The sequence below is a fragment of the Amphiura filiformis genome, chromosome 5 (genome assembly GCF_039555335.1).
Source record: "Amphiura filiformis chromosome 5, Afil_fr2py, whole genome shotgun sequence".
NCBI classification, from domain to species: domain Eukaryota; kingdom Metazoa; phylum Echinodermata; class Ophiuroidea; order Amphilepidida; family Amphiuridae; genus Amphiura; species Amphiura filiformis.
The window spans coordinates 9,663,874-9,733,637 of NC_092632.1; the positions used below are offsets into that span (position 1 = coordinate 9,663,874).

The window sequence follows — 69,764 nt, forward strand, 5'->3', positions numbered from 1 at the left end:
ACATCTAATTGCATGGCCATGCAATACAAACACTGTCTATCAATCACCCTACCTGCCACAAGTGGTGGCCATCCATACAGGGCCAGAAAGGATGAACCCTCCAAGTTGGGTTGTCCCAATTCAGATTTCCATGGTACCACATATTCCACAGTTAACACAAATGCTGCTACAACACAAGCCAGTGGAAGGGCTACTCTGTAGTATGATGTCTTGGCTCTACCGTCACAGCTGAAATTAAACAGAAAACACATTACTCTCAACATAATACACCATTACTTGTTTTCAACTTTACTGTATTTGTTCCATTAACTGCCCATGCCCCTATAAGCACCCAACAAGCAAACTGCAGTATTAGTTTTTTAACTGTCTATGCAAGTGTGAATCATGGTTTGAAACATGACACATTGATGATGATGGATGAATATTTGGGCCTTTTTACTTATGGTAGGCCTAAACAATCAAATAAAATAAGCGCCCACCCAAAATGGCTCTGGGCGGTTAATGGAACAAATATGGTATACTTTATTTCTAACTTAATATCCCACAAATGTAAAACATGTCTGGGTGCGCAGTGTGTCAATCAAAATGACCTGGGTAAAATGATTGGTACCTGTTTGTCTTGGAGAGGACTGCAACCAGGGATAGTTTCAGTTGGGCCCATTGGTTTCAAATCTATGGGCTCACACTCAAATTGTAAACATTTAATGTTACACTGGTCCACATTGGTAACACTTTGTAAGACTTGCAAATCAACAACAGGTAATGCATGCCATGGATTAATGCTGAAGTCATCATAAAGTCAGACTTGCTGATTTTCTATTTCACTGGGAGCTACTGAGCCACTGGGTAGTGCATCAGTAGCACTACTTACGGGCTCTGTTGCTTTTATATACTAGCCAGAGAGGTTGCGCTAAAGCGCTTCGGTTGAATGCCTCACGCTACGTGCTCGGATGTGCGAGCGCTCGCTAAGTCTGTGAGGGCCACAAACTGCGGCTAGTGCATCAGCTGACCTGCAGTTATTTTAATTGGCTTTTGGCCCTAGGGCCAGCCTTAAGGCCAACAAAAATGGTTATATTGGTAACAGGCCATTGCAAAATAGGGTAGTGTCCCAGGTAGTGTAGGAAGATTGTGTTTTTTTTTCCACTTCTGCTACTTAAAGGAGTATTTCGTGATCCTAGCATCCTCTATTTATGTCATTTTCATTAGATATCCATGAAAAAACCTATTCCCAAAATTTCAGTTGATTCCGATTTTTGCGTTCATGAGTTATGCATGATTATGTGTATTACACTGCTCCATAGACAATGCGTTGTAATTTCGTTCTGGTGCACCAGAACGAAATTCAAATTTTACAATATCTTTGCTAAACGAATTAATCTGCAAGAAATATTTTGTACATAAACATTATGTAGCCAGAGGTTTCCAGTGATATAAAAATCTCAACTTTTTTGAGAAAAGTGGGGGATGAGGCTGTGGATCACGAAATGCCCCTTTAATATTGAATACATACTATGCTTGATCTCTCAGGCAAATAAATCACAAAATGACAAAACCACTTTTGCCAACTCTTGATTTTTTTAAATTTTGTACCTCTGTCTTCCGTCTACGATCAATGTCAATATATTAAACCTAGAAGGTATGTCCAAAAAGAATTTGAATAAAGACAAAAATTTAAATTTCTGAAAATAGTTTCTAAATTGTTAATTTTTGTCTTCATTAAATTGTCTGTAAAAGCTTGTAGAAAAAGACAAAAATAAAACCATCTCACCCTATAAAGGGTCAAAAAGGTAAGAATATCTCCATGGTAGCTGTGTATACAGATAGTACTGGAGAACGTATAGCACATTAAAAACCGCAACTTTATCTCTGACATGACAAGCTTCATGATCTGACAGTGTCTGACCTTGTTTCTTGAAAGGTCATACATTTTGGGATATCTTTCCCTCTTTCAAAACGTTGGCCACAAACAGGCAACCCAGTTTTTGTATTTCTCCCTCAATGTATGTCTCATTTGGCCTCCAGTAGTTTTCTCAGTACAGTAACAGCAGATCCCTTGCACAAACTTTTGACAGATTAAAAAAAATAGGGCTGGGCCAGTTTTAGGGTAGGACAGGTTGCTCCAATAGGCCTACAACCATTTTTTGGCATAGGGTCGTAGCAAGACTTTCACAATCGAGGAGCAGCTAGGCGAATCTGACATTTTCACATTAACAAAGCATATATAAATGCTCAAATCATGTAGGGGGCACACACAGGTGTCTAGACGGACTTTAGTCAGGGGACTCCCCTCACCCCACCCACCCCACTGGTTATGCCACTGACTGAATAAATTATTTAAGAGCTTTCTGCCCCATTATTACATATATTTTGCTCCTTACACATTTGCTTATTTCAAATTTCAATTTGTGACTTTGGTCAGAATGAATATAAATATAAATCACATCTGACGTCAGGGCAAAGGCGCAAAAGGTTGCCGACCTGCGCAGCATTTTCTGTCTAGTTGTCAGAATTTTAGATGGGAACTAGTCTTTCTATCTGTCTTTTATGATAAAAGAATACAGGTTATTGGATTTACTTCTGAGCTTGCTTGGTTTATTGCAGCACATGTATAGGATTGCTCCAAAATGCTGAGCATAATTATGAATTTTGATATACGGTACCTTATTGTTAGAGTTGCAGACAAAAGAAAAACAATTTTTTTTGTTGAAGCAATGGTTTTTTTAGCAAGGGCAATGGTATGGCCTAGATTTGTTAAGTAAATTATTGTTATTTAGTAACCATTCTTACTTTAGTCTGTTTACTGTCAAATAATTGATCTTATGCCAACTATCTCAGTTCATAAAGTTAAATTACAGCATATATGAGGGGAAATGACCTGGTACCAGTATTAAATGACTATTCTTATGCCCCATTTCATAATTTGGCACAAACAGAAATGTAAGTACGTGAAATGGCCGTGTGCCAGCACCAGCATACCAAAATGTCCATTATATAATTCTATTATCAGAACAAACAATTTCCATATAAAACTTTTTCATAAAAGGACTGAATAGGACAATATTTTCATAAAAGGACTAAAAAGGACATTTGATGTTAGCTATCAAGGATAGGCCTATTAATAACGTTCTTAATGTGTATGGCTTGTAGAATGTGCCAGTTGCTTTTATTTATTTGTATTTTTGATATATTTTCTATAATAGGATAGATTTTATGTTTGTTTGTTTAATTAAATGGTCGCTCCATGTGGAGATACACTTGGGTCCTGATGAGACCAGGCCCAAACAAAATGCTCAAGCCATGCTAAAAAGTCTATAAGCATGCTGCCTATATGGAAAGAGAAGTGAGAAACTGATTTGAAGATTTAGAACAAGTGTGGTTGTAATGTACAGGATCTCTTTATATTAGTTTTTTGTTTGAGCTTCTCATTCTACCTGGTATTGTACTTTTTTCTATATGTTTGCAGAAAACTGAAATAAACATTTTAAAAATGTCTGTTTGCTGGGAACCTAGATATGTGGAAAACATGATTATTTACTTCAACTTTCAAATCATTGAAATCAGGTAACACTGATATGATTAATACTTGTCACAGTGTTTAGTTTAAGGTCATATGCAGTCATCCAACAATGACAACAAAATAAATTCTGAAGTTGCTTAAATATCAACAAAATCAAAATATGAAAAAAAATATGAAAAAGGGGTCACTGTATGCCATTTTTAAAGGACAGGCAAGTGTAGCGAGCCAACAATCTGAACCAACTCTAACAAAGTCTTTTATCATGGGTCATCTGCCCTGCCTTTTGCAGATGAGCCACCAGGAGAGCAAATATGACTTTTTTTGTGGGGGCCGGGGGGTCCTGCAGCAATTTGAACCAGGGACCCCTCCCACCAAAGGCAAACCCCATAAGCAGTGTGCCATGCTGCTCATTGAAATTAACTTGACCCACTGTGGCCCATGAGCACATATAATTAAGAACCCCTATATAGTCCACATGGCTTCCTTGAGTCAGTAAAGTAAAATCAAATTTTGTGATTTTCTCAAAAACTGCTCATTTTTGCAGGAATCTATTATGCTAGTTGAATTCCTTGCATCATTTCCTTTCTGAAAATGTATACTTTTATATACCAAGTATGTGTGGACATGTATAAAACTACTGGTCTCGGTGTTTGTGGACATGTATATAGCTACTTCCTATTCCAGAAAAATACAGCACTAATTTGTTTGGATTAAAAAATATTGTCTTGTTTTGCCAAATGAAACATAGCTTAATACTAATCCTTTATTTAGTGGGCAACAAAATGCAACTGGCAATTTTTAGACAATTTCTTGAAGTCCAGTGAATCCAGCACCTTTTGCCGACAAAGTAAGGTTATGGTACAAAGTGCACACAAATGTTTTTGCCATATTTAAGCTAAACTGGTGAAATATAGTACAAAACCGGAATTAATTTGCACGAAGCGCAAAAAAATTGACACTTTTTAGTTTAAAATGACCAAATATGGGGTTAATTTTGGTTAGAAACCCGTAGACAGGCGTCAACATTGGGGGATGATTGTATGGACCATTTCCCCCCCTATCAAAATATTGGGGGGGGGGGGGATTTTCTACCCCTATGGTCATTAACTCATTAGCTAAAAATTATCATTTGGAGTTATTACTCATTGGAGTCATAGTGTTACACCCAAATTGTAAAGTGTGCACATTTTGTTGATTTGTAGCTTGAGATTACAAAATTGAACATTTAACGTTCATGCGCGCGGAGGGCGCAAAATTTTGGAATGTACATGCCTTCTCGTACATTTTACCCCGAAATTTTACGCTCAAATTTTTTTGACCCCACCCTATTAAGGACTGAATTTTTTTTATCCCCCCATTTTAGGACCCAAAATTTGTTGACACCCCATATTTTCCAACCCCCCCCCCCCTCCCCCACCAAAGTATTTATGAACACTCCCTTATAACAAAAATACAAATTAGTTGAAAAGTTTTGTTTTTTGAAATGATAGCTTTTTGATGAAAAGTTTTGGTGGATAGATTTTAATACTAGCATTAAAAAGTTACCTTTGGTGAAGCGATAGCTGTTTGATGAGAAATTTGCTTTTGTGGATAGATTTTAATACCACAGTTGAAAAGCGGCTTGTGTGGAGTTGTGAAGTATAGTATTGAAATCCACATATTATCTACAATAAGCTAAATCCAAACACCCCTATAAATAGTGCATGTGATTGCTTACCTGACTTCTTTGGCAGGTGCTTGAGGTCGTGTATTTCTAATCACCTGTTTCTCTGTCAGTCCATAGATTAATGCTCCAACAAGACAACCCAACAAGGTGTATTCTGAAAGATAATATCATATTAGGAATGTTGATCATCATCTTTTTTTAAGCCAGTGTACTTTTTTTATAAAATGTATTCTATTCAGTGGCGTACCGTGGCTGTTCCTACCCCCGGGGGCTGAAGAAAATTCAATTTTGGCGCCCTTCCTCAACAGCCCGAAAAGGTTGACCCAATTTTTTTTCGGTGGTTTGAAAAAGTGAAGAGCAAGAAAAAAAAAAAGGATTATAGGCGCAAGCGCCCTAAAAGCAACACATTTTGATGTATAGTACAATTTTTTGTACTCTTTAAAAATTTTCCACCATTTTTTCTTTACTAATTCTTTTTGCCACCCCTTCTTCTTCCGCCGCCCCTCTTTTTGCCACCCCTTCTTCTTCCGCCGCCCCTTCTTTTGGCCACCTGCTCGCGCCCCCAAAGCCCCCAAAAAATATGTGCATGCTATTTTTTGTATTAATGAACCTTATATATATATATATTTCATAAATTCTAAAACAATGCATACCACAATTTTTCACTCCAGCTCCAACTTGAGTCAAAACTGCTCCAGGACACTGAATAAAGAACAAAATAGAATAAAAAACATCAAGGGACTGATTTATTTTCTTATTTATCTGCATGATCAATTATTTGTGTTATCTTCAGCAGACAGCAATCACTGAAGTTATGATATCATCACTTAGATCATAATAAGATTTTTAATATCTCAGATGAGGTCATATTCTGTAGTAAATAATTATGTTTAAATTGTACTTTCTGTAATAACAAGATGAGATTATTCTATCTTAGTAGATAGCATGAACAGATTTGCTATCTTCAGTAGATAGCATGACCAGATTTTATGAGATTATGCTACTTTCGGTAGATAGCACAATCAGATTGATTTAGATATATTTGGTTGATCAGATTTCCCATCTTTCATAGATCGCATGATCAGATTTTGCTATCTTCAGTAGATAGCATGATCAGATTTTATGAGATTATGTTCTTTTCAGTAGATGGCACAATCAGATTTATAATGATGATTTATATATATTTGGTTGATTAGATTTTCCTATCTTTCATAGATCGCATGATCAGATTTTGCTATCTTTAGTAGACAGCATTATCAGATTTTATGAGATTATGTCATCGGTAGATAGCACAACCAAATTAAAAAAATATTTGGTTGATTAGATTTTCCTATCTTCCGTAGATTGCATGATCAGATTTTGTTATCTTCAGTAGCTTGCATGATTAGACTTTAGACTTGCTATCTTCAGTAGATAGCATGTAGATTCTGTTATCTTCAGGAGATAGCATGAGCAGATTATGATATCTTCAGCATGATCAGATTGAATGATATTATGCTATCTTTGGTAAATAGCACAATCAGATTTATTTATATAGATTGTGCTATCTTCAGTAGATAGCATTAACAGATTATGATATCTGCAGTTGATAGCATGACCAGATTATGCGATTTCAGTAGATAGCACAATTAAGATATTTTTTGGTTGATCAGATAATTTGCTATCTTCAGTAGATAGCATGATCAGATTTTAAGAAATTATGTTATTTTCGGTAGATAGCACAATCAGATTTATAATGATGATTCAAATATATTTGGTTGATTAGATTTTCCCATCTTTCATAAATCGCATGATCAGATTTTGCTATCTTCAGTAGATAGCATGATCAGATTTTATGAGATTATGTTATTTTCGGTAGATGGCACAATCAGTTTTATCATATTTGGTTGATTAGATTTTCCTATCTTCTGTAGATTGCATGGTCAGATTTTGTTTTGTTATCTTCAGTAGGTTGTAAAATCAGACTTGCTATCTTCAGTAGATAGCATGAACATATTATAATATCTTCAGTAGATAGCATGAACAGATTATGATATCTTCAGCATGATCAGATTGAATGATATTATGCTATCTTCAGTAAATAGCACAATCAGATTTATTTATATAGATTGTGCTATCTTCAGTAGATAGATTGTGCTATCTTCAGTAGATAGCATGAACAGATTATGATATCTTCAGCAGATAGCATGACTAGATTTTCGGTAGATAGCACAATCAGATGGATTTAGATATATTTGGTTGATCAGATTTTCCTATCTTTCATAGATGGCATGATCAGATTTTGCTGTCTTCAGTAGATAGCAAGACAAGATTTTATGAGATTATGCTCTTTTCGGCAGATGGCACAATCAGATTGATCATGATGATTTATATTAATTAGGTTGATAACATTTTCCTATCGTTCGTAGAAGACTTGCTTTCTTCAGTAGATAGCGTGAATAGATTATGATATCGTCAGTAGATAGCATGAACAGATTATGATATCTACAGTAGATAGCATGATCATAGTTTGCTTTCTTCAGTAGATAGCATAAAAGATTTGTTATATTTCGTATATAGCATGATCAGATTTGCTTTCAGTAGATAGCATGATCAGATTTATATTATCGGTAGATAGCATGATCAGATTTTGCTAACAACAGTAAATAGCATGATTAGATTTTGTTTTCTTCTGTAGATAGCATTATCACATTTCCTATCTTCTATAGATAGCACAAACAGATTTTGCTATCTTCAGTAGATAGCAAGAACAGATTTTGATATCTTCAGTAGGTAGCAATTAGCATGATTAGAATTAGCCGTCTTCAGTAGCTAGCATCATATTTTGCTATCTTCAGTAGATAGCATGGTCAGAATTTGTTATCTTCAGTAGATGATCAGATTTGCTGTTTAATAGGTAGCATGAACAGATTATTTCTTCAGTAGGTATCGTGATAAATTTTGCTACTTTCAGTAATTATCGGTAGATAGCATGATCATATTTTGCAAACTTTAGTCAATAGCATGATCAGATTTTGCTTTCTTCAGTAGATAGCATGACAAGATTTGTTATCTTCCGTAGATAGCATAAACAGATTTTCTTTTCTTCAGTAGAAAGCAGGATCAGATTTGCTATTTTCCGTAGAAAGCCTGGCCAGATTTGCTATCTTTTGTAGATAGCATGAACAGATTATGATATATTCGGTAGATAGTATGATCAGATTTTGCTTTCTTCAGTTGATAGGATGATCAGATTTTGGTTTCTTCAGTAGATAAGATGATCAGATATGATATTTTCCATAGATAGCACGAACAGAACGAATGATATCTTCAGTTGATAGCGTGATCAGATTGCTATCATTGGTAGATAGCATGATCATATTTGGTTATCTTCCGTAGATAGCATGATCAGATTGTGCTACTTTCAGTAGGTATCATGATCAGATTTAGCTATTATCAGTAGATAGCATGATCATATATTTTGCTAACTTCAGTAAATAGCATGAGCAGATTTAGCTTTCTTCAGTAGATAGCATTATCAGATTTGCTATCTTCAGTAGATAGCACAAACAGATTTTGCTATCTTCATTAGATAGCATGATCAGATTTGCTGTCTTCAGTAGATAGCATGAACAGATTCTGAGCATGAACAGATTCTGATATCTTAAATAGATAGCAATTAGCATGATCATATTTTGCTATCTTCAGTAGATAGCATGATCGGAGTTTGTTATCTTCAGTAGATGATCAGATTTGCTTAGTTTAGGTATCAACATGATCAATGCAGATTGTGTTATCTGCTGTACACAAAATAATTATGTGACAGACGAGTAATTGCCCAAATTAATGATCTGCTCGAAACTTACATTTCTTTAGATAAATATCTTGACTCTTAAATGTTATGCACCACATGAGAACATTTTGTTTTGTGATTTCCCGCACGAGTTATAAATAAACGTGTTTTAACACGTTAATTAAAATTAAAATTAAAATGTTTTGAAAGAAAATATGACATCAAACTTAGTGAACCAGAATTAAATGTTTTGTAAGAAAATATGACATCAAACTTACTGAACCAGAAATAGCCATGCCCATTCCTAGCATCCATCCGCCAAGACTACTGGTGAGTGCCCCTTTAGTTTTGAAGCGGCAGACGTAATTAGCACGGGCTGCGTCAAACAAATGCCTGGTAGATGGTATGAGTGAGAGCACGGTGAGACAGAGGAGGCTGGTTGCCATGGCAGAAAAGAACATCTTCATCATGATGTTTCGTTGGAAAAGCATCTGGTTACGGATATTGAACGGCTCAAATACTAGAAAAGAAACGGGTAAAGGAAATTAATAGTGCCAATGTTTGAGCTGTAAAAAAAAACAGAGCTCTTTAAAAAGAAACAGTATTTGGTTGTCGTTATAATCATGATAACGACTCATTAATTTATTTCACAAATTTGTAAGTGAGTGAGCCAGATTGGTCGGGAGGTACCACTTGGGGTGATGAAGCTGCACTACTACCTGAGGTATTATAGTTGACATCGTGTCATATTATAAAAATAAATGATAGCATTTGACCAGAGTAGCTTTCTAATCATCAAACTAGGGTCCAAATCATACCAATGTATTATAGTCATATGATTTAGAAAATGTATAGTTTGACCTATCTAGGACTAACGCTAACCCTAGGACGTACCATTTTTGAGTCATTAACAAAGTTAAGCTGTTCAAAATAGAACCACTATATACATTTTGTAATTTTGAGAATAAAATCCCGATCACCCAACCCATTTCATCATGTACGGTACATCTGCATGTTTTCGTTGCTTCTAAACGTTTTGCACGCAGCTTCTACTATTGATAATCAAAGTTCAATGTGAGTTAAGGCGAGTCGGAGGGAAGCATAGACCAAGCCATGTTTGCACTTAAATATTGAGACAAATAAAGGCTGACCGTCACAAGAGGAATGATGTGGGTACTATAAAGGAGATCCAAAGGCTTGGTATAAAGGTGTAATTTCCGTCCCATGTGTATGGTATTTCTCGGGAGGGGTAACACGCCCACAAATTTCTTTTTGACATTTTATTGACCTCAACTCAAGAACCACAAGATCTATGGAAATATAAATATAAAAGCTTCCTTGATTCATTCCATCCATCCATGTATTAATATTAAGAAGTAGGTCCTACAGTACACTGCAATTTTTTACCGTCATGCTAAAACTGGGACAAAATATGGCTCCTACCATCCCACTCGCCTTAAGTCAAGTTCTAAAAATAGCGGCCCGTTTCAGCTGCAGGCTCTGAAGTTGCTCCAAACACCCAGTTCAAAACGTTTTACACGAAGATAATGAACGACGAAATCAAGTTCATCGACTGTATGTGAAATCAAATGCATTGTGCTTTTCAGTTTCCACACGCAAGCACGCACAAAACGCAATGTAATTGCTACAGCTTCGTTTCTTTTTTCGTACCCGTTTATTAATTATATCCGAGAATTCGCGATTGAAGCATAAGTTTTCCTACCATCCTTTCAATGTTTTTTTTAATCACCCCTTGATGATTTTAGGGGCCTACTTATATCAAAAATACTCGTACTTCATGAAACATTTTTGTTGGCTCGACTTGACACGATTAAGTCAAACTATTCCAATTTTTTTCTTTAATTGCTCATTTTTTTCAAGTTCGAAGTATAGATCATAAGACAGTTGTCGCTTCTCAAAGCGAATTTGAATTTGTCATGTACATACTTCGACCACTTCCCCCACAAAATTTACGATCTTGAGTTAGCGTTACTATTAAATTATTCATTCCTTGCATAATCAGACAATTTTGAGGCAACGCGTCACCTCAAAACTCAAAACCTTTCTGTATATGTGTGATGCCCAGCAAACACAAACCGTTTGACAGAAAACGTTTAATAACGGGTTATAAAAGGATATTTAAAGGGTATAAAATGTTTTACAAAAACGTGCTGAAAAACATTATATAATAAGACCAATAATGTTATTTAACTTTTGACAAAATATTTTGCAAAAATGTTTGCCAAAAATACTTCGCAATAAAATGTTGAAACTTGTTCAATGTTGTTACTAACGTTTTCATGACCTTTCATAACCCATATATGATTATAAAACGTTAATGACGTTTTAAAAAACATATTTATGTTTGCTGGCTTTCAAAATCAGGATCTTACCTCTCCCCTTCTCCATTGCAAGACCAAAGACAACCCCTGCTGCTATGCAAACTGCTATCCTGTATCGTGTGCTCCACATGATGGGAAAATTGGGTTCGAAACTTCTGTAATGACTGGATTCGCACTCGCTATCTTCTTGGACGTGGGCACTCAATGATGCCTTGCACAAAGCATTGCCGTTTTGGTCAAAAACTGTTTTTTCTGCGGCGACCAATCGCTTGCGGAATGTGACATCTGATGCTGAAGATTTATCTGAATTTTCCTCGCAATACGAGGTGGAAAGTCTGGCAGAGAACATGATTAAAAGTTAGTGAGAAGTAAACTGAATTCAGGTAAGTTACAGCAAGAAACTGCAAGCTCCAGCTCTGATGCAATTGGAGGACTTGGAACGAACCCTGATCATACGAGATGATGTGGGTTTATATAGGGGCGTTCAATTTTTTTGCAACCTTGAATTTTTGTGCTATAAGTAAGTGATGACGCAACAAATGTGCTACTGCTTTCAACCAATCAGTTTAAAGTATCTCTTGGCAAATTAGCATTAAATTGCTGTAGTGATGAAAGCATGCAAGAGAAAAAGCCGGCCGGCAAAACCATTATGCATGATGAGTCCCATCCAGGTACCGGCTTTCTTAATTCGTGGTGTGTGATATCTTCTGAAATCTTCCAGAATAAAGAACTAGTTAACACATGCGCAAATATCCAGACAAGGCACGTTTCTAATTCTGATACCATTTGCGTCCTTTTTGTATCCCCACAATCTGATGAGAACTTGTGCGTGATTCCGTTTTTAAATTGTCAATGACTACTATTTATAGTAAGTGTGAAATGATCTGAGTTCAAGTTTAATACTTACATAAAAGGCGGCGCTGTTCGTGGCATGGCAAAAAAAATATAGCCATGCATTTAATATAGCGGTGTAGTGGGAACAGGGAAGATTGCCCTGATCTTTATGGTGTTAAAGTGGCATTTCGTGATCCACAGCCTCATCCCCCCACTTTTCTCAAAACAAGTTGAGATTTTTATATCACTGGAAACCTCTGGCTACATAATGTTTATGTACAAAATATTTCTTGCAGATTAATTCGTTTTGCAAAGATATCGTGAAATTTGAATTTCGTTCTGGTGCACCAGAACGAAATTACAACGCATTGTCTATGGAGCAGTGTAATACACATAATCGTGCATAACTCGCAAACGCAAAATAGGAATCAACTGAAATTTTGGGAATAGGCTTTTTTCGTGGATATGTACTGAAAAATGTCATAAAAAGAGGATGCTAGGATCACGAAACACTCCTTTAATGCAAAATGTGATGGTAGAGTGTGTCCCAAAAGTCTGGCTGGTTTGATAAAAATAAAGGGAAGTTAAGGCCCGTCTGCTCCTTGTCCAACTTCAGGGGCGTAGCAAGCAGGGGGGGGGCGAAATCGAGAGGGTTCAGGGGCCCGAGCACAAAAACGAAAATTAAATAAGGGGTGATAATGCATGGAGAGCAGTATGGGCGGCCATGAGGGCCAAAAGGGTCTCAAAACCACACAAGGGTCTCAAAAGTACAATAAGGTCTCAAAAACACACAAAGGTCTCAGAAATAAACACACAACAAGGTCTCAAAAGTATAATAAGGTTTCAAAAACACAGAAAGCTCTCAGAAACAAACACACAGTAATGTCTCAATAGCACAATACGGTCTCAAAAACAGAGAAAGGGCTCAGAAACAAACACACAACAATGTCTCAATAGTATAATAAGGTCTCAAAAACAGGGAAAGGTCTCAAATACAGGGAAAGGTCTCAAAAACAGAGAAAGGTCTCAAAAACAGAGAAATCTCTCAAAAACAGAGAAAGGTCTCAAATAGAGAGAAAGGTCTCAAAAACAGAGAAAGGTCTCAAATACAGAGAAAGGTCTCAAAAACAGAGAAAGGTCTCAAAAACAGAGAAAGGTCTTAAAAACAGAGAAAGGTCTAAAAAACAGAAAGGTCTCAAATACAGAGAAAGATTTCTAAAACAGAGAAAGGTCTCAAAAACAGAGAAAGGTCTCAAACACAGAGAAAGGTCTCAAAAACAGAGAAAGGTCTCAAAAACAGAAAGGTCTCAAAAACAGAGAAAGGTCTCAAATAGGCTACAGAGAAAGGTCTGAAAACAGAAAGGTCTCAAAAACACAGAAAGGTCTCAAACACAGAGCAGAGGATGATTTAAGGAAGCCCCATCGTGCACTGTAAAAGTGTTATCACTAGAGTTTCAACTGCCACTTTACTTTTCAAATCCCATTGAACTCTGTGCAAAAGATGTTGTTTTAGAATTGCCCGTGTGTCATTATTACTTGGTCGATTTCATTCAGATCTAAAGTGATGGGACATGCATGAAGGATAATTCACACCTTCTGTAGATAACATAAAATGTGAAATCGACCAACTTTTTGAAGGTGTTTTTATTGTAAATATATCTGTCCAAATTCAAATTTAACCATGCACGTGTGTATGCAGTGGGCGGGCAGTGGTGTCATGTTCACTCACACAGCTGTGCTAACCGCAAGACTTGCTGGGAAGTGCTTAAATCATCCTGTCAAAAACAGAAAAAGGTCTCAAAAACAGAAAAAGGTCTCAAAAACACGTTATGGTCTCAAAAACACGTTATGGTCTCAAAAACACGTTATGGTCTCAAAAACACGTTATGGTCTCAAAAACACGTTATGTCCTCAAAAACACGTTATGGTCTCAAAAACACGTCAATGTCTCAAACCAGGTATTACAACCGGCCGTTATATGTGCAGTACCGCATGCAGTACTGCACACATCCGCTTACAGTTCCGCATGCGAAACTGCACATTCCGTCACGCACATCCGCATGCAAAACTACACATCCCAACTTGCATTTCCACATGCGGTGATGCACATCGTGATGTGAAGTTTCGCATGGGGAACTGCAACATTTTTGGTGCATTTCCGCATGGGGAATTGCAATATTTTTGGTGTATTTCCGCATGGGAAACTGCAATATTTTTGGTGCATGTCCGCATGGGGAACTGCAATATGTTTGGTGTATTTCCGAATGGGATGTATTAATCAAAATTATGTTGCATTTTGTGAAAGTTTAAGTCAAATGACTATGTGCTTTGACATGCAGTGGATAGGCCTATGCGTCATTTTAAAAGGCATTTCATCATGCTAAATTAAATTACTATGTCGCACTGTCGACACGGGGAAGGGGGAGTCTAAGTTAGAGTCATGGGATCTGCTTGGAATGTGTCCCCGGAACAGTGGCGTAGATTTCTTTTTGACATGGGAGGGATGGGGTTGGAAAAATTGTCTTGAAATATAGTGAATCCAGCTTTATGGTACAAATGCGAGCAAAGCGCGCAAAAAATATGGCATAAGTTGAAGATAAACTGGTTACATATGGTACAAAAGTTCAAAAGTTGAATAAATACGCGCAAAATTTGGTTTTTTTAGGTTAAAATTACCAAATAATGAGGTTAATTAATAATTATCAGAAGTAGGCCTACGTAGGCAAGGGTTCAAATCCCCCCCCCCCCCCCGCTAGTTACGCCACTGGGAACTGCACATACACACAAGACGAGATGTACAGTGGGTAAGAGTTTTTATTTTTTATTGTAGTCTCGATGAGGAGAATAATTAAATTAATGTCGCATGTACTAATTAATGTCGCATGTCCGAATGTAGATATGAATTTATTCAGTTCAATATTAGGTCTACTATCGTTTTACTTTTCGTTTCATTTGTTGTAATTAAAAGAAAGAAACTATATCTTGGAATATATAGGCCGGTTTAGTATAGAGGCCTATATATATATATATATAATATTAGTATTGAATGAAATTAATTTTTATTAAAATGAATTTTACACGCCTCTTAATGATGACTATTATAATAATGATCAACTTGACATTGTGACCACATTTTATTATAGTTCCAACGGTTATCGATTACCAATTCACGCAGATCTCAAATGATGCACCTCAATAGCACCGGTGAGATCAGAAAAGGGTCGATGTTTACGATAATCAGTGGTAATCAAGGAGTTTAGAGGAAATAGATTATGTAACGCTTATTGTTCCTTTGTGCCAATTGGAGTTCCCGACACGCTATTCATCGAGAGGTACCTTTTGTTCGAGACAAAGGGCTTCCGCCATTAAATTGGTAACTGACCTGACCAGCGTATTAACGCTATAATAGGCAGGCTACTGTCAATAAGTGATGAAAGGAAAGTCACGTAAAAGCGCCTATACGAACGAGAGGTACCTTTTGTACTAGTCCATCCCAAGGGTGTGCGTGAGTTGTCGCATGCACACAAAACAGAGGTTCACCTATAATACAAACCTATTGCAGCGCCCAAATTGGTTTGGGCGCTCATTTGATTATACTCAGTGAACACGCTTTGCTCTACCATTTCGCTACGGACAGTTCAGCAGCATAGGCAAAGTGTGCGCTCTGTGTGGCGGATATAAGAATCTACACAAGTAAGTTGTCTACATTGTTTGCCAATAGGTCTACATATATATAAGGATTTGAAGTAATTATGATATCACTCCTACTGTAGTATTTTTAAGGACATTAGCCGTGGTCCACATCGTGTTTTATTATGTATAGGCCTACCATAGTATTTTACATGAGCATCGCGTATATAGGAGTCTACCCTGGACCGCAAATTAATGTGATTTTGCTGATAACTCGAGAAGCATATAGCCATACTATTTCTGAATCAATCAATAAAGCAAAGCAAATCATACTTGTAGGCCTATAATACTATATTAAATATAATTGGGGACCAACCGATACATCTCCAATGTATGCATGAATAAAAGCACCTAACAATAAAGTCGCCCAATTGAACAGTTGTAAGTGTCGATCGCACGACTTCATTAATATTGATTGCCAACATTTTCCAATATGTCAGCGCTCAAATCGGACACAATAGAACAATAGACTCTTCAGTGCGTTGGTGGTAATCGTCAGCATGTCTCAATAGCCACCGGTCTTCATATTATAAATATGATAAACAAACCATCTAAACCAATAAGTATGATATATTATGACGAGTAATAGAAAACCCCTGAAAAACATTTTCTTTATCTTAAGTCTGGTTATTTTCTTTCTTGGCCTAAATTAGATGACTGACAAAAATTAAGCGATTTCACTCAATTATGCATTTTAGGCATCCAATATGGCCGCCGGAGGGCGAAAATTAGACATTTTTGGGACGTCATTTCTCTTCAACCCTACCACCTACAGAGTTAAAATTTGGCATGTATACTTTTGAAATGTATTGACTGTTTTAGTTTTTGCATTTTCAATCACATATTTGCATAATTCTAAAAAAATATTAAGTACCGGTATACGCAAAGCTAATTTTGCATGCGGAAATGCCACAAACAAATTGCAGTTTCCCATGCGGAAATATACCAAAAATATTGCAGTTCCCCATGCGAAAATACACCAAAAATATTGCAGTTCCCCATGCGGAAATACACCAAAAGTATTGCAGTTCACCATGCGGAAATACACCAAAAATATTGCAATTCCCCATGCGGAAATGCACCAAAAATATTTGCGGAACTGCACATCTCGACCTGCATCACCGCATGCGGAAATGCAAGTTGGGACATGTAGTTCCTCATGCGGAAATGCGTGACGGAATGTGTAGTTTCGCATGCGAAACTGCAAGCTGATGTGTGCAGTACTGCATGCGGTACTGCACATATAACGGTCGGTTGTAATACCTGGTTTGAGACCATAACGTGTTTTTGAGACTATAACGTGTTTTTGAGACCTTTTTCTGTTTTTGAGACCTTTCTCTGTTTTTAAGACCTTTCTCTGTGTTTTGAGACCTTTCTCTGTTTTTGAGACCTTTCTCTGTTTTTGAGACCTTTCTCTGTATTTGAGACCTTTCTCTGTTTTTGAGGCCTTTTTCTGTTTTTGAGACCTTTCTCTGTATTTGAGACCTTTCTCTGTTTTTGAGACCTTTCTCTGTTTTTGAGACCTTTTTTTTTTTTTGTATTTCATGCCCAAAATCGGGCTTTTATTTAAATCATTTCATGCGTTGCAAATGAAAACAGTACAATATTAATACAAGTACAAACAAAAATACAATAAGAATATACAATACAGACAAGTTTCAGAGGAGAAATATAGTACAATACAATATATTACAATATTCACCACTGGGCCGAGACAAGCATATACATGTGTATAGAGTACACTTTTATTGATTTAAGGTGGCACCATACCCCCTGACAAAACCGTGACCATCCTTGCATTCCTCTCAACAAATTTGGAGAAAAACGCAAAAATAGGCACAAAATTGGCCAGGGGTGCAGCACCACCTTAACCGTATACATAAAATACAATAAAGGCAACTATTAAGATATCCAAGATATAATGCATCACAACAAGCTGAGAAAAGGATCCCACTTTTTAAAATGTAAATCCAACTTCAATTTTCTTTGGGCACAAAAATGTTCAAGCGAAGGTATCAACAACAACTGTTTTTGAGACCTTTCTCTGTTTTTGAGACCTTTCCCTGTATTTGAGACCTTTCCCTGTTTTTGAGACCTTATTATACTATTGAGACATTGTTGTGTGTTTGTTTCTGAGACCTTTCTCTGTTTTTGAGACCGTATTGTGCTTATTGAGACATTACTGTGTGTTTGTTTCTGAGAGCTTTCTGTGTTTTTGAGACCTTATTATACTTTTGAGACCTTGTTGTGTGTTTATTTCTGAGACCTTTGTGTGTTTTTGAGACCTTATTGTACTTTTGAGACCCTTGTGTGGTTTTTGAGACCCTTTTGGCCCTCACGGCCGCCCATAGAGCAGGGCCGGATTTACTATTGGGCCAGATGGTCCAGGGCCCCCAAAATGGGGGGGGGGGGGGCAAAATTGCCCTATGTAGGCCTACGGTATCTTTCTTTTAACCCCCAAAACAGCATGTTTTTTGGCGGATAAGGCAAACTTGTAAAATTTTCTGTGCTTCACGCGCATTCGAATAGCAAAATTCACGTTGATATCTGGGGCTAAAATGTCTGAAATTGAATTTTTTTGTGTGCTTTGCGCGCAAATGTTCAATGAGCCCCCCTCTATATTATACGTAAACCAAAACTTGGCCACTGACTTCAGTGCACATGCCGGGCTTCCTCGGCACGTGAGTTCGGGCCTCCAAATTTTGGCCTGGCCCATCAGGGCCCCCATATAAGGTAAATCCCGCCCTGTTTAAAGGGCCCATACTGCTCCTTGGGCACCGGATGCTCTTGCTACGCTCCTCCTGCTCACGTATTGAACCTACACCTATTATGGTTGGGTGCGGGCTTTATTTTTCTTAACATTTGAGCACAAACACCGTGAGATCAGGTGCCAGGGTCAAAACCGATGCATTACCGCGGGTACTTGGAATTGAAAAATGAATCGGCAAAAATAAAGTATCTCTAACTACTCCTTTTTATTCATAAATCAAAGGCAGTCCTTCTAAATTTCATTCTGGAAAATATGACGATCAAATCTTGTGAACTTGTATTTGTACATCAATTTCAATAATAGGCCTCCCATGTGTTTTCGGAGTAACTACAGAATACCCCTCTCGGGGGTATAGTTGTATAAAGTTGTAATATGCCCGGGTAATATGTTTGTAATGTATTGGAATAGGGTGTTTTGTGCTTGAGTGGGGTATTCTGTTTTAATGATTTGTGTATGGTAATGTTCTGAGTATGGTATTCTGGAAACTAAGTATAGGTCTTGGTTTTTTTGTGGGCGCAGTCGGCGCAGACATACTATAGTAGTTGAAAAACCGACAGAGGAAGGGGGGGTGAAGGGGGGTAGCAGAACGTCCAGCCAAACTGATGAAAGTCCAAATCGGTATTTTGCCTCTCTATCCCATAAAAGAGTGTAACGTACCCGTAGGTTATATACATTAAAAACTCTATATTCCGGTTTATTAGTACAAAGCAGTAATATAGATGGATGTGCTTGAAGATTCGGTCTTAATTATTGTTCTCCTTTTTGTTTCGTATACATGCAGAAATTTCAAATGTTAATTTCATAGAAATTAAAGAAAAAAGTGTAGTTGTCATCCTTGTTGGGTCTTGGTTATGATGCTGCATCTCTGACCATTTTGTGAGAGGTATGTGCACGTATTTCGCGTATGGTGCGTATAGACGCAATCCAGCGTGCATGCACGCTAGTGTCGGGGACGGAGATAACACGTAGTAATTAACTATGATAGTTAGCTCCGAAATAGAAGAGACGCATAGGATTAGAAATCCCCGTCATTTGAGTTTTTTTATATAAGAGACTTCATGTTATGGGGAGATCTTCGGTTTCTGTGTCCACTTGATGATTAAGACAAGGTGGGTCGCATGCCCTGAGACATGTGACCGGAGTATGAGGAAGGGGGGGTGAAGGGGGGTAGCAGAACGTCCAGCCAAACTGATGAAAGTCCAAATCGGTATTTTGCCTCTCTATCCCATAAAAGAGTGTAACGTACCCGTAGGTTATATACATTAAAAACTCTATATTCCGGTTTATTAGTACAAAGCAGTAATATAGATGGATGTGCTTGAAGATTCGGTCTTAATTATTGTTCTCCTTTTTGTATCGTATACATGCAGAAATTTCAAATGTTAATTTCATAGAAATTAAAGAAAAAAGTGTAGTTGTCATCCTTGTTGGGTCTTGGTTATGATGCTGCATCTCTGACCATTTTGTGAGAGGTATGTGCACGTATTTCGCGTATGGTGCGTATAGACGCAATCCAGCGTGCATGCACGCTAGTGTCGGGGACGGAGATAACACGTAGTAATTAACTATGATAGTTAGCTCCGAAATAGAAGAGACGCATAGGATTAGAAATCCCCGTCATTTGAGTTTTTTTATATAAGAGACTTCATGTTATGGGGAGATCTTCGGTTTCTGTGTCCACTTGATGATTAAGACAAGGTGGGTCGCATGCCCTGAGACATGTGACCGGAGTATAGCTGGATACTACGACTCTCAGGCTCCGTTTTGGAGTCTGAAAACTGTTACTCAGTGAAGCATGAATTATATGTGATTCACTAGGGGTTGTTACCTTGTAATATTTAACAGGGTCGAGTCCAGGCTATATAGCAGCTTGCTAGACACGTGTTTCTGGACCATGTAAACGGAATACGATGGTCCTTCATCAGTAGCTTGCTGGAGGCCCTATTTCTTTGGAACCTCTTTGGAGAGCTTGTCTATTCCTGGTTTAGGTGGGTGCTTGGGTGACTTTGTGTTTGGTATAGGTCCGTAGGCCTATATCTGTTTCCCTTGCCTGTGCTTTTTGAAAGATCTTCGTGAAGTTATAGGCTATCTATTTTGTTGGTGGTGAAGTCATGTTGTCACCTAACAAGGTGTTGCGTAGGCCTATATGTCTTCGTGCATATTTTCTTAATGTTTACAATTAAGAAGAGTTGCTGGATACCTCGTCTCTTCAAAATCTTCAGATTGAGAGATCTATTGTATGTTGGTGGATTCAGTATCTGAATCCTCGATGGCTACAAATTTGTTGAAACCCCTACTCTCTGTTTCCAGTTCTTGAAGTTGTTGTAAGGTGGGTGAGGCGGGAGGGGTGCCCTCGTGCCTCATGAAGTCCTCATAAGTGTGATCATCTTCTTCTGGAGATGGAAGTTTGGCCTTTACTAGTGAGTCCCGCAGGTTCTCAGCTCTGCTGTAGGCTATCATTGGTGGTTTGGGGAATGTTATTTTCAGCTTCTGATTGTTGCTGATAATATTCCAATGTTTCTGTATAGCCTGTTTTATGCGCTTCCCCGCGAAATGCGTGGCATATTTGGTTTTGAAAACCAAAGGTATTTCTCGAGATTTTGGTTTCTCCTCGAGGAATAAATGGCGGTCTTCAAAGTTGATTGAGGAACCCGCCTTGAGAAGTTCAGCTTCGCTGTAGCCTCTGGTGGAAAGTTTCTCCATGAAGAAATCTTTCTTTTCAAGAATGTTTCATAGTTGTTATTATTTCTTGCGTATCGCATGACTTCAGCGCGTACGAAACCATCGAAAACTGGCTGTGGGTGGCATGATGATCTATGTAAGAATTGTCCTGTCTCTGTTTTCTTTGTATGACATTTGATGTCCAGGATACCTTTCTCTTTAAAGCGTTTGCCTTTGTATATGACCAGGTCTAGGAATTGGATGGTGTCCTCGGAAGCTTCATATGTAAACTTCAAAGTGTCGTGGAAGGTGTTCACCTGCTGGACGAAAGTTTGTAGGTCTTCTAAACTTCCCGTCCAGAAAACTAACGTGTCATCCATATACCTGTATAAGGTGTGGATGTGTGTAGTCGATTGTAAGATCTTGTTTTCCAATTCATGGACTACAAGGTTACAGATGCTACCTGATGATCTTTGGCCCATAGGTACCCCTGAGGTTTGTAGGAAGTATTCGTCATTGAATTCAAAAGAATTCCTGTATAACACCAGGCGTAGGAGTTCTGCCATGTATTGCATATCTGGAATGATTGGGTCGTAATCAAAAGGGTCCAGATTTGCGAGTGTCTCCAAAGTAACTCGAAAAGCTTGATCTTGTGGGACCGATGTGAACATCGAAACCACATCCAGACTGGCTAAAATGATGCCTTGAGGTAGAGTCAAGTTTTCGATCTTCCTGATGGTGTCCCTGTATCCTTCAGGTAAGTGGGTTGGGATCTCACCACTGGTAGAAGGTAGAAGTCTATGAGTTCTGAGGCCCTCTCCAGTGGAGAGGAGCAGTTGGAGACAACTGGTCTTCCTACAAATCGTACTCCTGGTGGAGGGGTTTTGTGGACTTTAGGTAGCATGAAGAAAACCGGGGTTCTCATTTGCCCATTAAATGGGTCCAGGTAGTCTGTCAAAGCTATGTCGATTTGTTTTTCAACATACATTTCGCAGGCTAGACTGTGTAGCATGTCTGCTGTAGTCTTTGTAGGGTTATAATCTAGTTTTAGGTACTGGTCATTTCTACTTAGTTGTCGGTATCCCTCTTCTAGGTAGTGTTGCTTAGATATTACTGCTATACCTCTACCTTTGTCGTAGGGTTTGAGTATTATCTGAGTGTTTTTCTTCAGAGTTTCCCATGCCCTTTTCTCATTTGGGTTATAGTTGGGTTTGACTTTCTTGGTTGGGATTTCGGACAGTTCCACTTTAAGATTCTCGAAAAAATCTTCCAGGTCATTGCACATGGTGGGACCTGGTTGCCATTGCGATGGAAGTCTGAACTTGTGTCTTTTAGGCCATTTACTGAGTGAGGCGTGGTACCTTATTCTCATAATTCTTATGAGGTCATTACAATCACGCATGATGGCGTTTTTGCTCGGTTTGTCGGGAGTAGGGATGAACCCAAGACCTTTGGATAGAGCTAGGATTTGGTCGTCCGAAAGCTCATAGTCCGATAGGTTAGTAATGAAAGCCGAGGCTCTCTCTATTTCTTGCTGTTTTTTTTTAATTTCTGCGTGCTCTTGTGGTTTAGTCTTGAGCACCGTGATGTTTTCTTAATTTTCCTTTGGTGGAGGGTGCGTTTGACTCTGTTGTTCCTCGCCATGTGAGAAAAGCCGCTATCTTTCTGTATAGCGTAGGCCCTGATCCTGATAATTGATTAATTTGTTAAAGAAAAAAAGTTTTTAAACTTATTTTTAAAACAAATTAGTTAATTGATTAACTTTTGAGTCCGTGGACTACAAAATCAATCTTTCTTACGTGTCTTGTTGCTCTAGTAATTTAATATAGTGAGGAAGGGTGATGGTGATATGTACGCTTCCGTTAGAAATCTCCGTTCTAGATTTCTTTAAAAGTCCGTGGACCCTTATGTAGTTTCTTTCTTTACCACACTGTGAGGTATATACTTTTGGAGGGAGTGTTAAAACATCCGGTCAAAACTCCATGTATATCTTGGACTCTTTCATAAGATGAGGAGACAAGTGGTGGCTCTGAAAAGAGCCGTTCAAAAATGGGTACAAATCTTGTAGGTCCCAATGTTGAATAGCTGTTTTTAGCCGTTTATTTAGAGCATGTTTTAGCTCTTGGTGACTACTCGTGAGTAGAGGTGCAAACCTATAAGGTTGCAAACTAAAAAAAACCTTTTCGTATGATATACCAAGGCTCGATTGAAGAGTTGTGTGTGGTATACGACGCTGTGGTTAAGCATATCATGTATGGATATCGTTAACCATGGATGATGCGTGGTTGGAAGCGTGTAGGCAACTGGACATGTATAGCGCTGCTCTGGCCGGTGCCTCTAACATTTTGTCGGGCTGCGCTGTGATTGGTTAGTTTTTAGGATCCTTTGGCGGGCTTTTGCCTGATTGGACATCTTTAGCTTTGCTCTGATTGGTCCGTTTTTAGGATCCTTGGGCGGGCTTTTGTCTGATTGGCTGTTGATCCTTGACGTATAATGGTTTATTGTTGGAAATCTGTCCCTGCTTGTACTTAGCCAAAAATCTTGTTATTTCTTCATATTTTCTTATCTTGGGTAAAGAAGAAAAATAGAATAAAATTCTATTAAAAACCCGTAGGTTTTTTGGGTTTTTGAGAAACCAATTCGTTGACTATAATTATGTCCTAATTTGTAATTAGGGAAAGATGGATATAAAGTAAAGGGAGTTTCGTGAAACTTATCCTCCTTTATATTATTTAAGATACTAGTATATCCTGTGGAGTATCATGTTAAAACTCGTGGGTCTATCATTTACATGCTTAAACATGTTAAAATATCTTAAAATAAGCGGTCTATGGATTTGAAATTCTATTACTATGTTATGTCCGTGGACATTTTCTTCTTAGCTCATTCTTTATTTGAAAATACTATATGTATTATATGGTTTGCTGTGTCCATGTCATTAGACATGTTTGACAGACAGCATCTCTTTTTGGAAGTCGGGGTGGCTCTGAAAAGAGCCGTTGGGTTTGAAATTTAAGGTGTTTAACGGCGGTCATGTGCCGTTGTCCAGCCTGCAGATTTGTATCTACCTCTCTGTGCTCCGTTTCTGGAGTGTGGTCTGTGTCTCGGGTTGTTGTGTTGTCTCGGTCTGGAGTCTCGTTGCGCTGGGGTTGGCTCCGTGGTTGTGTCGGGGCCAAATTGGATCTTCTCTTTTGTGCAGCAGCGGCCGTGGAACGCTGGCCGTCTTCATACGTCTTCTTTCTCTCCTCTTTCTTCTTGTCTACTTCTCGTGTGAGAAGAGTAAGGGCCATCTCGCCTACTGGCCCCCCTCCCATATCTGCAGTGATCTCTTGACGGGCCTCGTCTAACAGAGATTGAATCTTGGTGTTGAGTCTCGGAATCAGCGTTGTAGAAATGTCTTTGTTGAGGGTATCAAGCCATACCTGATCGAATTGCGCCTGCATCTGATCTATCTCCATCTTAGTTGAAAAAGAATATTGGATACCTGTCGGTAGTATTGGTAGCTTCCTTTTGGTGGTCCATTCTTCGGGTGGGTTCTGTTGGCCTGATATGCAGTCTTGAAGTAGTTGGCTCTTGTGTTCGAGTGCCGCCAACTTTATAACGAAAGTGTTGATATGGTTCACTTTCGTTCGTACATGCTCTTTGACAGTAGATTCTGTCACGATGCGACATTTCTCTGATTCCTTCTTGTCTTCTGTACTCTGGCTGGGAGAGGGTGTAGTCTTTGGAGGGGCCTGTCCTGACGGTATATTTCCCTCGTGGTCCATATCCATATTGTCCATTATATACAATACACCCGTAGGTTTGTTGTATAGCGAGACTGAGTCGGCTGCTTGATATCTTATCTGCTTGAAAGCTTGTGTGGGGAAGGGGGGGTGAAGGGGGGTAGCAGAACGTCCAGCCAAACTGATGAAAGTCCAAATCGGTATTTTGCCTCTCTATCCCATAAAAGAGTGTAACGTACCCGTAGGTTATATACATTAAAAACTCTATATTCCGGTTTATTAGTACAAAGCAGTAATATAGATGGATGTGCTTGAAGATTCGGTCTTAATTATTGTTCTCCTTTTTGTGTCGTATACATGCAGAAATTTCAAATGTTAATTTCATAGAAATTAAAGAAAAAAGTGTAGTTGTCATCCTTGTTGGGTCTTGGTTATGATGCTGCATCTCTGACCATTTTGTGAGAGGTATGTGCACGTATTTCGCGTATGGTGCGTATAGACGCAATCCAGCGTGCATGCACGCTAGTGTCAGGGACGGAGATAACACGTAGTAATTAACTATGATAGTTAGCTCCGAAATAGAAGAGACGCATAGGATTAGAAATCCCCGTCATTTGAGTTTTTTTTTTTTTTTTTTCTTCATGTTATGGGGAGATCTTCTGTTTCTGTGTCCACTTGATGATTAAGACAAGGTGGGTCGCATGCCCTGAGACATGTGACCGGAGTATAGCTGGATACTACGACTCTCAGGCTCCGTTTTGGAGTCTGAAAACTGTTACTCAGTGAAGCATGAATTATATGTGATTCACTAGGGGTTGTTACCTTGTAATATTTAACAGGGTCGAGTCCAGGCTATATAGCAGCTTGCTAGACACGTGTTTCTGGACCATGTAAACGGAATACGATGGTCCTTCATCAGTAGCTTGCTGGAGGCCCTATTTCTTTGGAACCTCTTTGGAGAGCTTGTCTATTCCTGGTTTAGGTGGGTGCTTGGGTGACTTTGTGTTTGGTATAGGTCCGTAGGCCTATATCTGTTGCCTCTTCCTGTGTATATTTGAAAGATCTTCGTGAAGTTATAGGCTATCTATTTTGTTGGTGGTGAAGTCATGTTGTCACCTAACAAGGTGTTGCGTAGGCCTATATGTCTTCGTGCATATTTTCTTAATGTTTACAATTAAGAAGAGTTGCTGGATACCTCGTCTCTTCAAAATCTTCAGATTGAGAGATCTATTGTATGTTGGTGGATTCAGTATCTGAATCCTCGATGGCTTCTAAATTTGTTGAAACCCCTACTCTCTGTTTCCAGTTCTTGAAGTTGTTGTAAGGTGGGTGAGGCGGGAGGGGTGCCCTCGTGCCTCATGAAGTCCTCATAAGTGTGATCATCTTCTTCTGGAGATGGAAGTTTGGCCTTTACTAGTGAGTCCCGCAGGTTCTCAGCTCTGCTGTAGGCTATCATTGGTGGTTTGGGGAATGTTATTTTCAGCTTCTGATTGTTGCTGATAATATTCCAATGTTTCTGTATAGCCTGTTTTATGCGCTTCCCCGCGAAATGCGGGGCATATTTAGTTTTGAAAACCAAAGGTATTTCTCGAGATTTTGGTTTCTCCTCGAGGAATAAATGGCGGTCTTCAAAGTTGATTGAGGAACCCGCCTTGAGAAGTTCAGCTTCGCTGTAGCCTCTGGTGGAAAGTTTCTCCATGAAGAAATCTTTCTTTTCAAGAATGTTTCATAGTTGTTATTATTTCTTGCGTATCGCATGACTTCAGCGCGTACGAAACCATCGAAAACTGGCTGTGGGTGGCATGATGATCTATGTAAGAATTGTCCTGTCTCTGTTTTCTTTGTATGACATTTGATGTCCAGGATACCTTTCTCTTTAAAGCGTTTGCCTTTGTATATGACCAGGTCTAGGAATTGGATGGTGTCCTCGGAAGCTTCATATGTAAACTTCAAAGTGTCGTGGAAGGTGTTCACCTGCTGGACGAAAGTTTGTAGGTCTTCTAAACTTCCCGTCCAGAAAACTAACGTGTCATCCATATACCTGTATAAGGTGTGGATGTGTGTAGTCGATTGTAAGATCTTGTTTTCCAATTCATGGACTACAAGGTTACAGATGCTACCTGATGATCTTTGGCCCATAGGTACCCCTGAGGTTTGTAGGAAGTATTCGTCATTGAATTCAAAAGAATTCCTGTATAACACCAGGCGTAGGAGTTCTGCCATGTATTGCATATCTGGAATGATTGGGTCGTAATCAAATTTGTTCATTTTTGCGAGTGTCTCCAAAGTAACTCGAAAAGCTTGATCTTGTGGGACCGATGTGAACATCGAAACCACATCCAGACTGGCTAAAATGATGCCTTGAGGTAGAGTCAAGTTTTCGATCTTCCTGATGGTGTCCCCTGTATCCTTCAGGTAAGTGGGTTGGGATCTCACCACTGGTAGAAGGTAGAAGTCTATGAGTTCTGAGGCCCTCTCCAGTGGAGAGGAGCAGTTGGAGACAACTGGTCTTCCTACAAATCGTACTCCTGGTGGAGGGGTTTTGTGGACTTTAGGTAGCATGACGAAAACCGGGGATCTCATTTGCCCATTAAATGGGTCCAGGTAGTCTGTCAAAGCTATGTCGATTTGTTTTTCAACATACATTTCGCAGGCTAGACTGTGTAGCATGTCTGCTGTAGTCTTTGTAGGGTTATAATCTAGTTTTAGGTACTGGTCATTTCTACTTAGTTGTCGGTATCCCTCTTCTAGGTAGTGTTGCTTAGATATTACTGCTATACCTCTACCTTTGTCGTAGGGTTTGAGTATTATCTGAGTGTTTTTCTTCAGAGTTTCCCATGCCCTTTTCTCATTTGGGTTATAGTTGGGTTTGACTTTCTTGGTTGGGATTTCGGACAGTTCCACTTTAAGATTCTCGAAAAAATCTTCCAGGTCATTGCACATGGTGGGACCTGGTTGCCATTACGATGGAAGTCTGAACTTGTGTCTTTTAGGCCATTTACTGAGTGAGGCGTGGTACCTTATTCTCATAATTCTTATGAGGTCATTACAATCACGCATGATGGCGTTTTTGCTCGGTTTGTCGGGAGTAGGGATGAACCCAAGACCTTTGGATAGAGCTAGGATTTGGTCGTCCGAAAGCTCATAGTCCGATAGGTTAGTAATGAAAGCCGAGGCTCTCTCTATTTCTTGCTGTTTTTTCTTTAATTTCTGCGTGCTCTTGTGGTTTAGTCTTGAGCACCGTGATGTTTTCTTAATTTTCCTTTGGTGGAGGGTGCGTTTGACTCTGTTGTTCCTCGCCATGTGAGAAAAGCCGCTATCTTTCTGTATAGCGTAGGCCCTGATCCTGATAATTGATTAATTTGTTAAAGAAAAAAAGTTTTTAAACTTATTTTTAAAACAAATTAGTTAATTGATTAACTTTTGAGTCCGTGGACTACAAAATCAATCTTTCTTACGTGTCTTGTTGCTCTAGTAATTTAATATAGTGAGGGTAAGGGTGATGGTGATATGTACGCTTCCGTTAGAAATCTCCGTTCTAGATTTCTTTAAAAGTCCGTGGACCCTTATGTAGTTTCTTTCTTTACCACACTGTGCGGTATATAGTTTTGGAGGGGTGTGTTAAAACATCCGGTCAAAACTCCATGTATATCTTGGACTCTTTCATAAGATGAGGAGACAAGTGGTGGCTCTGAAAAGAGCCGTTCAAAGATGGGTACAAATCTTGTAGGTCCCAATGTTGAATAGCTGTTTTTAGCCGTTTATTTAGAGCATGTTTTAGCTCTTGGTGACTACTCGTGAGTAGAGGTGCAAACCTATAAGGTTGCAAACTAAAAAAACCTTTTCGTATGATATACCAAGGCTCGATTGAAGAGTTGTGTGTGGTATACGACGCTGTGGTTAAGCATATCATGTATGGATATCGTTAACCATGGATGATGCGTGGTTGGAAGCGTGTAGGCAACTGGACATGTATAGCGCTGCTCTGGCCGGTGCCTCTAACATTTTGTCGGGCTGCGCTGTGATTGGTTAGTTTTTAGGATCCTTTGGCGGGCTTTTGCCTGATTGGACATCTTTAGCTTTGCTCTGATTGGTCCGTTTTTAGGATCCTTGGGCGGGCTTTTGTCTGATTGGCTGTTGATCCTTGACGTATAATGGTTTATTGTTGGAAATCTGTCCCTGCTTGTACTTAGCCAAAAATCTTGTTATTTCTTCATATTTTCTTATCTTGGGTAAAGAAGAAAAATAGAATAAAATTCTATTAAAAACCCGTAGGTTTTGTGTAGCTTTCCCACACAAGCTTTCAAGCAGATAAGATATCAAGCAGCCGACTCAGTCTCGCTATACAACAAACCTACGGGTGTATTGTATATAATGGACAATATGGATATGGACCACGAGGGAAATATACCGTCAGGACAGGCCCCTCCAAAGACTACACCCTCTCCCAGCCAGAGTACAGAAGACAAGAAGGAATCAGAGAAATGTCGCATCGTGACAGAATCTACTGTCAAAGAGCATGTACGAACGAAAGTGAACCATATCAACACTTTCGTTATAAAGTTGGCGGCACTCGAACACAAGAGCCAACTACTTCAAGACTGCATATCAGGCCAACAGAACCCACCCGAAGAATGGACCACCAAAAGGAAGCTACCAATACTACCGACAGGTATCCAATATTCTTTTTCAACTAAGATGGAGATAGATCAGATGCAGGCGCAATTCGATCAGGTATGGCTTGATACCCTCAACAAAGACATTTCTACAACGCTGATTCCGAGACTCAACACCAAGATTCAATCTCTGTTAGACGAGGCCCGTCAAGAGATCACTGCAGATATGGGAGGGGGGCCAGTAGGCGAGATGGCCCTTACTCTTCTCACACGAGAAGTAGACAAGAAGAAAGAGGAGAGAAAGAAGACGTATGAAGACGGCCAGCGTTCCACGGCCGCTGCTGCACAAAAGAGAAGATCCAATTTGGCCCCGACACAACCACGGAGCCAACCCCCAGCGCAACGAGACTCCAGACCGAGACAACACAACAACCCGAGACACAGACCACACTCCAGAAACGGAGCACAGAGAGGTAGATACAAATCTGCAGGCTGGACAACGGCACATGACCGCCGTTAAACACCTTAAATTTCAAACCCAACGGCTCTTTTCAGAGCCACACAAAATACAAAAAAGAGATGATGTCTGTCAAACATGTCTAATGACATGGACACAGCAAACCATATAATACATATAGTATTTTCAAATAAAGAATGAGCTAAGAAGAAAATGTCCACGGACATAACATAGTAATAGAATTTCAAATCCATAGACCGCTTATTTTAAGATATTTTAACATGTTTAAGCATGTAAATGATAGACCCACGAGTTTTAACATGATACTCCACAGGATATACTAGTATCTTAAATAATATAAAGGAGGATAAGTTTCACGAAACTCCCTTTACTTTATATCCATCTTTTCCCTAATTACAAATTAGGACATAATTATAGTCAACGAATTGGTTTCTCAAAAACCCACAAAACCTACGGGTTTTTAATAGAATTTTATTCTATTTTTCTTCTTTACCCAAGATAAGAAAATATGAAGAAATAACAAGATTTTTGGCTAAGTACAAGCAGGGACAGATTTCCAACAATAAACCATTATACGTCAAGGATCAACTGAAGAGCCAATCAGACAAAAGCCCGCCCAAGGATCCTAAAACGGACCAATCAGAGCAAAGCTAAAGATGTCCAATCAGGCAAAAAGCCCGCCAAAGGATCCTAAAACTAACCAATCACAGCGCAGCCCGACAAAATGTTAGAGGCACCGGCCAGAGCAGCGCTATACATGTCCAGTTGCCTACACGCTTCCAACCACGCATCATCCATGGTTAACGATATCCATACATGATATGCTTAACCACAGCGTCGTATACCACACACAACTCTTCAATCGAGCCTTGGTATATCATACGAAAAGGTTTTTTAGTTTGCAACCTTATAGGTTTGCACCTCTACTCACGAGTAGTCACCAAGAGCTAAAACATGCTCTAAATAAACGGCTAAAAACAGCTATTCAACATTGGGACCTACAAGATTTGTACCCATTTTTGAACGGCTCTTTTCAGAGCCACCACTTGTCTCCTCATCTTATGAAAGAGTCCAAGATATACATGGAGTTTTGACCGGATGTTTTAACACTCCCCTCCAAAAGTATATACCTCACAGTGTGGTAAAGAAAGAAACTACATAAGGGTCCACGGACTTTTAAAGAAATCTAGAACGGAGATTTCTAACGGAAGCGTACATATCACCATCACCCTTCCCTCACTATATTAAATTACTAGAGCAACAAGACACGTAAGAAAGATTGATTTTGTAGTCCACGGACTCAAAAGTTAATCAATTAACTAATTTGTTTTAAAAATAAGTTTAAAAACTTTTTTTCTTTAACAAATTAATCAATTATCAGGATCAGGGCCTACGCTATACAGAAAGATAGCGGCTTTTCTCACATGGCGAGGAACAACAGAGTCAAACGCACCCTCCACCAAAGGAAAATTAAGAAAACATCACGGTGCTCAAGACTAAACCACAAGAGCACGCAGAAATTAAAGAAAAAACAGCAAGAAATAGAGAGAGCCTCGGCTTTCATTACTAACCTATCGGACTATGAGCTTTCGGACGACCAAATCCTAGCTCTATCCAAAGGTCTTGGGTTCATCCCTACTCCCGACAAACCGAGCAAAAACGCCATCATGCGTGATTGTAATGACCTCATAAGAATTATGAGAATAAGGTACCACGCCTCACTCAATAAATGGCCTAAAAGACACAAGTTCAGACTTCCATCGCAATGGCAACCAGGTCCCACCATGTGCAATGACCTGGAAGATTTTTTCGAGAATCTTAAAGTGGAACTGTCCGAAATCCCAACCAAGAAAGTCAAACCCAACTATAACCCAAATGAGAAAAGGGCATGGGAAACTCTGAAGAAAAACACTCAGATAATACTCAAACCCTACGACAAAGGTAGAGGTATAGCAGTAATATCTAAGCAACACTACCTAGAAGAGGGATACCGACAACTAAGTAGAAATGACCAGTACCTAAAACTAGATTATAACCCTACAAAGACTACAGCAGACATGCTACACAGTCTAGCCTGCGAAATGTATGTTGAAAAACAAATCGACATAGCTTTGACAGACTACCTGGACCCATTTAATGGGCAAATGAGAACCCCGGTTTTCTTCATGCTACCTAAAGTCCACAAAACCCCTCCACCAGGAGTACGATTTGTAGGAAGACCAGTTGTCTCCAACTGCTCCTCTCCACTGGAGAGGGCCTCAGAACTCATAGACTTCTACCTTCTACCAGTGGTGAGATCCCAACCCACTTACCTGAAGGATACAGGGGACACCATCAGGAAGATCGAAAACTTGACTCTACCTCAAGGCATCATTTTAGCCAGTCTGGATGTGGTTTCGATGTTCACATCGGTCCCACAAGATCAAGCTTTTCGAGTTACTTTGGAGACACTCGCAAATCTGGACCCTTTTGATTACGACCCAATCATTCCAGATATGCAATACATGGCAGAACTCCTACGCCTGGTGTTATACAGGAATTCTTTTGAATTCAATGACGAATACTTCCTACAAACCTCAGGGGTACCTATGGGCCAAAGATCATCAGGTAGCATCTGTAACCTTGTAGTCCATGAATTGGAAAACAAGATCTTACAATCGACTACACACATCCACACCTTATACAGGTATATGGATGACACGTTAGTTTTCTGGACGGGAAGTTTAGAAGACCTACAAACTTTCGTCCAGCAGGTGAACACCTTCCACGACACTTTGAAGTTTACATATGAAGCTTCCGAGGACACCATCCAATTCCTAGACCTGGTCATATACAAAGGCAAACGCTTTAAAGAGAAAGGTATCCTGGACATCAAATGTCATACAAAGAAAACAGAGACAGGACAATTCTTACATAGATCATCATGCCACCCACAGCCAGTTTTCGATGGTTTCGTACGCGCTGAAGTCATGCGATACGCAAGAAATAATAACAACTATGAAACATTCTTGGAAAAGAAAGATTTCTTCATGGAGAAACTTTCCACCAGAGGCTACAGCGAAGCTGAACTTCTCAAGGCGGGTTCCTCAATCAACTTTGAAGACCGCCATTTATTCCTCGAGGAGAAACCAAAATCTCGAGAAATACCTTTGGTTTTCAAAACCAAATATGCCCCGCATTTCGCGGGGAAGCGCATAAAACAGGCTATACAGAAACATTGGAATATTATCAGCAACAATCAGAAGCTGAAAATAACATTCCCCAAACCACCAATGATAGCCTACAGCAGAGCTGAGAACCTGCAGGACTCACTAGTAAAGGCCAAACTTCCATCTCCAGAAGAAGATGATCACACTTATGAGGACTTCATGAGGCACGAGGGCACCCTCCCGCCTCACCCACCTTACAACAACTTCAAGAACTGGAAACAGAGAGTAGGGGTTTCAACAAATTTGTAGCCATCGAGGATTCAGATACTGAATCCACCAACATACAATAGATCTCTCAATCTGAAGATTTTGAAGAGACGAGGTATCCAGCAACTCTTCTTAATTGTAAACATTAAGAAAATATGCACGAAGACATATAGGCCTACGCAACACCTTGTTAGGTGACAACATGACTTCACCACCAACAAAATAGATAGCCTATAACTTCACGAAGATCTTTCAAATATACACAGGGAAGAGGCAACAGATATAGGCCTACGGACCTATACCAAACACAAAGTCACCCAAGCACCCACCTAAACCAGGAATAGACAAGCTCTCCAAAGAGGTTCCAAAGAAATAGGGCCTCCAGCAAGCTACTGATGAAGGACCATCGTATTCCGTTTACATGGTCCAGAAACACGTGTCTAGCAAGCTGCTATATAGCCTGGACTCGACCCTGTTAAATATTACAAGGTAACAACCCCTAGTGAATCACATATAATTCATGCTTCACTGAGTAACAGTTTTCAGACTCCAAAACGGAGCCTGAGAGTCGTAGTATCCAGCTATACTCCGGTCACATGTCTCAGGGCATGCGACCCACCTTGTCTTAATCATCAAGTGGACACAGAAACCGAAGATCTCCCCATAACATGAAGTCTCTTATATAAAAAAAACTCAAATGACGGGGATTTCTAATCCTATGCGTCTCTTCTATTTCGGAGCTAACTATCATAGTTAATTACTACGTGTTATCTCCGTCCCCGACACTAGCGTGCATGCACGCTGGATTGCGTCTATACGCACCATACGCGAAATACGTGCACATACCTCTCACAAAATGGTCAGAGATGCAGCATCATAACCAAGACCCAACAAGGATGACAACTACACTTTTTTCTTTAATTTCTATGAAATTAACATTTGAAATTTCTGCATGTATACGACACAAAAAAGGAGAACAATAATTAAGACCGAATCTTCAAGCACATCCATCTATATTACTGCTTTGTACTAATAAACCGGAATATAGAGTTTTTAATGTATATAACCTACGGGTACGTTACACTCTTTTATGGGATAGAGAGGCAAAATACCGATTTGGACTTTCATCAGTTTGGCTGGACGTTCTGCTACCCCCCTTCACCCCCCCTTCCTCATCTTTCCCACACAAGCTTTCAAGCAGATAAGATATCAAGCAGCCGACTCAGTCTCGCTATACAACAAACCTACGGGTGTATTGTATATAATGGACAATATGGATATGGACCACGAGGGACATATACCGTCAGGACAGGCCCCTCCAAAGACTACACCCTCTCCCAGCCAGAGTACAGAAGACAAGAAGGAATCAGAGAAATGTCGCATCGTGACAGAATCTACTGTCAAAGAGCATGTACGAACGAAAGTGAACCATATCAACACTTTCGTTATAAAGTTGGCGGCACTCGAACACAAGAGCCAACTACTTCAAGACTGCATATCAGGCCAACAGAACCCACCCGAAGAATGGACCACCAAAAGGAAGCTACCAATACTACCGACAGGTATCCAATATTCTTTTTCAACTAAGATGGAGATAGATCAGATGCAGGCGCAATTCGATCAGGTATGGCTTGATACCCTCAACAAAGACATTTCTACAACGCTGATTCCGAGACTCAACACCAAGATTCAATCTCTGTTAGACGAGGCCCGTCAAGAGATCACTGCAGATATGGGAGGGGGCCAGTAGGCGAGATGGCCCTTACTCTTCTCACACGAGAAGTAGACAAGAAGAAAGAGGAGAGAAAGAAGACGTATGAAGACGGCCAGCGTTCCACGGCCGCTGCTGCACAAAAGAGAAGATCCAATTTGGCCCCGACACAACCACGGAGCCATCCCCCAGCGCAACGCGACTCCAGACCGAGACAACACAACAACCCGAGACACAGACCACACTCCAGAAACGGAGCACAGAGAGGTAGATACAAATCTGCAGGCTGGACAACGGCACATGACCGCCGTTAAACACCTTAAATTTCAAACCCAACGGCTCTTTTCAGAGCCACCCCGACTTCCAAAAAGAGATGATGTCTGTCAAACATGTCTAATGACATGGACACAGCAAACCATATAATACATATAGTATTTTCAAATAAAGAATGAGCTAAGAAGAAAATGTCCACGGACATAACATAGTAATAGAATTTCAAATCCATAGACCGCTTATTTTAAGATATTTTAACATGTTTAAGCATGTAAATGATAGACCCACGAGTTTTAACATGATACTCCACAGGATATACTAGTATCTTAAATAATATAAAGGAGGATAAGTTTCACGAAACTCCCTTTACTTTATATCCATCTTCCCCTAATTACAAATTAGGACATAATTATAGTCAACGAATTGGTTTCTCAAAACCCACAAAACCTACGGGTTTTAATAGAATTTTATTCTATTTTTCTTCTTTACCCAAGATAAGAAAATATGAAGAAATAACAAGATTTTTGGCTAAGTACAAGCAGGGACAGATTTCCAACAATAAACCATTATACGTCAAGGATCAACAGCCAATCAGACAAAAGCCCGCCCAAGGATCCTAAAAACGGACCAATCAGAGCAAAGCTAAAGATGTCCAATCAGGCAAAAGCCCGCCAAAGGATCCTAAAAACTAACCAATCACAGCGCAGCCCGACAAAATGTTAGAGGCACCGGCCAGAGCAGCGCTATACATGTCCAGTTGCCTACACGCTTCCAACCACGCATCATCCATGGTTAACGATATCCATACATGATATGCTTAACCACAGCGTCGTATACCACACACAACTCTTCAATCGAGCCTTGGTATATCATACGAAAAGGTTTTTTTTAGTTTGCAACCTTATAGGTTTGCACCTCTACTCACGAGTAGTCACCAAGAGCTAAAACATGCTCTAAATAAACGGCTAAAAACAGCTATTCAACATTGGGACCTACAAGATTTGTACCCATTTTTGAACGGCTCTTTTCAGAGCCACCACTTGTCTCCTCATCTTATGAAAGAGTCCAAGATATACATGGAGTTTTGACCGGATGTTTTAACACTCCCCTCCAAAAGTATATACCTCACAGTGTGGTAAAGAAAGAAACTACATAAGGGTCCACGGACTTTTAAAGAAATCTAGAACGGAGATTTCTAACGGAAGCGTACATATCACCATCACCCTTCCCTCACTATATTAAATTACTAGAGCAACAAGACACGTAAGAAAGATTGATTTTGTAGTCCACGGACTCAAAAGTTAATCAATTAACTAATTTGTTTTAAAAATAAGTTTAAAAACTTTTTTTCTTTAACAAATTAATCAATTATCAGGATCAGGGCCTACGCTATACAGAAAGATAGCGGCTTTTCTCACATGGCGAGGAACAACAGAGTCAAACGCACCCTCCACCAAAGGAAAATTAAGAAAACATCACGGTGCTCAAGACTAAACCACAAGAGCACGCAGAAATTAAAGAAAAACAGCAAGAAATAGAGAGAGCCTCGGCTTTCATTACTAACCTATCGGACTATGAGCTTTCGGACGACCAAATCCTAGCTCTATCCAAAGGTCTTGGGTTCATCCCTACTCCCGACAAACCGAGCAAAAACGCCATCATGCGTGATTGTAATGACCTCATAAGAATTATGAGAATAAGGTACCACGCCTCACTCAGTAAATGGCCTAAAAGACACAAGTTCAGACTTCCATCGCAATGGCAACCAGGTCCCACCATGTGCAATGACCTGGAAGATTTTTTCGAGAATCTTAAAGTGGAACTGTCCGAAATCCCAACCAAGAAAGTCAAACCCAACTATAACCCAAATGAGAAAAGGGCATGGAAACTCTGAAGAAAAACACTCAGATAATACTCAAACCCTACGACAAAGGTAGAGGTATAGCAGTAATATCTAAGCAACACTACCTAGAAGAGGGATACCGACAACTAAGTAGAAATGACCAGTACCTAAAACTAGATTATAACCCTACAAAGACTACAGCAGACATGCTACACAGTCTAGCCTGCGAAATGTATGTTGAAAAACAAATCGACATAGCTTTGACAGACTACCTGGACCCATTTAATGGGCAAATGAGAACCCCGGTTTTCTTCATGCTACCTAAAGTCCACAAAACCCCTCCACCAGGAGTACGATTTGTAGGAAGACCAGTTGTCTCCAACTGCTCCTCTCCACTGGAGAGGGCCTCAGAACTCATAGACTTCTACCTTCTACCAGTGGTGAGATCCCAACCCACTTACCTGAAGGATACAGGGGACACCATCAGGAAGATCGAAAACTTGACTCTACCTCAAGGCATCATTTTAGCCAGTCTGGATGTGGTTTCGATGTTCACATCGGTCCCACAAGATCAAGCTTTTCGAGTTACTTTGGAGACACTCGCAAATCTGGACCCTTTTGATTACGACCCAATCATTCCAGATATGCAATACATGGCAGAACTCCTACGCCTGGTGTTATACAGGAATTCTTTTGAATTCAATGACGAATACTTCCTACAAACCTCAGGGGTACCTATGGGCCAAAGATCATCAGGTAGCATCTGTAACCTTGTAGTCCATGAATTGGAAAACAAGATCTTACAATCGACTACACACATCCACACCTTATACAGGTATATGGATGACACGTTAGTTTTCTGGACGGGAAGTTTAGAAGACCTACAAACTTTCGTCCAGCAGGTGAACACCTTCCACGACACTTTGAAGTTTACATATGAAGCTTCCGAGGACACCATCCAATTCCTAGACCTGGTCATATACAAAGGCAAACGCTTTAAAGAGAAAGGTATCCTGGACATCAAATGTCATACAAAGAAAACAGAGACAGGACAATTCTTACATAGATCATCATGCCACCCACAGCCAGTTTTCGATGGTTTCGTACGCGCTGAAGTCATGCGATACGCAAGAAATAATAACAACTATGAAACATTCTTGGAAAAGAAAGATTTCTTCATGGAGAAACTTTCCACCAGAGGCTACAGCGAAGCTGAACTTCTCAAGGCGGGTTCCTCAATCAACTTTGAAGACCGCCATTTATTCCTCGAGGAGAAACCAAAATCTCGAGAAATACCTTTGGTTTTCAAAACCAAATATGCCCCGCATTTCGCGGGGAAGCGCATAAAACAGGCTATACAGAAACATTGGAATATTATCAGCAACAATCAGAAGCTGAAAATAACATTCCCCAAACCACCAATGATAGCCTACAGCAGAGCTGAGAACCTGCGGGACTCACTAGTAAAGGCCAAACTTCCATCTCCAGAAGAAGATGATCACACTTATGAGGACTTCATGAGGCACGAGGGCACCCTCCCGCCTCACCCACCTTACAACAACTTCAAGAACTGGAAACAGAGAGTAGGGGTTTCAACAAATTTGTAGCCATCGAGGATTCAGATACTGAATCCACCAACATACAATAGATCTCTCAATCTGAAGATTTTGAAGAGACGAGGTATCCAGCAACTCTTCTTAATTGTAAACATTAAGAAAATATGCACGAAGACATATAGGCCTACGCAACACCTTGTTAGGTGACAACATGACTTCACCACCAACAAAATAGATAGCCTATAACTTCACGAAGATCTTTCAAATATACACAGGGAAGAGGCAACAGATATAGGCCTACGGACCTATACCAAACACAAAGTCACCCAAGCACCCACCTAAACCAGGAATAGACAAGCTCTCCAAAGAGGTTCCAAAGAAATAGGGCCTCCAGCAAGCTACTGATGAAGGACCATCGTATTCCGTTTACATGGTCCAGAAACACGTGTCTAGCAAGCTGCTATATAGCCTGGACTCGACCCTGTTAAATATTACAAGGTAACAACCCCTAGTGAATCACATATAATTCATGCTTCACTGAGTAACAGTTTTCAGACTCCAAAACGGAGCCTGAGAGTCGTAGTATCCAGCTATACTCCGGTCACATGTCTCAGGGCATGCGACCCACCTTGTCTTAATCATCAAGTGGACACAGAAACCGAAGATCTCCCCATAACATGAAGTCTCTTATATAAAAAAAACTCAAATGACGGGGATTTCTAATCCTATGCGTCTCTTCTATTTCGGAGCTAACTATCATAGTTAATTACTACGTGTTATCTCCGTCCCCGACACTAGCGTGCATGCACGCTGGATTGCGTCTATACGCACCATACGCGAAATACGTGCACATACCTCTCACAAAATGGTCAGAGATGCAGCATCATAACCAAGACCCAACAAGGATGACAACTACACTTTTTTCTTTAATTTCTATGAAATTAACATTTGAAATTTCTGCATGTATACGACACAAAAAGGAGAACAATAATTAAGACCGAATCTTCAAGCACATCCATCTATATTACTGCTTTGTACTAATAAACCGGAATATAGAGTTTTTAATGTATATAACCTACGGGTACGTTACACTCTTTTATGGGATAGAGAGGCAAAATACCGATTTGGACTTTCATCAGTTTGGCTGGACGTTCTGCTACCCCCCTTCACCCCCCCTTCCTCGGACGCAGTTTAAATTGGCGGGTTAATCAATGCAGCGTAGATGCATTATTTAAGTCGCAGTTGAAAAAAATGAAGTCTGTTTGTTTGTTTGTAATGTATATGTTTTTTGGCTAGATGTACTACTCGGGAGTGTATGTGCCCGGTATAGGTGTCGGTTTTTAACAAGGCGCAGTCGGCACAGACGTAGTCGAAAAATTGACATGTTTGTTCTTTGGGGCGTGGTCGCAGTATTGCATGGGAATTAGGTGTTTTGTGCGTGAGTGGTTGATTGTGTTGTAATGAGTTGTGTATGATAATGTTGTGAGTGTGGTATTCTGGAGACTAAGTATAGGTCTTGGTTTTTTTGTGGGCGCAGTTGGCGCAGACGTTGTTGAAAATTGACAGTTTTTTTTCTTTAAACGTGGACATAGTTGAAAGTGAGGATTTTATAAATTGGGCGTGGACGTAGATTAGCGGGGGATTTGTCCCCGTTACCGTTGAAGGAGTACAAGATGTGGTCCGTTTGTGTATGGTAGTAGGTCTATGTGAATTATATTAGGTACTACACGTATACCTGGACAAATTATATGTCTAGTTTTTATGTCGGCGTAGTCAGCGCAGACGTAGTTGCAAATTAACAGGTTTTGGGCTTTGAACTTGGACGTGGATAAAATTGGTGATTTTATGAATGGAACATAGTGTTGGGGGGATTTGTTTCCCTTTACGTTAAATTAGTTTAAATGACTATAATATGTTAGTTTGTGTTTGATTGTGTGTGAATGTGGGCAGTACATGTACAGTTGGACATAGTTCTTGATTTTTATGTCGGCGCAGTCGGCGCAGCCGTAGTTGTAAGTGGCAGATTTAGCATTTGGACGTGGACGTGGTTAAAAGTGGCAATTTTATAAATGGGGCGTGGATGCAGTATTGCGAGGGAATTTGTCCGCAATGGCGTTGAAGGAGTAGGCCATCAATATGTTGTTTTGTGTTTGATAGTGTTTGAATTTGTTGTTGGTACAAGTAAGTTGGACAACGTATAGATCCTGGTTTTATGGCGGCGTAGTCGGCGCAGACGTAATTAAAATTGGCAAGTTTGTGCTTTGGGCGTGGTCGTAGTTAAAATGTGATTTTATATATGGGAATGGTCGATTTGTTCCCGATGAAGCTGATTGGTATGCTATGTTGTTTGGATATAGGTCGGGGTTTTTATGTCGGCGCAGACGTTGTTCAAATGATGGCACGTTCTGGGTTTAGGCGTGGATGTTTGAATTCAGTATGTGAATTTTGTTATATTTGATTACGTAAATGTTATTAATATGGGAACGTAATTTGTTTTGTGGATTTAATAGGATTAGGGAAGCTAAAAGAAAGGGGTAATCGCGTATGACGTTTTAAGAAAGGGGTCATCGGGTATATTCGAGTTAAAATATTTGGACCTACTCACAAGACACACATATCATCACGTTGAGTGCTGTATATGTTCCGCCCCTTTGGGCCGTGACAAACTTTCTCCGTGGATCGGTTTCTTGGGTGAACCCAAGCTGGCTACCTCTGAAGATCCTTAAAATACATTGTAGGGTATTTGCCCCGGTCTTCATTTGGTACCATATTATTGAAGGTGAAAAAAACAACAATATCTTCAATTATGAAAGGTCAAAATTTTCAATTGATTGTCGGCTTTTCATCCCACCTACATACACTTTAGGTAGAAATCATCAGATTTATACAATTTATTTCGAGAACTGTTCAATATCAAAAATATAATTTTTTAATGAATTGCCATAAAATGTGTATTACATTGCGAATTTCAAAAAATCAAAGTTAGTTGATATCAGAAGGCCATTCTTTGTATTCAGAATGCAATTCGATGTGTGATGTGCGCTAATGTCCCACATTAAATACTGTCCAAGCGTTCATATCTCTTCCCTTAATGTATTGAAATTATGCTCTGGGCTAATCTTTATGTCTCGAAATATGTGGTATAAGGTCGATTAAGAAAATACTCGTTTAGGTTTTCCTGCTGGATTTTGTTTGGTTAGGCCCCTCTGTTGATCAAAAAATTCTTGAAGTGTTTCATAAACTATACAGTTGTAAGTCTATAGAACTTATGAACCATTTTCATGAAAAGGTAAAACTGAAAGTTCCGAAGATGAATTTTTTTAAGCATATTTAAATGAAAGGAAGTGGGTGGGAATGCTAAACATATTTGTGTTTACTCGCCTACAAATCGTATTCCACATCGCAGCGCAGTGCGATGTTCCGATGCTTTTAGGGAACCAACCAAAAGATCGATGACGTTCTATAAACGTAACTAGTTTCGTTTCTCAGCCGACCCCCTTCCTCTCTGCCAGAAACGAAATAATGAAATGTTGAAAATTTTGACATAATAATAATAATGATATATACTTCAGACCGATGTTTTTGTACAAACGTAATCGAATATTTTTACCCCCTCCCCCCTAAACGAAACTAGTTTCGTTTATAGGACGTCATCGATCTTTTGGTTTGTTCCCTTACAACCTCGCAACATCGCGCGATGAAATTAAAATGGACATTTTAATTTAATCGCGCGATGTTGTGATGTTTTAAAAGCATGACGGGTTTGCACGTCCTTTTAGTTTTATGCTAATTTGAGTCAAAGAAATAGATATACACAATTATAGTTGATTTGTTGATGGTTTATTAATAATAAAACCAAATACACCTACAAAACTGTATGAAAATATAAGATGATTGTAGTTATACGGTTATATACAAGGATTAGAATGTACACGACTTTGTTTGGTTTATTAAGATATTAAAGGTGTACAATGGAGTTGATAATGATATAATCATGGTAATGTGTTTCTGTACTTACTTACAATTGGATGAACAATGTGTTCGTAGTTTACTACTTTCTTTACAAAATAGAAGAATAACATTATATAACATTAAATCCCTCCACCACTTAATACTTATAAATAATATAGTGTATTAATACAAGAAAACAATGGCTAAATTGGACTACTGACTACCATTTTGTGCCATGTAGTTGGGTAAAGCAGGTGTACTATATATATACTGCAAAAACGTAGGCATTGAATACAGTAATACCTGAAAATGTTTATAATTGCATCGTATTGCAAACATCACGTGTTTGTATATAAAAATATTTAAAAATGAAGGCGAAATGTTTGTAGTAAACACATGGTAAATGGTAAAAATGCAACAATGTTTTTGTTGATAAGACTACACAAATTGCAAGTACTATTTTTTGTTTGTAACGAGTATCGATGAAGACACCAAAAGGCAAAATTAATGGATGTGATGCGATCAAGCAAAATGTTAAGGATGGTAGGCGCAGCTCGGGTTAATTGTGGTATTCTGTGTTTTTTTGCATCAAAATTCTGCAAGGAATATATTTTAAAGAAAGAGAATAGTTTCCTCTCCATTTTTGGCCAAAAGAAATAGATATTGATTTGTCATTGCTACAGATTCTAGGCTGCTATAGGAAGTAGGATTGCCGGGTTTTGACTGATATTGCCTGTTCGCATCATATTACATAAAGTCGAAGATCTATATTAAAGTTTGTAGCCCGTGTGTTGTGTTTTACAGTATAGTTATTTACTATTGGGTGAACATTGTGTTCGTATGTTTACTACTTTCTTTACAAATAACATTATATTAAACCCTCCACCACTATATACTATACAAATTTATACATTTAGAAAATAATGGCTAAATTGGACTGACTAACATTTTGTGTCATGTGGTTGTTAAAAGCACGTAAACAAGGTATTCTGCACAAACTATAGGCTTTAACATGTTCAATGCTCTAGTTATGCACATGGACATGTTTTATATTTGTATCGTATTCTAAATAATACATGTTCGTATATTAAAATATTTAAACTGAAGGCAAAATGTTTTTAGTAAATGGTAAACACGCAACAATGTTTTTGTTTGAGAAGTGTATACAAATGTATATTATAAGACTGTTATTCTATTAGAAATAGGCTTAACTCTATTTTACCAAATTTCCACCTCAACGTAACATGTGTTGGGTTTACAGGACTAACTTAGTATTGGGTGAACAATGTGTTCTTATGTTGACTGCTTTGTTACAAACTAATAGAAAAAAATATATAATCCCTCCACCACTAAATACTTACAAATGAAATACACAGGGTTTTGTGTATACATGTATATGTAGGCCTACATAAGTTTGATCATGTATTAAGGTAGATTGATATGAAATTTGTCAATATTACTAGTTGCAGGTAGGTGTTGCTTTGTGTGGGCATTTGTTAATTACTTGAATTTGTCAGTAGGCCTGTTATATAGTCACAACATAGAGTCTATAGTACTGCACTGTAAAAGTGTGACTTTTACAGTGCAGTACTAAAGAACACTTGACATTTGGCCAATTTGTGGAAATAAAGGTCCAAAGCATGCATTTTAGGGAGTTTATGACCCTTTTCGTATTTTGTGACAATTAAGCCAAATGACTTGAACAAAAAGCAATTCAAGGTTATGCAATCTGATGTTTGGAAAACACAATTTCCCATCAACAGCATTGGCACTCAGAGGATGATTTAAGGAAGCCTCATCATGCACTGTAAAAGTGTTATCACTAGAGTTGCAACTGGCACTTTACTTTTAAAATCTCATTGAACTCTGACGGTGCAAAAGATGTTGTTTTAGAATTGCCCGTGTGTCATTATTACTTGGTCGATTTCAGACCTGAAGTGATGTATGCATGAAGGATAATTCACACCTTCTGTAGATAACATAAAATGTGAAATCGACCAACCTTTTGAAGATGTTTTTATTGTAAAGATATCTGTCAAAATTCAAATTTAACCATGCACGTGTGTATGCAGTGGGTTGGCAGTGGTGTCGTATTCACTCACACAGCTGTGCTAACCGCAAGACTTGCTGGGAAGTGCTGAAATCATCCTGTGGCACCCAGAGTTACTGCAGCGAAGTACATGGTTTTGAATGTTGGCAGTTATGTCAACATTAAAAATAATGTGAATATTTGTGTTGATTTCACATTTAAGGGGGTACTACACCCCTCGATAAATTAGTGTCTATTTTTGCATTTTTCTCAAAAACTAATAACACAGTGGTAACAAAAGTTATGTATATTATAAAGGCAAGGAATCCAATTACTACACTGGAATTTCAGTGACCCAAGGTAAGCGGATCGTTATTATGATAAGAAATTAGGTACCGCTAGGATGTACCTCATTTTTGATCATATATAGGCCTACTGAACCGCTTGTTTTGAGTCACTGAAATTTCAGTGTAGTAATTTGGATCCTTGCCCCAATAATCTACGTAATTTTGTTACCAGTGTGTTATTATTTTTGAGAAAATGCAAAAATAGTCAAAATTTACCACAGGGGTGTAGTACCCCTTAATGTGATACAGTAAGTGTGAATTAGTCTTGAACACACATCAGTTGTGTTATCAAAATGGATTAAATAATAATGTCACATGATAACTACAAAATGCGTAGTCTCCTCCGCAGCCAGTTTGGTTACGCTCCCTCCACACAAACAGTCTGCCAATTGCCACTTATAACGTTGTTCTGATTGGCTACACGATTGTAGCCGTAGAGCTGTACATACGGGAACTTGATTGTCCTCACTGAGCTGGCGAGATGGCAGGTCAAAATTGCGCATGAATAATAAAGTAGCCGTCTACCCGATCGACCAATTGAAAGCTTTGTTTGACGTCAAGCTGTATGACGTCGGCAGAAAACCGTTAGCGAATCAAAAAGGACCAGTTCGTGATCATTGGCAGACTGTTTGTGTGGAGGTAGCGGAATCAAACTGGCTGCTGTGGAGACTACAAAATGCGATGCGATTTTAAAAGTCAAGTAGCATTGCGACAGCCTGCTACGCTAATTGTTGTAATTTTGTGAACAAATGGTAAAATGTGGTTCTAATATGCATCAGTTACGTAATAACCGTAATTATTTATGATAATTATTTTATTTTTATCATTGTTGGCGTGCAAAGATTGGTGTTTAAGTGTATGTTTGAACCATATTTAGACTTTGTTCGCAAAATTACTGGCTGACGATTTGCCACTTTGGTGATGACACATGTTAGGAGTATGAATATGTCGTCTTGTGGGTTTAAAAGGTGGCTGTGTACTTTCAGACATAAATGTAGTAAGCGAGAACGAGCGAAATAGTGAAATAAAATCCATGAAATAGTGCAGTTGGAGTTTACAAATCTAGGTTTTCTTTGTTGGTACTATTCAAAACATAACAAAGTACATATATATTTGAAAAAAAAAGAAGCTCAATTTCGCGAAAGGAACAAGGTCTTGAGTACACAACCACCTTAAGACAATGATGCACGATATTCATATAAGGTGATCACTTTGTATAGCTATTAAAATGTTGGAAAGTAAACATATTGGGTCTATTCATTAAATTTGTCTCGTGCAATGTGGTCTTTGCTAACTAGTTCGTCTTTCATGTTTTTCGTGATCGATGGAGGTGACGGTTGTTTAAGCTTGGTTTCCAGGAAAGCTGGTGCTATCGGTATCTCCAATTCGTCGACTTTGTTGTAGGTGGTGTTTGCTGCTTCGGGCTTTATGTAAATGTCTATTGGACGGGCATGTCTTACTTTGATCGTTACTATTGCCCCCATTTCATAAGTGGTAAGGTCTTTGGTAGCGTTTTGATATTCCTGTGTGGTAATTTTGAAGCGAGGAAATGATTTCGAAAAACACCTAAATGTTGTGACTGGTCCGGCTATGGATAGAATTGCTGCTTGGATATCTCGTATCGTCGGTTGTGGCTTAACTACATCCACACAGGATGACGTGATGTCATTGATGACCTGTAATTGGAGATAAAAGATTGATTTTATAAACTGTAAAATAGTTGCAATTAAAGTAGATTAAATTCCCCATAAGGAGAAATGAAGTCATTGGGGAACGATTAAGTTAAAGAATATATGACATTTGCATAATATGAATATTTGTACCTTATTACTTAATTCTTTCTGGGCACCCGTATAATAAGGAATGTTTAATGACTTGAAATCAGTAATATAATTTGATGAGATTTTTAACGTAAATTGTGATCAATGGAGGCTTTTAATATGTTTGTGTCTTAGCTACTTTAGCCCTTTACACACAGACATCATTATTTAGAGGCAGAGGACTGTAATCATGTAATTATGTCATGATGAGATGAGACATAGGCCTAATTTACATACAATATTTTGCATTATCAGACATGACATTGTTCGCCTTTGTAAGTATGTGTCTTATGGACATCGCTTTTGAAGCATATGGAAATCTGGGTATGTCAACAAGATTGTCAAAGAAGATGGTCAGAAAAGGTGGTTAGAAAAGGTAGTCAGAAAAGGCGGTCAGGTTATGAAAATTCCCTGGCAATATGAGAAATAAACCATGATTACACGATCGTCACGTTTCATCATGTGTACACGATCGGGTCAGTCCGCTGAAGAAGGCTGCATGTAGTAGCAATAGGTGAAAATTACGGAGGTAAATATTTGTTATTGAGATGAAGAGTCAAAATGTTTCTACATTAAGGGATCCAAAATGAGCGTTTATTGCGTTTCGACAGTATCTTTTGTGGGACATGAGAGCACCTCAGACCTATCGAATTGCATTTTGAATACGAAGCATGTCTTTCTGATATGAAATAATTTTCATTTTTTAAAAATCACAATATAATACAAATTTTATGACAAATTATAAAAATTTGATATTTTTCAAATTTTTGATATAGGCCTATAACAGTCCTCGAAGTAAATTATATAAATTTAATGATTTATTCTTAAAGTGTATGTAGCAGTGAGGAAATGCCGACGGTCAATTGAAAATGTTGACCTTTCATATTGAAGATATGGATTTTTTCCCCAAAAGACCTAATTTTTTTTGGTGTTTTGGAAAAAAAATCCATATCTTCAATACGAAAGGTCAAAATTTTCAATTGATCGTTGGCTTTTCATCCCACCTATACATACACTTTAAGTATAAATCATCAGATTTATAAAGTTTACTTCAAGTATTGTTAAATATCCAAAATATCAATTTTTAATGATTTGCCATAAAATGTGTATTACATTGCGAATTTCAAAATTAAAAATTATTTGATATCAGAAGGACATTCTTCGTATTCAGAATGCAATTCGATATGTCTGATGTGCTCTAATGTCCCAAAATAAATACTTTCCAAACGTTCATACCCCAGCCCTTAAGTTGTATGGAGGTGAACCATATAAATTGGATGTTTATGTTCAAGCATAAGGCCAAAAAAAAAAAGTTGTTTGTTTGGCCTCCACCGCCCGCTCCTCAGATGAAGGCCTGACCAATTTTTTTTTTTTTTTCAATTGTTTTTTTAAAAATAAAAATAAGTAAAATTCAATTTGTTTTTCAGATTTGAAGTATCTCTGGACCTAGCTAGAGCTAAATACTAAGATCTTTCATGGTTGAAAATTAAAAAAAGCCCCCAAAAAACATTTTGTGTCTTCAATATGCAAAGTTATAACTTGTGTTCATGTTCATGTTCAAAATACATTGGATTTGAAATCATTAAAAGACTATGATATGAACACAAATTATAACTGTAACTGCATATTAATGAAACAAAATGTTGGTTTTTTAAAGTGACCATTAATGATTGTAGCATTTAGCTCTAGCTCGGTCCAGGAATGCGTCAAATCCGAAAAAAAAAATAGAAAAAGAAGATCCTCCCGCCCGCACATCCTCTTTCAAACCTGTGGAGAACAAACAAACAATTTTTTTTTTGGCCTAAGGAAGCTTATATAAACATAAATTTGGAACTTGTACTATTAGTTTATTACATGTTTTGACAAATCTGTTTCGTAAAGGCCGTTAGGCCTTTAATCTTCAGAAGGCTTAATGTATAATGATGAGGGTGTTTAAAACGTTTTACTAGAATAAAACGAACGCAAAAGTTTGATTATTGTATAAATGATTTATTTGTTATTTATAATGAAAAGAAAACAGCAGTTTTCCTGATATGTCAGAGGTCAAAGTGTCCCAAAAACCCGAAAGTTACAATGACGATTGGGCTTATTCATAGTGAGCGTGTAGAATAATTCAAATATCATAGATATAATTTTTTAGGTCCTGTGGTTTTTGAGTTATCTTGTACAGAGGGCTGAAACAACAACACTTTTTTTAAAACGTACATAACTCATTATAGTAATTAACAATAAAGTAAGCAAGATTTCCCAAGTATATGATTTATAGTAATGAACTTCTGCAAAACACAAATTAAGTGTTATTTTTCAATAATATATATTGATTCAGATAATGAAAATCTGCTTCGATCAACAATACCTTGTTACCCTTAACCCATATTCACATTCATGCTGGGCATGCTGAAAAATACCATGAATATGACCTTGTTAAGTGATAATTGTGTTTACTTTATTGATTATTGACTCAATGACCCTGTATACCTGAAATGATAATTGTCTCCTCTCTAAACTGAGAAGTTAAAAGGGCATTTCGTGATCCACAGCCTCATTCCCGCCACTTTTCTCAAGAAAAGTTGAGATTTTTATATCACTGGAAACCCGTGGCTACATAATGTTTATGTACAAAATATTTCTTGCAGATTAATTCGTTTAGCAAAGATATCGTGACATTTGAATTTCGTTCTGGTGCACCAGAACGAAATTACAACGCATTGTCTATGGAGCAGTGTAATACTCATAATCATGCATAACTCGCGAGCGCAAAATCGGGATCTGAAATTTTGGGAATAGGTTTATTTCGTGGATATCTAAGGCAAAGTAAAAATAAAACATGTTTCACGTCCTGGTTTTGAAAAAAAAGGAGGAAGAGGGGGCTTTTTATTTTCTATTTTGTATCGCAAAATTGGTGTAAATCCCCATACTTGGAGCTGTTTTAGCGTGTACAATAAATAATGCCTGGAAAAAGGAGGAGGCCCTTTTTTATTTGTTGTTCTGAGAGTTACACCCCCTCTAATGATCACAAAACTTTCCTAAAATGTTTCTTGTATCTTAACAAGGCTATAGAAAGCATCCCAACTTCCTAGACATATTTTGTGAAAAGCTATAACTGAATTTCAAAAAATAAAAAAATATTGGAGGAAACCTCAAAAAAGGGAGCGGGAGGGGACGTGAAACCTGTTTATTTTTTTTATTTGGCCTAATGAAAAATGACATAAATAGAGGATGCTAGGATCACGAAATACTCCTTTAAGTGGCCTGTGTAAAACAAAACAAATTTCTCTTGATAATTTCATTTTTGTGTCACTTTAAGCATATGCTTTAACATCCATATTGGTACTAAAAAGTTCAGCGTGTATTTGATTGAAGATGTCTGCCAAGATGATGTTAGAGTGAAACTGTGATGAGCAACTAACACAAGCGTTACAAGCACTGGTCATTTTTAATGAGTACCGGTAGCTATTATAAACCATTCTTGCAAGGCATATTTAATGGTACTGTACTTATTGTATGGTGAAATTGATTTGGTCAGACTGTCTACTATACTGCCCCCCCCCCCATGACAAAAGGAAGTATGGGACAATTTTTTCAAAATGCCTTTTTTGGCTTCAATTAACTGTTTATACCCCTATCTTTTTGTTTCATAAAAGTTTGGCTAAGTTATATCTTCAAAAAGTAGGTAAATCGAAAAAATAATACTTGCTTCCTTAGATTTGTACACACAAAAGTATAGGGCATTTAGCGAAAAACCACCACAAAAGGAAGTATGGGACATACAATTGGAAATTTGTGATGATTTTATGTAAATAATTAATCATTGTTTTAAGGAAATGGTAGTAGTACGTAATAAAGCAGAGTAATAATGTGACAATTTGGGTTAGTTGCATGCTGATATCATGATTGTGTGGAACAATTGGTGGCCAATGAAAGCTTAATTGATTGCAATTTAAGGTTAAATAGGGCTATATGAAAATTTATCTTACCTTGACAATGATATCTTTCTGATTTTCCCAGTGGGTAACGTATGCTGCAGCACGTTTGATATATAAGATAGGAATTATCTTTGCAAATGTTATTTGGGTGTTGTTGATGATAGTTCTGAGTGTGTTGTCCAGAACAAAGAGAGCTACAGCTACTCTTTGTATGAGTTCGATGTGTTTGGAAGCTGGAGTTGGTTTTCCTTCCTTTATAGCTTCCAGTAATTGGTCGGTAAATTCACCGTGTAGGGATTGCAAATGGTTGAGTGCTTCTGGGCCGAACGTATAAATCAAATTTGGTTGCTCTTCAGAGAAGGGGTGCGCCTTATGAATTTCCTTGATGCATTGTACGAAATCGGTCGTGAAAGTTTTGGTTGCCAAGGTGTCTGTTGCTGCCCTTGCCGCTTCCATCTTGGGGGAAGACAATGTGGTACACAAATCATGAGCCTGTCTAAGAGTCCTGAACCTTGGCTAGCAATGGTATGGGATAAAAGGACTGCGGGGTTGAGATGTATGCCGCCTAGTATGCCGACGGGGCAGTTTTCGGGTATATTTCGACGACGTTGGGTTGCATAGTCCAGAGTGATCTTCTCTCCACTAAACAGTTGGCAGAGGGTTGACACTGAAAACCTCGACTCGTCACTTGGTTTCATCAGATTCGTGAATACATCAGCCATTTCGGTGCTAAGTATGAAGCATTTTTCTGTTGCGAAAGGTATGTTGACAGGCCACTTGGAGATACCTTTTCCAGAAGGAAGGTAGAAGCTTCATCTTTGCAGCGTCTTCTATCATTTGTAAGGGATGAAGTGCAGCTATCTTGAGGGCTTGTGACTTGCCTGTATGTAAAGAAGAGAATGAAATTAAAAGATTAGGACATTATTGTTTTGGGATGTGAACGTTGAACAATATAATTAGGTCAGAATAAAAGATATTAAAATGATTGCTTGAACAGGGTATATGAAGTTGTCGATGTTTACAAAGGGCTACAAGACAAATTAAAATATTGGAATATAATAAAGAAAGTCATGCATTGGCAACATGAAGGAAATACCTATTGCCAAATTGGTAAAATGCATACGTGAGCCCAATTTTGTAGATCATAGCATGGAGTTTGGGTGTGTGGTTTCGAAATGTCGTAATTAAACATAAGTTTTTTCAAATATGAATACTAATACTCAAATCTAGAACAAACAATCATTAGGCGAAGTAAAAAAACAAAACATGTTTCACGTCCGGTTTTGTGAGAAAAAGGAGGAAGAGGGGAGTTTTTATTGTTTATCACAAACTCGGTGTAAATACCCATAATTAGAGCTGTTTTAGCGTAAACAATAATGCCTGGAAAAAGGAGGTGGCCTCTTTTTAGTTTTTTGAAACTATCTCTTCTTTTTAGATATATATTTTGAAAAGTTATAACTGAATTTCAAAAAGTAAAATAAAATTGAAGAAACCTCAAAAAGGAAGCGGTAGGGGACGTGAAACGTGTTTTTGTTTATTTGGCCTTATATTTAGAAAGATATAGCAAACGTTCATGATAGAGATTGGACCCAAAACAAAGTACACCCAAATTGATATCAATTTAGAATGTACCCATGGTGGAAAAATAGGAATATCGTTGTCATGACATAATCTATGTACCCTCTACTAGTACCTCTGTGAATGTCAAGTTCACAACTTTGGTACTTAGGCATTCCTGGTCAAAGTCTTTAATGACGTAGTGGAATACAAGGTTTATTTATCAATTTTAATCAAAATTATTCGTCAATTTTGCGGGGCACTTGAGTTGGCTCGGCCATATGGCAATTGCAGATGCAGTATTTTTTTTTTGTTCACGCGAGTGAACATTGAAACCATTTGCAACCACATCTTTTATGCACAGTTTATACCTTATATACCATGTGTCTTGAATAACTATTGTAACCTCGCATCCCAAAGAGACTAGGAAATAATGCCTAATAATCTGATACCCACGTTTGTATGCCTTTATCTAATCGTGCTCTCCATGACAAGGACAATTTAGCACAATTAATATTCAGTGAGACTGCTCAGAGGATAGTCAAATTGAGGGAAGACTAGAGCTTTAGCGAGCATGTTCACAGTACTAGGTGGAAGATAATTCTTGACCCTACCAATTACACCGATACGTTTAGATACATTAGATGACATATAATTTACATGTTCACGCCAAAATAAGTTTGTATCAAATACAACACCTAAATATTTATATTTATTTACAATTTCTATGCTCTCGTTTCCATAGGTAGTAAGCCAGCAAACACAAAACGTTTTCGACATCATTCGCAAAAGGTTATAAAAGGTTATCAGAAAACGTTTAAATGTCGGGTTATATACAGGGTATATTAAGAGTATAAAACGTTTTCATAACCTTAAAAAACATTTTTTGATAATCTTCTGCTCAGCAAACAAAAATGTTTTACAGAAAACGTTTAAATGTCGGGTTATATAAAGGGTATAAAAACGTTTTAATAACATTTCAAAAACATTCTTGAAAACCTGATACAAAACATTTTAAACAAAATGTTTGTTGGGGGGTTGAAAAATATTTTGCGAAAAATGTTTGCCCAAAATATTTTCAATAACGTTTTAAAAACGTTTTCATGATCTTTATATATCCCGACATTTACATGTTATTAAAAGGTTTGTACCTAAACCAAAAGCCAAAATATAACTTATTTAAAACGTTTTTAAAACGTTTTTGTGTTAGCTGGGAAGAGATATGTCCTTAAATTTACTTAATTTCTGACTAGAGCCAAAGAGCATGATCTTAGTCTTGTTAATGTTTAAAGTGAGTTTATTAGATTTGAACCAGGCTCTGGACTTGAACTATAGCTATCATATCAAGGTTACTCTTAAGATCAGTCTGTAATATTGTTGGATCTGGTGAAGTAACTAATAGAGTTGTATCATCTGCATACATTCCGCACTTACAATTAACAGAATCCGGTAATGAATTAACAAAAATAATTAATAACAGAAGACCCAATATTGTTCCTTGTGGTATCCCAATATCAATTGCTTTAAAATCAGAAAGAGTATAATTTATATTGACAGCTTGGGATCTACCACTCAGATATGATTTGAACCAGTCCAGTGACATGGCAGTGATACCATATGAATACAATTTATCAAATAAAAGATCATGATTTACTGTATCAACATGATGAAAGGCTTTTTTAGATCTAAGAAAATAACCCAGTTACTTTACCGTCATTCATGTTACTTAAGATATAATCATTTACATCTAAAAGAGCAGTATTAGTACTGTGATTATGTTTAAAACCTGACCGACATGGATTTAAAATATTGTTTAAAGTAAGATAATTGTAAAAAAGTAAGATAATTGTAAAGTTGATCATGAACGGTTCGTTGTAAAACCTTAGATAATATTGGCAGAACTGATATAGGGCTATAATTGCTGAATTAATTCTTGCCACCATCCTTGTAAATAAAATAGGTGTAACTTTTGCTTTTTTCCACATATAGAAGAAAAGACAGAAGTGAACATGGAAAGGTTACATATGTATGCAAGGGGGTGACAGATGACAGGAGCAGCTAATTGCAATAGTTTCATACACACATTGTCACTACCAGTACTTTTGTGATTTGAAAACGTACAAATTTGATCAAACACAAAATCAGGTGTTATAATATCAAATTTGAAATCTGCATTTTCAACATAATGATAAGTATCACCGAGTTTACGAACATCATCATTACTACACTTAAATTTATCAGCTAATGTGTTTCCAATAGAGGTAAAGTAAGTCTTAAAATGATTAGCTGTTTCCTTATAATTTGAAGTGAGCCCATTCTGAGTTTGTACATTAGTAACAATAGATATATTCTTAGGAATGATTTTCGTAACTGTACTCCATAATTTCTTAGAATCTTTTACATTGTCGTTGATGACTTTGTTACAATAGTTCCTTTTAATGTGTTTTAAGTTTATTGACTTTGTTTCTTAATTGTCTTGCCATATTCCAATCATCAGAATTATTGGTTGTATGAGTTTTGGCAAAATAATAGTCCCTGTCCTTTGAAAATTTAATATAATCTCCTGTAATCCAATCAGGTAATGTACCCTTGACACGCTTCTCTTTAACAGGACAATGAACATTACAAGCATCATCAAACATAGTTTGAAAAGTATGGTGTGCATCATCTACATTTGAACATTTTATATCATCATCCCAAGTAGCTTTTTTTCACCCAGGCTTCTGCTCTGGGTGATATTACATTCAGTTTAGACCTTGTCCTTTGAACCCAAATTGGCTACTTTGAAACGAAGTAGCCAAATGCATTTGCTTCGTCCTCATCAAAATTATTTTACAGGATAATGCAGAGTATGTAATGGATCTGCAGGCTACTAAAAAACTAACCTCACTCCCCATGACAAAATTCATAAAACTATATTCAGTAGAGCTTGACTTTGTCTGAGGTCACACTTCTTAAACATCTATGATTTGAATTGCATTGTTGTTCTCATCACAGACTGAATTAGAAGGAACCTATTATAATCGGACACTAAATTAATTGTAAAAAATCCTTCTGCTCCCATCATGCAAGTTATTCCACTTAGACTGTTTGATATAGGCCTACTTTTATCAAAATAATGAAGTATTGATTAAGCATTTGGCAGTGAAACATTTTCAATCACAAAAATCACAGATAGGCCTACTCAACATGAGAATATCTGTGCAATGTTTGACAGAGAAGGTCACTAAGGGAGCGATCGTTATTTATGGCAGGGGGGAATGGGTAAATTTAGGGGAACCTGAAATATTTTTGTGGTCTTGAGGGGGAACCTGAAATTTTTAGTTGAACCAGGAGGGGGGATTGTTAAATTTTAAATGGAGAAAATTGGTAAAAGAAGGGGGAACGCGAAAATTTTGAGTAGACGCGAGGGGGGAACGCGAAATTTTTTGTCGATATTTTTTCCAAAACACCCATTCCCCCCCCCCTGCCGTAAATAACGATCGGTCCCTAAATCTGGCCGTCACAAGTTCATAATTAGTTTTGATTGATCTTCATGTACCAAATCATTTACTTTAATAAATTGATATCCTAGCTGTGATCTCTGAGCCAAATGTTCTATAGCATAGTAACACCACATGCATCCATTTATATACAAACATATTGGCATAATGGGGACTGATGTTCTCTGACTGCAGTCAGAGGGCAACATGTAGTACCAGTATGGCTAGTAGCATACAGGTAGTTCATATACTTAGGCCTATTCAGCAATCATAGGTCAGTTGTGGAGTACTATAAGTTCTTTGGTTGAATCATCACCTTCTTGACTGATCAGAAGACCTGTGTTTTATATAGGCTTACTGCATACACTGCCTACCTCTTTGCAGCTATGTGGAGCTAAGGTGGGGCAGTCCGGGGGGGAGTTGTGCAGTCATGTGTCCTCCGTACGGCCTGGGTATTCTCTTTTAAAGGGATTTTTATTTAAATAGTGTCAACAAAATCATGTTCATTCTAATTTTTAAAAGACCTAGATTTAATGGTTTTCGATTGAGCCTTAAGTTGCTTAATTTTTCGTACAATATAAATAAGTGAATGATCAGAAAGCCCTAAACTATGCACACCTGAACATGATACGATGTTAGGTTGTGCTAAGTATAGTCACTAATTAATTGATTAAGATTACTGTGATTTGAAATTGTGTACATAAACATTATGTAGAGGTTTCCAGTGATATAAAAATCTCAACTTTTTTTGAGAAAAGTGGGGGGCTGATGCTGTGGATCATGAAATGCCCCTTTAATATAACATAAAATCTCACCACTATGTTATATATCTATCAAGTCTACTAATATTATAACCATCTATAATGAAGTTCATCATTGTCAATATGATCATTTAGCCATGCTTCATTTAAACATAAAATATCAATGTTATTCTCCTCAAGAAATATTCTGATATGATCCACTTTATGACGCATACTTCTGATATTTACATGAGCTATATCAGTTCGGGGGCACTCGTAATAACCGGACGTCTCTGATTTCAAAGTCGGGTCAGTGATTTCACATACGGGGGTCTGTGATATCACATACGTCGAGCTTTGTTGACAGTTCGGCACTCGATGCAGCACATCGGAACGAAGCTGAGTGTATTACAATAAGGTTTCCTATGTTTAGGAAATATCTACCTGTGCAAAAATTATATCTATTTGTGCAAATTCTGACAAATGGTCCCAGAACACAGTTATATAGATTGCAATGGCTAAAATCAAATGTTTTGATGTAAATTTTTTTACAAATTTTACTATCCAATTCATGAATTGAATAGTAAAATTAGCAGGCACTCAACATGCTCAACTTGGGCTAGCTACAACCCTGATAAGGCATATACACCAAATTATTCCCATTGCGCTGGCACGTTCATCAAAATTACTTATATCGTTTGCGACTGGGTTTTGAAACTAGGGAGTATGTGATTTATGAGACGTCTCTAAAATATGATACTGTAAGGTGATATGACGCTTCAAGAGTATTTGATATCAGGGACGTCTTTGAATTAGCATTGCCCCCGAACTGATATTAGAACCTTTTGAAAGAGAACATTTAAAATCAATAAAATTTGCACCAAATGGAAGCTCATCATTGAATACAAAAAAAAAGCAATTGTTGAACAGATGTATGAATCAATATTGTTATTAACAGGAATTATCATATCAGTATACAAGATACATTAAAGTCAAGATTACAGTTATTACACACAATATTATTACAGTTATCAATTTGAAAAGAACACTCACCAGACTTATGACAGTTGTAGAAGATTTTTGTTTACCTTTTTTAATATCCTTGGTATTATAAGATTCATCAGGATCAACATTCAATCTTTGATTAGTATCATGATTTGAACATTTTATATTAGCATCAATTCCATTTTTTACATTATCATTTACATTTTGAACATTAGTTTTCAAAATAGTTTCATTTGTAACACTATTAATTTCGTTGTTATCAAAATAGTTTGTAGCGTTATTTTCACCTACAATATCATCAGTAGAAATATCAATAATTGGTCTATTGATGTGAGTGCTTGAAACTTGTTTAACAATAACATCATCAATACAGTTTACATGAAAATGTAATGAACAGTGTAGAGCATAGTCGAGTACTATACACCTGCTCCGTGAAATCTGTCTTTTTAAAGACAAATTTGTGTTTAATAAGTGACGAATAAAATTGGTTAAGTTTATTTCAAGAATGCGGTCATAAATGGTAAAACAAACAACAGTGATTCCAAGTCAACAAAATGAAGCATGGTCAAGTGAGCGTTCACCGTTGTGAAGGATGCCACATTCAGATCGGGAATATAATACGGTATCTCGCCGGTATTCGATCTGTACAGTATTACAATTTGTGTCATAGTATTGGCAAAACAGATTTCTAATTCAGAAACGATAATTATACAGAACAGAACATTGATTTCAACTGGTAAAAATACTGTAGCAATGTGTTCCGCAAAGTTGGGGTATTTTCATTGCATTTGCAACGGGTGTGAAAATGAAAGTACATATTGAATGCAAGCTATGTTGAATGGACTAGCTCTAGATTTAATAGAATAGTAATACTTACCAGTGGTTGGTGGACCGCAAATCAGACTGTACAAGACAGGCTTGGTAGTCATTCCTGGTGTAGTCTGAATTTCTGCTCCAAGACTGATCAAGAAAGCTGCCACTGCTACGAGAGAGACAAGGGTATACCCTGGGCAAGTATATGATGCTGTTGATTTGAGTTCAATGAACTCGGCAACTTCAGCTGAAACAAATTCAGTTAAGTCCATTGGCAGTTCAATTAATCGCTTCTGAAGTAATGCCCATGTTTCATCTGGTTGGGAGTTCAACTTTGCTGCTGACCGTGCAGACGGCATATTGATGTTGTTGGAAATTCCTAAGTACTGTAGTCCTGAATGTAGCGTATTTGATATGTATAAATTCGCCAATAATATACTAATATATGGAAAGGTTTGAATTGCGCTTTAGTTGTGAATCTGCATGCGAACGATGGAGATGTCGAAAAGAAAATGGTGACTATATGATCTCTTGTTTTCTGAATATATCTTGTAAATAATATTGTAACATCCCTTATATTGATTATGGTAATGAGCTGTAGGCCCTGGCGTGTATATAGATCTGTATGTTTGTGCATGTTCCGTGGTTCATGTGCATTGTCTGGGCCATTGTCACTCGACTGTTAGTTAGGAATGGGCGTGGTATGATTGAAGAATGAATAACTTAACATAAATGCATTTGTGGGGAATTATGATTGGTCAGATGAGAGAAGACAAGAAACTTTATTATCTTGTCTGGTGGGATAGTATAGTGGTGTACAAATTAGAACTTGCATGGCCTTTAATTACTATTATTTGTAGAATGGAAACAAATTCGCTTTTAACAATGTTGTCAACATTGGAAACAGTATAATAATGAATATCTTCAATCTAAGAAATAAAGGTTTAAAAAAGATATAACGTTGTCCTGTTAGGAAACTTCTTAGAAGTTTTCTAATGTACCAAACATGGTTTCCAAAACAAGGAAAAGGTCCCATAATAGCTGAAAAAACCATGTTTGTTTTTTATTGAACCTTTAAGACTAAATAAAATTAGGGAGCCTTTTTGAGAGTTGAAAGTGGGAAAGTGATCCTGATTGGACAAAATAATTATTTAAAAATTGTATGTCTTAGAATGTTTCACTCACTTGTATTGTCAAATATTATGAATAAAAAGACAATATTAACAATAAAAGTTGTTCTTGTGTTGATTGGTTTGTTTGTTTGAGAGAGCTATTATTTTGAATTGTAAATGAACACAAACTAATTCAAAAGTAAAAGATATCTATCGAAAGTCAAAGGTCAAATACCATCATTTTTGTTCAGCAACGATAATGCTGTAGGATGTAAAACATGTAGCCCTTAAGTTAGGCCAAATAAACAAAATTAACATGTTTCACGTCTTCTTTGTTTCCTTTGTTGGGGTTTCTTCAATTAAATTTGTATTTTGTGAAAGTCAGTTATTTTAACAAAACAAATATTCTTCCTATAGCCTTGGTAACAAACTAGAAACACTTTAGGAATGTTTGGAGATAAATAAGGGTAAATAAAAAGATTTTGCCTCTTTTGTGCAGACATCTAGTGTACGCTAGAACAACTATCATTATGGGTATTCACGATTCTGCTCTAAAAAATAAAATGCCTTTCCTCCACCTTGTTTTGAATAAGTCGGATGTAAAACAGGTTGTGTATTATTGAACTTGGCCTTATCTATTAGTATATATTTTTTGAAATGATTTGTCTTTCAAGCTTGGGTTAAAATGCAGTAGGTTCAATTGAGAACTTGTATTGTTAATATTAATTATGTTTAATGAGTATATTTATGAATGTTATATTTATTATACTGGCATTAAACATGTTAAAGTGAAAAAAGCGTGGAGAAAAGGGATTTAATTTGGAACTGCAAGTGTAATTAATAGCTGTTCTTTTTGTGTTGTGGAATAATTTTGTGTATCGTTACAGGGAGTTTAGAATTGGATATAATTTGAGCCATGTACGTGTATTGGTCGATATCATGCATTAGAACTTGAATGTGAAAAATTGCGAATAAGGTGTTGAAAAAATTTGGAAGGTGGAACGCCGCAAATATATTGAAATTGGTTCTGACTGTTGGCGTTTGTAAAACACAGAGCAATCTTTCATGTTCCTATTGTGGAATATGTTTCATTTGTAATACTCATAGTTGAGTTTGGAAAACAGGAAATAGTAAATGCAAAAGGAGCAATCGGCATAGATCAATGAATATCAAGTTTGCCGTCTATCTATTCGATTGAATCGATTTGAAGCCATGAAGGACCGGCTGTTTCAAGTGATTAGTTTAAGAAGCGATCAACATCATCTTCTTTGTGTTTATATGATTGTTTTGAATCTTAATCTTCTAAGACAAATGTATTGTATCATTGTCATACGTGTATACCTGTCGGTATTTAGTGTAACTATGTGTGTTAGAAAATACAATAAAAATGAAGTTTTATCAGGAAGAAGTTTATGAATACAATGATCGATACTCTTGATATAAAATTAATTTCAAAAGCGTTAACAATAGAAGTGGCGATGGAATGGCGACACGCAGCCTAGGTAAAGGTGATGTTGAAAGGTGGTGGGACACAATTAATACTTGGGCATAAAACATGGAAATAGAGGACCAATCGGCATAGATCATTGAATATCAAGTTTGCCGTCTACCTATGTATTGAATCGATTTGAAGCTATGAAGGATCGGCTGCCCGATCGGCTGTTTTGAAGTGAATAGCTCAAGGGGTGATCAACGTCATCTTCTTTGTGTTTATATGATTGTTTTGAATCTTAATCTTTTAAGACAGATGTATTGTATCATTGTCAAATGTCATACGTGTATACCTGTCGGTATTTAATATAGTTACAGAAGATAAACTATGTGTGTTAGCAAATACAAAGAAACAATCAAAAAGAAGTTTTATCAGGAAGAAGTTTATGAATACAATTATCGATACTCTTGATATGAAATTAATTTCAAGAGCGCTAACAATAGAAGTGGCGATGGAATGGCGACACGCGACAGGCGGCCTAGGTGAAGGTGATGTTGGAAAGTGGTGGGACACAATACATTGGCATAATATAATTTGTTAATTGTTTAGTGGGGACTGGTATCCTAGCGAGTTATTAGGAAAAGGCAATAATAAATAGTGTACTTGTTGGTAATAATAATATAAAGGAGTGCCGATGCGAATGTTTTTGAAAAGTACATGTACTGGAAGTTTATATTACAAACAAGGCAGTTAACATGTTTAACATGAAATAGGTTGATATTATGGTTATGAAAATGAAATGAGGTGTTATTTGGAGAATAATTATGGAATACCCTGCGCATATTAAAAAGGCATTTCGTGGTATTTTGCCTCATCTTGCACTTAATTTAAAAAAGTTAAGATTTTTTATACCACTGAAAACCTTTACTGGAAATGTTTATGTACCAAAATGTATTGGAGATTAAACTCGTTTTATAAAACAATATCGTTTAGAATTTGGTTCTGGTATACCAAAATAAAAATGTAACAGTGGCCTATAATATAAAGCAATGTAATAGGCCTAGACATAAATCATGCAGAATTCGCAAACACAAAATGCACGGAATAAACGGAATGTACTGGAATTTTTGGAATAAGTTTGTTTTCGTGGATTTCACTGTAAAATGCCATAAAAAGAGGATGTTAGGATCACGAAATCGTGCTTAAAATAATACCCCAACTGTAACCGAGTGTTTTAATTATGACCGTAATCTTAATTATAATTTTCACCCTAAACCATGGCGGTATAAAATATTTGCATACCCTAAACGTAAACCTTTTTTAGGCTCTTATCAGTGGCGGCGGCCGGGTTGTGAATTTTGCGTTGACTGGCGGTAAGAGGGGCTAGGGTTCTGGGTGGGAGCATTTGGCCCCTGACGCCGCTCCCCCGGACGCCTAATATTATATAAGGCCTAAAATACAGGGTGCGCATGTAAACCAAAATAGTAACTTATTTTGGAAGGCATTTTTGGAAATAGATTGAGAAAAATTTGGTTTCAGTTAATCATATATCAAGGTCATTATTTGGGCATAGGATGAATAAATAATATGTTGAAAATTGCATTGTTTTGTTGCACTATCAAACAATGCAGTTCATTTTTTAAATATAACGTTTTTTATGGGACACATTGTAGTGATATGACACTTTTTAAAGACATCAATAACGTGTTATGTAACAGTATGCGTTTTAACGTTATCGAAGTGATATAATAATGTAAGTTAATTTTTGGAAGGACATGAGTAAATTTTTTGTTTGTTTAAAGACCATAAGTAGAATATTTAAATTGTAAGTAATAACATGTGCACATACAACAAGTTAATAAAAAGAAATGAAAGCCAGAATGTACGATTTTAGCATATGAAATGTGTTAATTATTTTCAAACTTTTTTTTTTTTTTTCATAAAAGTAATGGGTAGGCCCTACACATGTCCTATTAGTTGCAGCTAAATGGAATCGGCCAAATGCATTGTTATGTAGGTCAACAGAGCCAAGTTAAACATATTGTCATAATTTAAAAAATATGTAATTATATCTTCCTATAGACCTGTGTGTTAAACGGCCAAAAACACCAGTGGGTTTTGTTTACTTTACCTTGTTTAAAAATGGACAGCAATCGTTGTCGCCAGTTATTACTAATATTTTGTTTAAAATGTGGAATAAATTATGAATAACAAAATCCAAATTTGACACAAATTGTACATTAAGGCTTAAAATTGATGTATTTTGAACAGAATATTCTGTATAAATAACCATGGCCCAATAGTTATTAGGGATCCAATTAAGACAAGCAAACATTATTAGGTTGATAACAGATCTTAATTTTGTCAGTTGGAAATAATTCAGTAAATGGCAGTGTTTTTTGCATATTTGCAGTAATATGCTCAGCCTTATCACAAAATAAAAAATAGCATTGACTGTACCCACGAATCAGCAAAGCTTATATAATCATGTGATGGCTGAATCGAATATAAACATGCTTAGAAAAAGGCCAAAAAAGTCCTGGCTGGCATTGTCTTAATATCAGATAAGATGTTCACAAATTCTTTGTAATGTGCGACAGGATGAGATAAATGGCGACAAATCTGAGTAAGAAACATTCCTATCCATGTTTATGGGCTACAAGAGCTATTATGACACAGTGTATGTAAGGGATAAACTTTGCATATGACATATGGATTCAAATGGGGGAAATGTTCATCCTGTGAACAAAAAGATTGCACAAATTAAATGTTGTAAAACACCAATTATGTCAACCTGCGTTTTATACCCGGAACCCGGTATGGCGTAATATTGTATGCATAGGCAATGTAAGCGTGTGAAGGAAGTGTAAACAAAGTGTGCTGGTGGTATTTGAAGAAGTGCATGCAGCATTGTCTACTTTAGAGATGAATTGTAAGTTGATCATAAATGTTTGTGCACAAGATAGAAGTGAGGCATTTTAATTCGCTATGGAAAGAAATATGAAAAGTAAGGCAACAAGAGTGGCAAACAGGAAAAGACCTTATAAAGTTACTGAAACCAGTGAAAAGGCTACAGGTACTAGTAGCAACTATCATGGGCATGGTTACTGCCCATGTGTTGAATCATGACGTGATTCCAAAAAAGATGCAAGTTGTCAGACAGAGCATATTGTTGGTAGTTACCATCGTCGCAATATTAATGAGGGAAAAAAATCCTTTGTAACTTATGAGCAATTAAGAGCAGAGGTTTTGTCTGATCATGGATCTTTATTAGAATGGTGTAAGGACAACAATTTAATTGCTTCTAAACGATCATGTCCAGATTGTGGGAAGGATATGAAATGGCAACTTGCTAGAGATGGAAGATCTGACAAATACTTGTGGAGTTGTAGACGTCGTGTTGGCGGAAAGCAGGTTTCTAAAGAGATATCTATTCGAGAAGGATCTATTTTTGAAGACAGCAACTTAACCATAGCAGAAGTGATACAATTCATATATTGGTGGTGTTGTGGACTCACGCAGACTCAAATAAAGATGCAGATGGGTTTAAATCCTACTACTACGTGTTCTTGGCACTATAAATGCCGCGATATTTGCGAGTACTTAGTTATGGAAAAGCCGGAAAAGATTGGAGGTAAGCATTGTGTATTGATGTATAATAATTATGCATAATTTGTTTGAAATTAGTAGACTAATAGTCAATGAATAAAGAATATGTATAGGCCCCTAGCTACAATGAAATTTCTTCAAAGAACCTTTTTGTTTTGGCAAAATTGCGAGTACATGTACTTAGTTATGGAAAAGCCGGAGAAGATTGGAGGTGAGCATTGTGTATTGATGTGTAAGAATTATGCATAATTTGTTTGAAATTAGAAGACTAATACTCAAGTAATAAAGAATATGTATAGGCCCCTAGCTACAATGAAATTTATTCAAAGAACCTTTTTTTTGGCAACATTTAGTGATTTGTTAAAGAAAAACGGCCTGACTTTGGATCTAAATTAACACAACCTCATTAATATATTGTTACAGGTTTTTTGTACAAAATTGCTCTATGATAGTTGAAAGTTTTACATACTATGATGTTTTTCATGATTTGTTTATTTCTTATGTATGTTTTTTATTATACGCTGAAATTTAGTAAACCTTTTGTCCTTCTTGGACCGTATTTTTTGTTACCATGGCTAATCCACTTAAGGGATTGTAATTATAGTACCAAAACACATTATTTCAACTTAATGACGAGGGATATTAAGTAGCTACTAGTAACACTCAAAGGATTACATGGGCCACCTTGAAAACAACCTAGCCTTACAAACTGCAAATAATTTATGCAAAATAAATTTAGGTAAAAAATCGATGTCCGTTTTACCGTCCTGCCGTTAGCGAGCTCATTAATATTTGATACGTGAAAGGTGTTTCTGTGAAAAAACGATGTGGTATTTGAAGGTAGCAATATTAGTAATGAAATGGTAACATTTGTTTGTTTATATTACCATGGAAATAAGATGTTTTTGATTCGCAAGTTCGAAATGTCGTTTTAGAGTGCAAATGTCCTTCCGTGACCGTAGAATTGCCCAGTTGCATTAATTCTGCATGGAATGAAATAGTGTATAAAATAGAGGAACAAATATTAATTAGCTGACTATTTCTTAGTTAAAAATTTATAATATAGTTAAAATTTCCAGTAGATCATGCCACTGTTTGTCTATGTAATTATATTCAACATTTCCTTTAAAAATATTAAAATGCCGTTTGCGTAACAAAAATTGTGTATTTAGTGATATTCACAAATAGTGATATGGCAATAAGTCGATGAAATGAATTCATATACAATTATATATTGCATATGAAACAGGTTCTGTGCTGTACTGGGACATGATACCTATGATGATCCAAGCTATTCCATCTCGGTGCGCGATGCTCGCTCCATGCAGAGGTGCGCGGTTTGTGGATCGGGGCTTGTTGTAGAACATGTAGAACATTTACTTAATAGTGTATATAGTTTTAAAGTAGATTTGTAATATTGGTTGTTGATTTTGCATATTTTTTATTTGTGATGGTAATTAATAATATTTGGCCTGTGTTTGAATGATTATGCTTTATAGGTCCGGGAAAGGTGGTGCAAATAGATGAAAGCAAGATCGGAAAGCGAAAGTACAATAAAGGACATTTAGTTGAAGGACAATGGGTAAGGATAAACGTGTTGAACATGTGAAATCAAATAACATTGAATTGACACTGTACATGATATTGTATCGAAAGCTTTGTGGATAACTCTAAACCTGTGGCCTGTTAATTTTGTTGGAACTTTTATTATATATTCTACTTGTATCTCACACGAGATCCAGGCCCCCTCTATGGCTTGTTGTTGTTTGCAGTGCATCTGTTGTTTGCCATTGTATTGAGATTGAATGCAGATTTATGAATAAATTATATGATTTGATTTATTAAGAATTCATGAATGTGTTGTAGAAATTGCCATATATGGATATAATTAGTAGACCTACGTGGTAATGACGGTATTTATGTATCATGTTTATTGAAGGTGTTTGGTGGTATCGAAGAAGACGGAAGAGGTGCATTTCTTGTTTGTGTTGAAGAACGATCACAGGCCGTTCTCTTACCCATTATCCAGAAATGGATATTACCAGGCACACATATAATATCGGACGGATGGAAAGCGTACTGTAATTTAAAAATTACGGATACATGCACAGTGTTGTCAACCATTCACAGGAATGGAAGAATGACGAAGGCGAGACTACCAACAAAATTGAAGGTAATTGTGGCCTAAATGTTAAAATTATTATTAATAATATTATTGGTTGGCTGTTATGTATTTTCCTTCGTGTTTGAATTGGACTAAAAATACGTCATCGTCATAAAAATTGCAAGTTGTAGGCATAAATATTATTTTGCGACATTATGTCGTTATGAATGCGGCAGAGAGACGAATCCGCTATCGCTGTTCTGAATAAAGCAATTACCTATTGCTAACTTGGTAAAATGCATACTCGTAGCATAATCTTGTACATCATAGCACCCAATTTTTTATTTGGTGGTTTCGAAATGTTGAAATTAAACATTAGTTCTTTCAAATATGAAACGCTAAAACCCAAATCTAGAACAAACAATTATATATTTAAATAGATATAGCAAACTTTCCATGATAGAGATTGGACCCCAGACAAATTAAAGTACCCCCAAATTAAGTGTCAATTCAGAATTATCCCACCATGGTGGAAAAAATCTTATGGAAGTATAATGATTAAATAGAATCTCCATTTTGAAAACGTATTCGGAAGGGCAATTGTAAATCAATTGTATAGTGTTTGATAAGAACATTATTTTGTGTCCGTTAATATGTAAACATGTTGATATCGTAGGACACAAAGATTATACTTGGAAATTGTGTTCAAAGTATTAAATCATGGTGATTGTAAGAATGAGTTGAATGCCAAGGTCAATGGTAGAAGCGTAAATGCTAAGGTTGTACATTGTATAGTATATGGCTAAACGCAAATTTTTGAGTCTAGGCCTACAATGTATTGACCATACATGCATAGTTGCAATAGTTGTTAAACATGTTAGGTGTTTATTTAATTGGTTCGTATAATGTACATGTAACTTTGTTAAAATAGTTTTATATTTTGAAACTATTACATGTATAGGCCAACACATGACATATCCAAATTAAATTACATCATCGGCCCTTTGGTATACAAGTTAATGATATTGATAATGAGTTTATAAACGAATTAAAAAAACTCCACATGCCACATCGTATCTTAAACAGTACCGGGTATATGTTAAAGCAATAACATGTGATTGGCCAAAAAAATAGGATCAGATTCCTATTTAAATGTTTGTTTTCACTGATCACATTATTCCTAAAGCTGACATCCAGGAGAGATGTTATCAAGCAGTCGATCGATTAACTCTGAAGAAATTATATTTTGCCACTCTGCTATATACCTCAACGTTCAACAAGGTTGACCCTATTTTTGTTCCGGTCGTTTGAAAAAGTGAAGGAAAAAAGAAGATTATAGGCGATGGGATCCTAAAAGTGACACCTTTTTATATATCTACAATAATTTCACAATGTATATATACTATTTCCAATATTTCAGGGGTTTTTTATTTACCAATTCTTGTTGCCGCCCATCTTCTTCAGTTGCCCCTCGTTTGGCAGTCCTTCTTCTTTTGCCGCCTGTTCGTTTTCGCTCGCTACTTTTACTCCGAGGGGAGCGCGGCCCCAAAGGTCCCCTCAAAAAAAAAAAAAAAACTCGCATAACGAATAGATATGATATAGTATTCCTGAACGCCTAAATTACAGGTACATGTATACATGTGCAGATGCATGTACGTCCATGTCTTGTTAAAATTATTTCCAATTAATTTTCACCCGCACAGGACATTGGCGTCAAATGAAGGTGCATCTTCCTACACATGGACGTTTGAAGAAACACTACCCGAAGTACCTAGGGGAATTTCAGTACAGATATAGATACCATGGAGAAAATTTGTTCAGACAATTTATTGGCGACATATCCACTGCATATCCAATATGTCATTTAATATGAGGTAAGTCAAATAGGCCCCTAAAGAATCAATGACGTTGCCATTTGTTTGGTATCAAATTGTACAAAAATGTATGGTTTTTGGTTTAGATGTCAGGAGATGTAAGCTATTAATTTCAAGGTAATCCAATATTGAGTTGGTATGGTAGACATGTTAGCTTATGTTGAACTCGACCATTTCAAAACCCCGTTCAAAACCCATGTACCTAGACTAGGGGGCCTAGAAATGGAATGGTTTTAGGTATATATCATGCAATGCATTGACAAATACAGAACCATTAATGTTAGTAACAGAGCTTCATGTACTGTAGTAAGGTTATAAGCAAATATTGCCCACTATTGCCCAAGAAGTTAACAATAGAGGAATTGTGTGTTATGGAAAGCAGGGATGCCAGTCAGAGTAGTTGCCTGTACTGATAAAAAATCTGTCTCCATATATGCATGTGTTTAGGTTTATAATATAGGAGCTAGGAATGAGAGCAAAAAGTAGGAAGTCACCACGGTACTTTCCATGGAAACTTTTACCAAACCGACAAAGTCTCCACGGAAGAAAAATCAAGAAGCACAAAGTCACCACGGATATCGATCGTGAAGGACGCTATGGTGTCTTTTGAAATGTCCACGGAAACTATTACCAAACAGGCAAAGTCACCACGCTGATCGATCGCTATTTGCATAACAATGAAACAGGAAACGGGGGTGCTGGATGAGCTGACCTTTGACACAAGCAAGCTTAATCAAGTTAATTAGTCTGGTGGTGGAGGAAGTGGAGGAGCTCTGTGTAATTCCAATGGGAAGTTGGTGTGCATAAAGAATTTCTGCACTTTGGTGCATCTAACTTAGTACAACTGCATTTTCATAGTGTTAATCTTTAATTTATGCAGTGGAATATGTGTGTCATGCAATTCCGTGGGGTTTTAACAACTTTTAAGGCATAAAAAGGGAAAACGCGAAGACTGTAACATGTATAAAAATAAATTGCATGATTTATTATATGATTGTTTCTGTTTGATGTTCAAAGTACTTAATAAAATAAGAAATTAGAAAAAACCTTAGAAAATCAATATTATTTGATATCAGAAAAATTCTGCCTGGCA

General features: G+C 37.4%; 7 protein-coding genes and 1 long non-coding RNA gene across 8 annotated transcripts in view; 4 read left to right on the plus strand and 4 right to left on the minus strand.

Moving 5' to 3' along the window:
- LOC140152588 (thiosulfate transporter TsuA-like) overlaps positions 1–12,149 on the minus strand; it is a 21,768-nt gene extending 9,619 nt beyond the window's left edge. The window contains exons 1-5 of the mRNA XM_072174983.1: positions 11,349–12,149; positions 9,234–9,475; positions 5,837–5,885; positions 5,235–5,337; positions 53–228 (exon numbers count right to left, since the gene is read on the minus strand). Of these exons, the coding sequence (XP_072031084.1) occupies positions 53–228; positions 5,235–5,337; positions 5,837–5,885; positions 9,234–9,475; positions 11,349–11,646 (868 nt within the window). The 5' untranslated portion in view covers positions 11,647–12,149. The remainder of the gene's footprint in view (positions 1–52; positions 229–5,234; positions 5,338–5,836; positions 5,886–9,233; positions 9,476–11,348) is intronic.
- Positions 12,150–26,223: 14,074 nt separating this feature from the next.
- Positions 26,224–27,920, minus strand: LOC140151988 (uncharacterized). Its single transcript, XM_072174288.1, has 2 exons — positions 26,846–27,920; positions 26,224–26,426 (listed from the first exon to the last, which is right to left on the minus strand). Exons 1-2 carry the CDS (start codon positions 27,918–27,920, stop codon positions 26,224–26,226), a joined length of 1,278 nt encoding a protein of 425 aa, XP_072030389.1.
- Positions 27,921–31,495: 3,575 nt separating this feature from the next.
- On the plus strand, positions 31,496–33,529 carry LOC140151989 (uncharacterized). The gene has a single exon (XM_072174289.1). The coding sequence runs from the start codon at positions 31,496–31,498 to the stop codon at positions 33,527–33,529; it is 2,034 nt and encodes a 677-aa protein (XP_072030390.1).
- Positions 33,530–37,352: 3,823 nt separating this feature from the next.
- Positions 37,353–38,921, plus strand: LOC140151990 (uncharacterized). The gene has a single exon (XM_072174291.1). The coding sequence runs from the start codon at positions 37,353–37,355 to the stop codon at positions 38,919–38,921; it is 1,569 nt and encodes a 522-aa protein (XP_072030392.1).
- Positions 38,922–46,214: 7,293 nt separating this feature from the next.
- Positions 46,215–51,399, minus strand: LOC140151991 (uncharacterized). The gene is made up of 2 exons (XM_072174292.1): positions 50,995–51,399; positions 46,215–46,873 (listed from the first exon to the last, which is right to left on the minus strand). The coding sequence occupies exons 1-2, from the start codon at positions 51,397–51,399 to the stop codon at positions 46,451–46,453; spliced, it is 828 nt and encodes a 275-aa protein (XP_072030393.1). The 3' UTR covers positions 46,215–46,450.
- A 273-nt stretch (positions 51,400–51,672) lies between these two features.
- Positions 51,673–59,030, minus strand: LOC140151992 (uncharacterized). Its single transcript, XM_072174293.1, has 2 exons — positions 58,605–59,030; positions 51,673–51,824 (listed from the first exon to the last, which is right to left on the minus strand). The coding sequence occupies exons 1-2, from the start codon at positions 58,897–58,899 to the stop codon at positions 51,673–51,675; spliced, it is 447 nt and encodes a 148-aa protein (XP_072030394.1). The 5' UTR covers positions 58,900–59,030.
- A 5,290-nt stretch (positions 59,031–64,320) lies between these two features.
- LOC140151803 (uncharacterized) lies at positions 64,321–66,776 on the plus strand (the record flags this gene model as incomplete). Its single annotated transcript, XM_072174138.1, has 3 exons — positions 64,321–64,718; positions 66,193–66,275; positions 66,633–66,776. Coding segments are annotated over exons 1-3 (525 nt in total), but the record flags the coding sequence as incomplete, so codon positions are not given.
- Positions 66,777–66,785: 9 nt separating this feature from the next.
- Positions 66,786–69,764, plus strand: part of LOC140151804 (uncharacterized) — a 15,376-nt gene continuing 12,397 nt past the window's right edge. The window contains exons 1-2 of the long non-coding RNA XR_011858958.1: positions 66,786–66,866; positions 68,501–68,671. This is a non-coding gene — a long non-coding RNA (uncharacterized lncRNA). The remainder of the gene's footprint in view (positions 66,867–68,500; positions 68,672–69,764) is intronic.

Bases quoted from the DNA above. Each gene is read 5' to 3' on its own strand.
- LOC140151988 (XM_072174288.1), bottom strand. From the start codon at position 27,920: ATGTGCAATGACCTGGAAGATTTTTTCGAGAATCTTAAAGTGGAACTG. The intron at 26,427-26,845 runs GTATCCTGGACA...CACCAATGATAG, and splicing joins CAAACGCTTTAAAGAGAAAG to CCTACAGCAGAGCTGAGAAC.
- LOC140151989 (XM_072174289.1), top strand. From the start codon at position 31,496: ATGGCGAGGAACAACAGAGTCAAACGCACCCTCCACCAAAGGAAAATT.
- LOC140151990 (XM_072174291.1), top strand. From the start codon at position 37,353: ATGGAAACTCTGAAGAAAAACACTCAGATAATACTCAAACCCTACGAC.
- LOC140151991 (XM_072174292.1), bottom strand. From the start codon at position 51,399: ATGGAAGCGGCAAGGGCAGCAACAGACACCTTGGCAACCAAAACTTTC. The intron at 46,874-50,994 runs GTAAGATAAATT...CTCCAATTACAG, and splicing joins AGAAAGATATCATTGTCAAG to GTCATCAATGACATCACGTC.
- LOC140151992 (XM_072174293.1), bottom strand. From the start codon at position 58,899: ATGCCGTCTGCACGGTCAGCAGCAAAGTTGAACTCCCAACCAGATGAA. The intron at 51,825-58,604 runs GTAAGTATTACT...CTTTACATACAG, and splicing joins TTGCGGTCCACCAACCACTG to GCAAGTCACAAGCCCTCAAG.